Here is a 69,115-nt window from a genome sequence, read left to right on the forward strand (position 1 = left end):
CTCTTCCCATATTATTCTTCTCACTCATTACGTCTTCCGCTCGACTTCTTATGTTTTTAAGTTCTTGCACACTTACACATAAAACATCAAATATATATGATCCAACTTAATTCGATTGATCAACATCAAAATTAATTTGGAATACTTATAAAATCCTTATAATTTTTTTTTGTAGACTCTACTAAAAGATATCATCTGAATGAATGAATATATCTTTTATCTTATAATCCCGACCCGTAGTATTTTTTATATATTTTAATGTGAGATTTTAATGGTATTATGAACCGATCAAGTCATGAAAAATGCAGCAACATGTAATTAAGTTAAACAAAGTTTGCTTGCGATTATTCTTTGTTCTGCCTGCAACGTAACATCGTGGCAGAGGGAACAGTTGCAGTCTAACGTGGGCATACGATTGGCCTGTAGCACAGTACGCATGGTTTTGGGATATATATATATATACGGCTGGTGGGACATGAACATATATATTTTATTGTCCAACAATAATGAGATAGATCATAAATTGTAATAGTTAGGATTCACTTAATTTGTTGTCTTGCATTTTTAGTTTAGTACACCTACTTCATGAATCATGCTTAATTTAATGTTTAAAGCTTACTGATGTAGTTCGACACTGCTATCAGTGCGCTGTATTTCTTTGACCATGAGGTTTGGTCGAAGCATGCCAAATAAAGTCTAGAAATTTCTCGTGGAATGAGGATGATGATGCCAACGTGTGGGATAAATCTGTAAAAGAAAAACAAAACCATAGAGGATAAGAACTAGAGAAAATGGCCGGTTGCTGAGGCTGGGGAAGGTGGACTACAACATGACAAACTTTTCACACACGCTTGCTTCATTTTCACACCACGCTAGCTCTCTCTTCTCCCTAACCATCCCGATCACGTTGATCACAAAGAATCAATCCAACTCGATCACATATCTTCGATTAATTAATAAGTCCATCCATTCATTCATTCATTCATTCATTCATTCATCCCGAGTCAAAGTCAGTGCCATAACCACATACATTCATTATATGCCCGGTGGCCGCTTCCGCTGCCGCTCATCATCCTTCTCCTCCTTCTGGTACGGCAACGGCCTCGACGAAGAAGAAGAAAAAGAGCTCTCGAATCGCGACTGCCGCACCGGCGACGAGAAGTCTATCGTCTCCTGCATGGAAGAATAAGGCGTCGACGACGAGGAGGTGAAGCCGCCGTAGACGGCGCCGCTCATGTCCACGTCGTCCCTGCTCTGCAGGAGCTGCGCGTACTGCACCAAGTGCGGGTAGAAAGTCACCGCCGGCGACGATTGGGCGGCTCCAGGAGACGGAGGAGCAACGGAAGCCGTGGGCGCCTCCGCGAAGGTGCCGCGGCCAGTGCGACTCTGGACGCGCTCGGGGAAGTTGAGCTTCGCCTTCGCGCCCTTGAAACGCAGGGCCGCATCGTCGTAGGCGATGGCGGCAGCTTCGGCCGTGTCGAAGGTCCCGAGCCACACGCGCGCCGCCTTCTTGGGGTCCCGGATCTCCGCTGCCCATTTCCCCCAAGGTCTCTGCCTTACCCCTCTATAGTGTCTCCTTTCCTCGATGTTCCCTTCAAGAAATTCGCCATTAATACAATTTCCATGCACGTTTCAGTCTCTGTTGCTAATGGATCTATCTACAGATCGAACTGTGCATTTATTAATTCATATCCCTAGCTACCTTTCCACTCGATCTCAACATGCGATGAGGGTTGAAACCCTAACCCACGCAGGAGCTTGCTCTCTCGCGTGGTGCAAGACGCGCACAGGGATGCATGATGAATTAATAATATATACATGTACGTATTTGTATATATACCTTGCTCATCAGAAGTAGTTTGTGCCGGTGCGGTGTCCATCGATCCTGACCCTGATCGACCTAGCGCGTGGTGATCTGGTGGCTCAGCAAGCTCGGCGGTGGCCGGCGGCCGAGAGCAGCTGATTACTTGCGCGAGGGCGGAGACCATGGCTGACACGTCCTGCTCGGCGCGGCGAGGGATGTAGTCCGGTGAGAAGAAATCACGTGCTTCCTTCTCCTCCGGTGCCTCGTCTGGAGGAAGGGACCTCTTCCCATACCTTCGATCCACCTTATAGATCTTTGTTCAGCTCTGCAACTGTATGTACGCCTCTGCTTCCCATTTGCAGTGGATGTTTGCAGCTGGTTTCAATTCAATATATACATGAGCCAAAAGAAAAGAAGATTAAAGGACAGAAAGAAAGAAAGAAAGAAAAACCAAAAAGAGAATAAGTGATAAGGAAGGAACTATATAAATAAAGCCGGAGAGAAAGAGATGAAGATAGTCGAAAGAAGAAGAAAATGAGCACACACATGATTGAATAGTAGTGGAAGGCTTGTTGGGGGAGAGATGGTGATAAGAACAGGCAAAGTGCTAGGTGGATTGCTTTAATTTATTGGCTGTTTGAGGAGAGAAGTCCTAATTTGTCTTTTTCATAATATGGTCCTTATTCCATCGTAAGAATATATATATATTAAACTTAATAGTGTTATTCTTAGATTTTAATAGTGTCGATTTTCTACTTGAATCATATATATTTTATGTGGTCAAATGTCCGTGTATTTATAATGAATAAAATGATATTAATTTTTTATGCCTAAATTGATGAGTGTAAAGCACTCGGAGGGACATCAATTTCTAGAGATTTAAAGGATTTTTTCGGTGATACTTTGTGACTTTATTCTTTTGCGGCGCCTCAACTTTTCTCTTGCTTAAGCTTCGAATCTAAACATGTTCAATTGCCTTTTGATTGTAACATATTTATTTAAATGCCTTTTTAATGTTTAATTAACGATTGATTGTTAGAGGTGTTTAAGTATGGATATCAAAAGACTAAAACGGAGACTTAATTTTTCAAAAGTTTATATATTTATACAAATTTCAAAATTAATTGTCATCACGGTCCCGTCCCTTTTATAGTTACTGAGAAAAAAAAATCATTTAGTATATCATTGTTCTCCTGTTGCTTTTGCTTAAGTCTACCATTAGTAGGGCATATCTAATGGTAGGTGTCATTATAGGAGGTTTTTATGGCATATATCAAAATTAACAAAAAATCACGCATCCCTCTCATGATCCACTCTTTATTTATGTTTTATAGTATAGATCATTTAATTTATATATTATTTATATTTTAGGTAGAATATGTATTTAATATATTATTATTTAGATTCACATATATATTTTAAATTTAATAATAATTTATTTAGTTTTTACTTTTTTAAAAATCATTATCAAATTATAAAATTATTTTTTAAAAAACAAATAAATAGAAAATAGGGAGTCACTCCCAATGTTAATAAAAGGAGTTCTCTCCCGCCAGATTTTTGTCATCCTCATGCAATGGTCTCACTGATTTAAACTTTCTATCACTAATTTTAAATTTTCTTGTAATGGTGCTACATAACTAACTGTCTAACTATTATATAGTTATAAAGAGTCTATAAAAGTTAGAAAATTTTCATCCCTATCTTTTGCTTATTTAAAAATAATTTTTATAGAGATTATTTTAAAATTAGTAAGAAGTTAAAGTATAAAGTGTTTAGAAATAGAAATTAAAAGTTAATAAAGGTAGTTAAATGATAATAATATTCTTAAACTATATAAATTATTTTTTTTAATTATCTAAATATAATTTTGATACACTATTTTGTTTATATAATTATTATTATATTTTAAATATTGTATCATAATTATTTTTTATATAATAAAAAATATATAAAAATAAAAAAAATATAAAATTTATATAAATACACAAAAATATGTATAAAAAATCCTAGAAATACAAATTATATAAAATATTATTTAAAAAATAAATATCTAAGTGTGGTGACAATTATGTAAAATGATAAATTTATTAAGATAAATGTAGTGATAATTATATAAAATGACAAATTTATTAAGGACATAAATATCAATTTTTAATTTTAGATCATAAATAAAAAAAACATAAGCAAGAAAAATTATCAAATTCTCGCCTCTAGTTTTTGAATAAAAGTTCACCTTCACAAATATTCAAAAGTACTTCTGTATAGTTGAAATCTAAGTAGCGTTCAATAGAAACTCTAGCAAACACTCCCATAGTTATTATAATATTGTAACAGCTCCTACGAGTTAGCACAGATGATTTATACAGTAATGTTATCTTAGATAAATCTAGGGTTGATTATTAATAGATGTGAAATATTGTATTGATTACCTTACCTCATGTATGTACTACTATTACTGGGTGAAATCCCACGTGATTTATCCTCTTTTGAAAAATATGGGGCCATAAAGATAATAATTTTACCTTTTTCTCACCTCCGTATGCACTACTGTTACAATATTCTACCAAATTAAAATCATTTTAATAGAATGTAAGTAATTTTCATAAGTTTCTAAAATATTTTATTCAGAGTAAATTTTGTTACAATGAAATTAATATTATTTATATTTTTATATGATATAATAATTATTACATATTAAATAATAAACTCAGCTAGATCTGGATGACCAATTCAGTCTCATAAAAATTTTCTATCTACTATCAGAAAAAATTTGAAAGCATGATCATAATAAATTATTCAGAAGTTCAGCATCTTATATATTTCTAAGAGTCTACCCTCATTTAAATTTTTTTTATATATAAATTCATCGTAACTATAAATTAAAAATAATGATATTTTTAAGATAATAATATGAATATTCTACCGTTGTAGTATAGCCGGGGACAATTATTACTATACATTAGAGTAGTTACTACGAGGCTATTACAAATAATGATAATTTTTGAGAATATGTATTTAATGATTCATTAAATATGGGTGCCCTTTTGCATGTGAAGGGGTAGGCTTCAATCTTGTCATGGGCCCAAAGTCGTGATGGAATTGACAAGGTTGTCGCCATAAACAAGCGTAAATTAAACTTTGTGGGTAGTTTCGGAAGGGCATGCGGGTGCAGGAATAGTGACTACCCTTCCTCCAACTCGACAAGTGTCACATGGAGAAAGCTTTGGCGGATAAACCTTTCATGCTCCAAAGCAATCGATGACCCCGAAGGCAGAATCGATGGGGCCGAGGCGTCGAGATTCAATGCACCCAGCGCGCGCGGTCCGCCAGCAGATGTATAATTACGCTGCCAGCTCACGGACGGGGCCACATGGAAGCAGGCGGATGGCTTGCCACATGAGCTGTTGGTGGTGGGCCAAGCCACGCATCAACAGCGCTAGCTCCTCCCCGACCGACCATCTGCATGCGCGCAGTTGGGTTGGGTTGGGAGATGATAGAGGCAGCAATGAGTTGTCAGTGGCACATCGTCATATGGAATATTGGATTGGAGGAGGTTGTTTCACGCGACGTACGATCCAGGAATGCATGTTGTTTGTAGCAGAGGCATGCAAGGGCGTACGTAACTCTCTCCGTCGAGTTGGACATGTTTTTCTTGCTGCAGTCTCCTGCGTGAGTGGGTCGGTGACTTGGGTCGTGACTATGTTTTTTACTGGATAATATCATCAGGTCAAAAGTGAGAGTTGGAATCTTTTTTATTTGAGGCAATGTTTCTTCACTTTGTTTTTTTACAACTGCTTATTATTATATTAATTTCCTCCAAACTCAAAGTAGGAACATTTCGAGACCTAACTAGCTTTCAACACCTTAGAATAGATTTCGAGGAATAGTGTGGAGCAAGGAACCTTACATTTTGAATCAAAATTTTCTAATGTCCAATTGACCTAGGCGAGATGGTTTAACCAATTGATGATTGTCAGCTAGTCAATTCAGGGAAACTGGGTAGGCCGGCCAATCAACTCGACCGAGGGAGCATGGCATAAGGAAATTAGTTATGAAGACGAACTCATAAGTGGATAAGTGGCTTGCATGCAGATTCATAAAAGGGGAAGATATATTAGTCACAGGCTTACATAGAAACCTTGGTAGCTGACCCAATGCCTAAAGCTGCATATCAGCCTAGGTCGATCAACACAATAAGGAATGGATCTCAATTATTTGGTCAAGATTTAAAATTTCTATCCAAGTTTTAAAGTCACTATAATTTTAATATTTTTTTAAATATAAAATATATTAATTAAAATATAAAATATTTAATAAATAAAGTATTAAAATAATCTTTTAAAAAATATATAAAAATAAATAAATAAATAAATTATTATATTTTTAAATTAAAATATAAAATTAATTATATAATTTTATTAAAATTTAATAAAATATTTTTCAATTATCTCTATCATAGAATTGATTAAATAATTAATCTAAGTCTTAATTAAAAATTTTGAAATCCAACTGCACACCCCTCAACAGCGGCCGAGGGAGTCGTGCAACTGCTCCCGTGGAGGTCCTGAGACCCCTCCATGGCATCCGCACACGCACAATGCCTCCGTTGTGACCCTCACACAACACCTAGTAATCATTAGGTCTAGTGTCAGGGTCACGCCAGTACCGATCAACGGACGGAACATCCGTTGTTTGTCTCAATTTTTTAAACCATGATGCGGACTAGTACAAATGAGAATATCAACCCACATTGTTAGAGGTAAGCAGGGCAAAATTGTGGCAAGGTTGATGCAAAAGCATGCATTGTCGGACAAATCAGTTGCAAAAATGAACTTCAATGTAGAAGATTGTCGTGTTTAAGCATCAACTTTCTAAATGGCTGAAGCAAAAAATCAACATGCCTTACAACCAAAACCCGTGATAGGGTCCTGCAGCTCCGCAGACATTGTACATAACTGCCAATTATTTGAGATCTACATTTCCCCCAGATCTACATTTCCTAAACCGCTAAAAAAAAATCAGTAACCGCTGCTGTAGATGTGCAAGCGTTCATAATTTAAACATCATCATCTGCCATCGACAAAGATTGGCAATTGCACAATGGATCCGAACCTGGTTTGGATATTAGTCAATTCGAGGCATGTGCAGATTCCACATGCAGCTCGTTGAGCCATTCAAGTGTGTAAAATGTATGGTTCCAGTTTATCTTTATTTTATCGAGAATCCTTCAAACAGGATTTATCCTGACTTCACCTTCCGAGTTGGGAGGAAAGATTGTGTCAAAGACAACCCTTGCGAATACATGTCGGATTTCAGCTAGCCCACCTTCGGCAAGAGAACAGTAGTTTATTTTATTTCCCTTTTTGGCAATGTACCCTCGCTCCAACTGCCGATTATTAACACACTCAAATATTCTGCCAACACTCAAGTACAACTGTAGAGGTATAAATACCTGCAAAACATAAAAGAAACCATTCAATACAAACATGAAAATCTCCTGTTCTAGTTACAAATTGCTTTCAACCATTAATTCTTACTAAATGACAATGATGCTGTCAAAATTCAATGTGACCAACAATATACAAGATAGTATCAGTTGCTGATATTGCAAAATTATTTTGATTAATCAGTCATAAGGATATGCAACTACTTAGAACACAATGTCATACATACCAAATCAGAATATGGAGCTTGAGGATATGGTGCCATTGCTTGTGAAACAAAATGCTCGTCTGTCATCGAGCTTAGTGCAGAAGTAACTGAGGAAGCAAGGTTCCTAACCTCACAAATCAAATCTCCATCATCCCATTCTCGAGATTTCAACAATTCTGGAAATTTGTTATCATGTGAACGAGTGATACTCCTTGCAATATCTACAGCCTCTGGCAAATTTCCTCCATTATGAAGAGCAAGGCAGTATGTTGCTATTACTGAAGGATCACGAGGTTGACGAACTAATGCTTGATGAAATGCTAAAATCCCTACCCTGGTAAGCAATTAATTTATGCTTGTTTAGGAACTTCAAGTAGAAATACAGTATCTTAAATATATATATATAGGCTACCAAATTTGGTGATGTCTTCATATATCATCAATGATGAAATCTTACGCGACATACCTCATAGTATAAAGGATCTCCAACACAAGGTTAGGTTATGTACCAAAAACATTTTTGACCATTTTATGCACTAATTCCTTTTTTCCTCAAAGATTTTACTTATCTTACACATAATCATCAGCCTACTTGAATGAATAATTAATAAGACAATGCATGCACAAGTTTAATGTGAATGGGCATACAAGAAACACGGTGACATTGAAAAATATGATAATTCTCGCAAGAAAATGGAGCAGTAAATAGTGACGCCAAAAACCAATAAGAAAAAACAGAAAAATGCTTAGATGTCAAAGTATTCTATAACAAGCATAACAAGCGTAGTACCAACAACTTGGGATTAGTTACATGGATATTATCCATTTATTTGAACTCCCTGCAGTGGTATTCAGCTCAAAGTGATAAATGAAACATGACATAGGATCCAAAGGCCATATCCCACGAGGATGATTCAATGTGGTAGAACTTTAAAAGAAATTGCAGAAGCGACAGGCTGTACCAGTACTAAAGCAGCAAAAGAAGTAAACCTATGTTCATGGTAGATTTCATTGAAATTGAGTTTAATGGTGGATTATGTAAGCATTTGGAAAAACTAGAATGGATATGCAGCTTACCATAGGCTATTATGGCACGGCCTGTTAGGCGCAAGAAGTTTGTCCAAGGTGGCAAATATATCCTGCATATGTAGTGTCACTGTAATTTATCTGTTCAAAATTTCAGTTTACAATAAATATGGGAAACCGGAAGCAAACATTTTGGGCACTTCTTAATTTTCATCTTTTAGTCCATTGACTGAACCTAATACAGAGAAATGAAGAGGCGTCCAAAATGTTTGCTTTCTGAGTCTCTGTATAATTGATATATGAATATATCCTGCATATGTAGTGTCACCTTTTTCTATACCTCCTTTTATAATGCAAAACAAAGTACATATATGCAAAGGTCCAATTTACCAATGGGGGCACATAGGAGTCGTTACTCCCAGCTTGTGCTACCAAGTTTCAAATTCCCGAACCCCACACCTGCACCTGTCACTCAATATCTGCATTTTACCCTTGCTAAACCAAACATTCAACCAAATGGTTTGCCCAAACCTATTCATGTGAAAAATTATGCCAGTTGAACCCAGTAAATTCACATTATTTTATCCTTAAAAAGTGATTCTCAAAGATAAACATTCCACTTAGTGAAAACCCAACATTTTTATCTCAAAAAGTGGTTATTTGAAGGATAAACATCCTGCTTTTTTCTAGCTTCATGTGCAATCTGGCAATCTAGTTTTCACTCCCTTTCTCAGACAAGGATTCCCTTCCACAATCTTCATCTTCCGTCTTTCAGACACTCTTTAACAATGAGATGTATGAGTATTTTTAGGGTTGTAAACGAGTCGAGCCGAGCTTTAGGGTATTCAAACTTGTTTGATAAGGTAACCAAGCCAAGCCGAGCTTAAAATGAACTAAACTTTTGAAATAATTGTTCAAGCTGGGCTTGATCTATTTTTTACGAGCTTGAGCTTGTTTGAAGCTTGACTTAAGCTTGGTTCATTTAGATGTTATCGAGCTCTCAATTCAAGCTTGGCTTGAGCTTGGTTCGAACTTGGTTCGTTTAGATGTAATCGGGCTCTCAATTCAAGTTTGTTTGATTGTTTGATTGATTATTGAGCTTGATAATTCAAAGTTATTTGTTTATTTTATTTTATTGTTTATTTAGCACATTGATAAGAATTTTATTAATGAATATGGTTAGTTAATATTGTTCACGAAGGTTGTTCACGAACATTGTTCACAAACCACGAACGTTGTTCACGAACGTTAACGAGCTGAACATATATGCATTCAAGCTTGTTTGTTTAGTTTAACGAGTTGTTTAAGCTTGTTTGTTTAATTGATCTTGTGTATATTAACCAAACATAAACAAGCTCTTACCAAGTCGAACACCAAGCTTGTTCATAAACGTTTGGTTCATTTACAGCCCTAAGTATTTCTCCCTTTTTTTATTGTTCTTCTTCAAAGATAAAAACATAGGAATCGTGTAATCTATTTTTCATGTTTAAATGTTTATTGTAATAGTCATTTGTTTTCACCACCTCTTCTGAATGTAAAGGTTATATCATTATGCTTATTTCTGTGTTGAAAATAATCATCATGGATTTTTGTATGCATCTCCTTGATGGGCGCACGGAGTGTAGAATAATCATGTGCTTTCACCACCTCCTTGATGCATCTCCATAGAGTTTATGTAAGTAACAGGAATGCTAAAAAACAAATGGGCTCCTTGGAGTGTAGAATAAAACTATCCTCTTGTTTGGTGTTTGTTAGCTGAAAATAGCCATCCAGGAGTTCTAGAAAGAGACTTCTTGAATTCCTTAGGCAAATCGTATAGGTCAACACAAAGCCAGAATTGGCTCCTCGCAGTTTTCTGGGTATAAAAAAAATCCACTTTTTTTTGGCATGGAAATGGCCCCAAAGTTCTTGATTGTCCTACAAATGACATCCAGGTACTATGAAGGAAAAAATGGGTTCCTTGATGCTGGCAGAGTATAATATGGTTTAGTGCATTTTTGCAAGGCCAATAAAGAAGCCTATATGCACCTATAGGGAAATTTGCCTATATAAAAAAAAAACAAAGATGGTGGTTCAGAGTAATGGAAGTAAAGATGATAATTAAAGAGAAGATGAAGTTCACAAAAAAAAAACAGATAAAGGTTATATTAAGATATTTTCTCTTCTCCCCTTTGTTTGCCACACATGATATTAGAGAACCTTATCATACCTTAATTTGCACTCCCAATGTTTTTGTAAAACACCTAACAAAATTTCTAAATGGATTAATCTAATTCCATCAGCCTATCTCCTAAGAATTTAATGGTTTCAAAATAGAAATATATTCATTCTCACCAGTAACATGTTAGATCTCTTATCCCGCCTTTGGAAACCTTGTGAAACAAAATATGCCGCCTGGTAGTGCAATCAAAACCTCATTCTTTATACAAATAGAAACACTGGATAATAAAGAAATATCAACTTATGGAAAAGTATCAGACCTGGATAGGTAAAAGAAGTTCAAGGATGCCAAATCTCCAAAGCAATCTCAAAGAATTCTCAGCAGATCCATATGCTAGCATATAGTTCATTTCCATGAGGATTCTTCCCTGAAATAGGTGAAGTGGCGGCTCAATCCTAAAGTAAGATGAAGGTTAAAAATGTCAAAATATTACCTTGTCAAGTCTAAGTACTGAATTGGCAAGATCCTTCACAGAATAAGCTGTCTCTTTAGAAAAACTAAAGCCCAAACGAGCTGCAATTCTGATTGCACGTAGTATACGAGCTGTGAAATAAATGAATTCCACTTAACGCAAAGCTCCTATTTATGCTTACAGAAGAAAATATTATATTGCTTCTAGTTGGGCGCATAATGTTACAAAAGGGAAGAAATTAGTCAACTAACCACAGTCTTCGTGGAAAGATAAATGTGCCGGTTTTACTGTCCTGACCTAGTTGAAGAGAAAAAATAGGATGAACAAGGATTACAGGCTGGTACGGATAAATGTATAAAAATTAAAGAGAAAAAAATACATGCACACTTTAGCTTTTCTAATGTCCTCCATGCCTCCCAAGTAATCATACACAATCTTTGAAAATGGATTGAACATTAACCTGACAAGGACACAGATAAATGAGAAGAGAACCAAAGGAAAGCTAAATATGGAAGACTTGCAAGCACAGTGGAAATGCAAAGAAGCAAATCAATAGATATGATTTTGTTGAAGGAAACACATGAAAGCAAAAAAAGGTTTTGAACTTGCAAAGACAATGTATATGTCATGAAACCAAAGAGGCTAAGTTAATGCAACATTAAATTTGAAGGGATCAAGTTAATGATAACCCATTAATTGTGAAATCCCGACGAAGACAATTCTTCCAGCGAGCATAATCATGTTCATCACAATCAGATCTTCTTGGAAGATAACTCAAATCATTGTGTTGCCTTCTCGCATGGGTGTTAAAACTTGAAACCTGCTTCATAAGTTTAAAGGAGTAAGAGTGAATATTGCAGAAAAACAAACTAAATACAAACTCAGCTAGCTAGAGATTAAGTCATCCAAAAAACTCCAGCACTTCCCTCACACATAAACAGACGCACAATTTCAATAGAATACATGATATCCTTATCCAAATGTATGTCCATGCAACTTAACTGTAAATGAGCATAGGTTGATGCATAATTAACTAGCATAAATTATGGAGTCATCTAGTTATCATAATTTTTTTTTCACAGAAAAATTAAGCTTAACTGAGAACTAACCTCCACAATACAATCACTAACATGAACATGGCATATTGGAAACCTCTTTCCAACAATATCACAATGTGAGAACGTCCTTTTCACCTGTAAATTAGTAAAAGTTCAAATAAGAAACTATTTCATCACTGTGTTCAAAAAGCTCATACTGCTGCTGATATGGCCATACTTGGACTAGCACAGTAGTGGCATCCTAACCAAAAGCAATGGGACTCAACATAAGGCAAATCCAATCCCATCAAATAATTGATATCCAGAAGGAATAATAAAATGCAAGCAATATGCAAATAAACACATTAACTGAAGTTATAAGATCCATAAGTTGCTTGCTAGAAAGAAGTCATATTCCCACATATGGGAATCATTTTGGGCCTTGATTCATAGGCAGTTCTGGAAGACCTCAAGATAAATTTAGAATCACATTATTGAAGTGCCCTATCTTGGGTGTAGTAAGGGACAGATTGTTTCTACCTTGAGCTGAATAAGTCTACATTATGAACAAATTTTAGGGACCCAAAAGAAAGAATTACTTATATATATCTAGTTTATTCCTTTATTAATTAGGAATAACAAGGCGAGGTTGTGACATGTACATCAAAGTCATTCCTGTTGTACAGACATCTAGATGAAAGACAACTTCTGGCTATATAATTTTTCTTCTCCTTTATATTCCATTTTAGAGGTACCCCTTCAAATAAGAGCCAGTAAATCCTATCAGTTACTGATTATGTTTTATTTTCAGCAAAAGAAAGTGGCAATTAACTACCAGGTAAATGGTCATGAAACATCTGAATTTTTATGTCAATTTCTGCTGTATACCAGAACATGTGAAATCAAGTTATTAGAAGTTATAGATTGTGATGTAACCATAATAACATGTGCACGTGAACATGCCATTTGAGCATCAATTTTTTTCCTCTTGAAAATAAAATGAAGTAGGTTTGCTATAATGCTGGGATGGCATAACTACAAGCTTCAATGTAAAGATGATGTTACACATCTTTTGAATTTTTCTTCTTTTCTTTTTTTGACTGAAAGGTGCTCCTAGTTCCTATTGAATAAAGCACACATTGTAGCAATGAGTTAAATGTATGCAATGAGTTAAATATATGGAAGTGTAAATGAGGATTGATCATGATCAGTGAACCACTTTCCACACGAAAACGAAAACAAAAACAAAAACAAAAACACCATATCTTCAAGTATGCATATTATTTTAGAGAAGAAAAGACAGGAACTAACATCATTAAGGTCCGCAGTTGTAATAACATCATAATCTTTAGGTACTCTCTTCATTAGAAGATCTCGTACACAACCTCCAACTAGATATGCATCATAGCCTGCAGAAGCATTAACCGATAACCATGTTGTCTCAGTCCACAGCAAAAACAATATTATATGCAACAATATAAAGGAATCAAGATTTATGTTTAGTATTGATTGCAACATGAAAAGAATTATAAAATAATCATTAATAAGATAGCTCATTGATCTCAACAACACCAACAAAATCATAGATCTAACAGTCATGAAAATCGAGACAATACTCCCTCATGTATAAAGGTGGAATATCATTGGAAGAGCAATAATTCTATTGGGTTGGATTTCAAGAGCTGAAAAATTTTCATTTACAAGGTACCAAATTGAATTTTAGCACATCTCACGACCCATGGTCATATGAACAAACCAAGGTGGTAAATTAATGTCTAGCGAACTATTTGCATTGTCTTATTAGGGATAAAACAAAGGAGTGGATTCATTGGCTTCCATGGGTACAATTGTGGTACAACATAAATTACCACTCAGATACTAAGATTAATCAGTTTGAGACGACATGAAGTTGACAAAGACATACATACTTGGGAGTAAGTGTTGCAACTTTTGAAAGAAAGAAAGAAAGAAAAAGCTTATGTAATGCTTAAGCTAGAATCAAACATCTTGCAAACAAGCATCGTTCAGAGAGAGTTTGCAATAGGAGTGTGTTTCTCTTCGTATAAGAAAGTTTCAGTTCGTACTTCCACCTCTATAAAGTTGTGACAAAAATTTTAAAGCCCCTAGTAGGTATTGGAACATATAGTTACTGACTTGAGCTTCTTCAAGAATCTAAATATAATAGACCTTGTATTCCATGTGTCTTGTTTGATGAAGAAATTAGTTACAAATTTAATCAACATCTTCCTATAGTGAATTTTGATGGAGAAGTTTCGCATCACAATTTTAGAAACAAGGCTTATGGGAAAAAAAATAATAAAATTTGTGGTCAGCTTAATGATTCAATGGGACAACCTAATATTGAAGATGCAGCATGGGAGTCATATGACACAGTTCAAGAAAGGTTTTCAGAATTTATTGTTTAGTAACCTCTAGGACAATGTTGTTTTGAATCACAGTAAAATTATATGATCAGTCTCTTTAAACATTAGCCCCAATAGTAGATCACTTAATAGAATAAATAAATGCTTTAGAATTAGTAATAACAAATTATCATTTAGAACTTTTATAATTAGAATTTATTATTGTTGAGAAGAAACTCTTAGATGCCTATAAATAAAGAAAATGTGTAGCCATTGATAAGATTGCCAATTTTTATTCAACAAAAACAAAAGCAAGAAAGAAAAAATGAACCTTTTTTCTTAAGTCCATTCAAAACAATTCTGGTTGGCTTGGGTAGCCTCGATGCCTTAATACCCAGCTCCTTCGAGCTCAGGAATTTCCACTCCCACTCCCGAATGCCATCACTACCTTCTTAGAACAAAAACCATGTCACGACTGCAAATAGCATTCTTTATTATTTGGAAGGAGGAGCTGCAAGATCATGGTGCCTACTTCCTGCATTGGGCTTAGGCGGAGGAGGCGAGGGCGGAGAGGAGGCCGGACCGTCTCCGACGAGGCTGTCGAGATCGGCCAGTGTTTCTACAGTGGAAGTGGGAGCCGAGGAGCTCCGGCGACGGGCGCAGAGCGCAAGAGAACGTCGGAACGGGAAGGAAACTCTCGAGACGGCTCCGAAGCCGGCGACGGCCATCTGGAGCTCCAGAATTTGAAGCGCCGTGGTCGGGAGAACCCTTGACCCTAGACGCTGCTCCGGAGGCGGCGACGATAAGAACTGAGACTGTCTCCTTCCCTCCTTCTGAATAGGTAATCATTCCCACCGTACGATCAGCCGATTCGAAGCGTTCTCAGCCAACCGATGCAACCATCCAACAGACGCATATAACGGGGATAGTTCGAGCCAGAAAATTTCCGGTTCATTATTCTATTGATATAAATATGTATATCGGATTTAAATGTAACACTATAAATATATTTACATATCGAATTTAAATGAACAGACCCTCTTCTCTTCCGGTTCCAGTTCGATATAATGATCGTCGACGCCGTCCTCGGAATCCAATCGCCGTCGGAATTTACAGTGGTTGTAGAACAAGCAGCTCGTGATGGCGTCGAGGACGAGGAGGAGGCTGTGGACGTACGCAATCAAGTAGGCCTCCCACACCATCTCTCCGTTCACCTTCCCTCCGCCGTCAAGGTACGGTCTCACCACCTTGTATTGGAACAAAGCCTCCGCCAGTGCCATTCCCATGTCGGGGGCCATGACCAAGGCCAGCGCAGTCTCCGCCCTTCCCTTCGCAAGCACGCAGGCCTTCACGAGCGCCTCCCAACCCGAGCGCCCCTCCGTCGTCGCCACGACGATGGATAACTTGCAGACCGCGATCGCATTTCCAATGGCCACAGCGCTCAGCATCAAGCCCGTCGCGGTGAGCAGCAGCGCCCAGGTGTTCGACGTCAGTCCTGCTATTTCCGCTGCGCTGAAGACGAGGCAAAGCGCGGAAAAGACCGCCGCATTGAGGACGACCATCACGGAGGAGCTGAAAAGGTGGGTGATGAGGGCGGAGCAGTAGCTGCGCCGGCACGACGGCATCTGGGGAGAAAAAAGGCAGCGTCGCCAACAGGGCTGTCCGTTAGTTGTCCTGATAATCAATACTTTGGCCAACAGCAAGAACGTGAGCGTGAATGGAAGCGTAAAGATGAAGGAAAAGATCGTCTGAGCCAGCTTGAGGTTGATCCAGGAATATAATCCAACGTCTGGAAATCTTGCAGCTCTGAAAAGAAAACAGAGGTGGCTGTAGACGATACGGTGGAGGATGGGGTTGGAGCAGGAGAGGAAGGCTTGTGAGAGGAGTATAGATAAGGAAGCAGGGAAGACGAAGAGACCAGCAATGGAGGTGAACGTCTGGTAGCTACACAAGAAAGTATTCACGGATTTTTTCATGATCTTGGCGGCCATCTCCCTGCAATCCTCCTCAGAGGTATGGCCCTGTATGAATCAACTAGTCTAGGTACAATCAGCTTGTGTTTGGTCTTCGAATTCTTCACTCAAGAAAAACAACATTAAATTAAAAGTCTAAGAATTTAAGATCCTTGTATTCTATAGCAGGAAGTCATTTGCAATTTTGCAGTGCAAATTAACCTAACTTGCCTACCTCTTTTAGACTAATTATTCCACGATACATCATACAGATGCTACTTGCTTGTCTACATTAAATTGTTCCTAACTTTTTGTGCCGAAGAGCATAGTTATTGGTGGAGTGAGTTTCTCTTGGCCAGTTCTTCGTTACTTTTACCCACTTCTTTTAAGCCTAATTAATTCCTTAAAACATTATTGTGGAGTAAAATCGATGCTGAGAACAAGATGTGACGAAGACAGAATGGTAGGTGAGTGAGACAAAACTAAATGGCTGCGAATGATAATTCCAATCCACGGTGATGTGACGAAGACATCGAGAGCCACGTAACATGTTCAGGACTCGATCAATGCAGATCCTTTATCCTGATAAATTTGAGACGATTAAGTTCAGTTCTTAAGACCAACTTACTCGGGTTAAGTCCAAGGACAAACGATCAAGTTCAATCAGCAACGTCAGATTTATGAGAAAAGAAAATTTTATTAATAATAGAGGATGAATTCTCATATAGTGTTTATATAAATTCTAAATATAAGATTAAGAAAGTAAAAAAAAAAACATTTGTATTTGTAAACAAGAAAAAGGATCTTTTTGAAAAATAAAATTTCTTGGAAGAAATTTAAAGTAATAGAATATGATGTTGATTTAGATCCATAAATATTAGAAATGTCAAAATTATTCTAAATATTATAAAATGGAAATCCAAAAGTTGATGGTTATGAATTCTCTGGTAATAAATGTAGATTTTAAAATTTTACACGTATGAAATTCGATAAAGTCTGATTTCAAGTTCTGAGTCAAAAATCCTTTGACGTTTAAGTTGATCCTATATTAACCTGAGTCATATCCAAGTTAAAATCCAACTAAGGCTCAAGCGGGACACGACAATTACACTAGCACGAAGAGATACAATAGTTACAATTAGGGTTGAGCTCGAGCTCGAGCTCGAGCTCGAAAAAAACTACAGAGGCTCGCCTTGAGCTTGAGCTCGAGCTCAGCTCGAGTTTGACTTGAAAAAATAAATTAAAATATGTTCAAGTGGGATTTAAACTGTATACCTTAAATATACCAAATGATACGTTCTAGTCACAAACTCCTCCTTAACTTATTTTTCATGTTAAAAGTAATAATAATTTTAATTATTAAAATATTAAATTAACCTAGTTTGATAAGGCTCGATGAGCCCTCGAGTCAGTGTTAAATGAGCTCGAGCTCGGTTCAAGCTCGGCCAAATTCGAGCTCGAGTCGAGCCTTGACCAAGTGGCTTACGAATGGTTCAATTCATTTGCACTCCTAATTACAATAATATGAACAGACACGACAGTTACAAATGCCACTAGTTATAGAAAGATCAGTGAGGGAAGAAGTACTATGTAAGTAACCTTGTATATATATCTTTTCCCTCTATAATGAAGGTAACGTTGAAAGGCACATTATTGTTATATTGATGTTACCGCTTTTACTCTATTACTATCATCTTATCTAAACTTCGACTTGAATGTTGGGGGAGTTTCATCAAGATAAGTATTCATCTTCATTCCAACCTCTCTTTTTAAGTCTTTCAATTGTTATTGCCTAGAATCTTCACCCCGAGTTCTTGCATAGCTCAGTCTGACCCCTGCCGACTCGATGAAAATCGATCCAATAGAAACCGACTCGATAGAAACTGACTTGATGAAGCCGACCTACCAAAAGATGTCCTGATATTGAACTGAATCACTTAAAGTTAATATCATTAAATTGTTGTAAATTGAGCTGAATTCCATCGCCCGTAACATCTGATGTTCCAATTGGTAAGAAAAAGGAAAATAAACAGTCTAAACACCATTAAACCAAACCGTTTCCTAACAAATTAAATAGCGGTTGAGGGAACGGACGAACGGTAGATGAACCTGAAAGCAGGCTCCGCTGTCTACCGGTCTTTCTCGTTATTACGACCAGTAGCTGTCACTCTTCTATCAAACTTCATTAATCCGTCCTTCGTCCATCTCCATGATCGCGCCTCCTCCCTCCCCCCTTCACTAGCCTAGCTAGCTCATGCCTCCGCGGCCGGACCAACGACGATTCGCCCACGCGCTCCTCCCTCTCCTTGCGTGGCTATGCGGCATGTATTGCAGTCTGCTTTCCGTCTCACTCTTTAGAAACTCCACGCCTCTTCTCACCCCACCTTCCTTTCATTGACTAAAGTGCAGTTGCTCTTAGCCTGCGCTATGGTTACTACGGCAACCACAAGCTCGTGCTGGGGCGCAACACCTCTCGAATGATCAGGACCAGTTCCCTCTTCGTCAAGCAACTGAAAGCCCAAGGCGAAGCCAAGCAGGGAGTCTTGCTTTATGGATTCAACGAAAAGCCGCAGCTCAGCTCGGAAAACAATTGGACCCTCTCCAATTATTTGTTTGTGGATGCTTACGATCGCAAGGTAATTTTGTTTATAGATTTTCTTCCTCGCGCCGTTTCAATCAACTTATCATAGGGCTTCAGGGAGTCACTTTGTGGTTGAACACGGGCTCTAGAGTTTGGTTGGAATGGAGAGTGTCGACTGGTGGTGATAGTTACACAGACATGCTTGTGATTTTAATCAAAGGTAACATTTCTATGATCTGTCCTTCTCTTTCAGATTTCCTCTGATTGAGTGTGTGTATGATAGGAGAACAAAACTTGGAGAAGCCGGAGAGATTTTCCACAAGCTCCCATAACAATCTAAGAAATTCTAGGAATGGTAAGTGAATATTTTATAAATGGTTGTAAAACTAATCAGAAGATGTTTAGTTCTTCTGACATTTGTATTTAGGTTCCAAGGAAGAATATATTATCTCTGAGGACAGTACGTATTATCTTGGTGTCATCAATTTAACACCTCGGAGCGTTATTATGAACATGAGTATAACAGTAGCATCAAAAGTTTACGACACCAGTAAGGCAACAAGCGTCTGCTCGACAAGTAGGGGTGCCTGCAAGCTTAAGCTTCCGTTTCCCAATACTCGATATTATGTTTTGACAACATCAGGCGATGAGGTAAGTAAACTTAAGACTGTAAAGATTAATAATCTCTAAGATGATGAAAATTAAATAGGCGTGTGTTTAATTTTCCAGGTTACCAACATTGAGCTATCATTCATAGCCAGATTGACTGCCTATTTCATAATCACAGGTGTTTAATTTGCTTGCTCAATTCTCCCTTGCACCTCGCAACCCTTGAATAGTTTACTGATTAGTTTTTGTTCAGTCATTATAGTGGTCATCCTTTCGATACTACTGAAGTATCTTGGGGCATTTCGGCCTGAGCAGCCTAGGCAGGAGTATCAAGTAGTTGCTGAGACAGATTCCGAGACAGACCCCATCGTTCCAAGGAAGGTGGTGGCTTGTGCTTATGGGGCGACTGAAGAGGAGCCTGAATCGAGTGTGTGTTGCTCCTCAGAGGACTTGTATGACGGGAAGATTTGTGTGATCTGCTACGATGTGAGACGCAATTGTTTCTTCACTCCTTGTGGGCACTGTGTTGCTTGCTACTCCTGCGCACAGAGGTAAACTAAATGGCTTTAATTTAGTGTCATTTGAGCTGAATGCCTAATGGTTGTATCTGGATTTGCAGGATCATGGAGGAAGATAAAAAGGTTTGTCCAATCTGCAGAAGATTTATTCACAAAGCAAAAAGGTTGCCGAGTTCATAGCATGAGCAATCGTGGAGCTTGTTTACGTGTATGCACATGCACATGCACATTGAGCCTCGATGAAGATCTATTTTTGGTTGTTGGTGTTCAACAAGATACCATACGTATATATCAGATGAATTGGTTTGATGCTAACAAAAACATTGCATTAGAGCTTATTTCTAAGAATTGGTGCAATATCAACAAAACAATTGCAGTGGAACTCCACCATAAATACAACACTTCCTAGTAAAGGCCAACAACGTATACAATATTTGTCATCATTTGTGGTTGAAGCTCGACTTTGAAATAAGTGAAATGGCTCAATAAGAAATGGTGAAAATTTGATAGTTTAAGAAGAGAATGGAACAAGGTTCTATTTTGAATTCATTAAGAAAATAATCCCTGAGGACTGATGACTGCTCGATTTCTTCTTACAATGCCATCCAAAATTTTGACAAGTTGTTTCAGTTTCTACTATATATATATATAATATTCCATCCCTGATGACTCTTATTCAAAATCCTTCTTTTCTGAAACTACTGTAAGATCATAGTTTGATGGAACAAAAAACATATTGTTGCAACCACTATTCACAATGAAGTCAGTCCCTGTAGCACCTACTCATGTCGACAAAGGGGTTCTTCAGATTCATCAGAATTGAAAGAAAATATGTCAGCAGGCACTCTAGTGCAGTCATTAGTACTACCATTGAACTTGGAATGGCCCACTTGACCATGCTGATCAAGATAGATCACTATGACAGTGATATCATCATGAAAGTGGCGCCTAATTCCTTTCTCGATCTGTCTGATATCGTTGTATCTCATTTCTCTTTTCCTTGCAGCCTCACTGAGAGCAGCTTTGGCCAATCGCTTTGCTATTCCCTGCATTAGTTTTGAGAAAGAAACAACTTGGATCTGTTGTAACTATTGAACTGTATAGAAAGCATTCTAGATATTAGGGAGCTAAAAAAATTACTGTTCTTGGGTTCTTGAAAACAATCTCAGCTGCAGCTTCATCACTTAATTGCTCCCATAGACCATCTGATGCAAATATCAAAAATAAGTCATGTGGCTTAAGCTTTTGAATCCTTATCGATGGCTCCGCACTGATGACAGGTCTCTTTAATGGAATAGGAGAAACAAATTGCTGGAATAATGGATCTCTACTGAACTCAGGTTTCTTGAGGTAGATGTCCCCAATAGCCCTAGACACCTAAGAAGCAAGAAGAATGCCACTTAATATTCAAAATGACAACTAATTTATGCAAAACAATGTATAAAGTAGCTGAATAAAGATCCAATCTACAATCCAAATCGCTTGACCCGAATAACATAAAAATACCAGTTCAGATATATTCATTATCACCATAATCTATTGAACATAAGGCATATAGTAGGTCAACTAGTACATTATGCCTGATTGCACAGGAAAAGAAAAAAACATAATGCCTGCAAGTAAACATGCAACAAGGGCACCTTTTACTTCCACATTCCATTGACCAAAACAGTAGATCAGAACAGTGGAATATTCTTTACAACTATCAATCTCAGTCAATAAAATTGTACGTAGTTCACAATGCAGGTGCGAACGGAAAGATAGTCAAGTATTCTTTATCGAATTTGCACTGGTTCTTGCCCAATTTAGCCACAATTATTTCTTAATTTCTCTCTCATATCTTAGATTTATTATGATGAATTCCTATTTAATGTGTCTATATAGATCCTGCTCATGGATTAATAAAAATGTGTAAAATCTCAATTTTCTTTTGCCATTCTATGAGTCTCTTTTTACTAAATATCTTTTTTTGTCCCATACATTCGTTTTCACTTCTCTAAATTCATTTACTCACTGCAATCTCCTCAACATTCTCTGATTTATATTTAAATTTAGTATCTATTTTTCTTTTCATGCATTTCTTTTTCCTTAACCACTTCTATAAATTCTTATAATCATTATGATAACAGACTATATTAAATATAATTTTATTTCACTCACAAATGTTGCCAAAGAAAGCACAGCAAGTTCAGCATCAAATTAAAAAAAAAATTGAAATTATGTACAAAACAGTTATGTAAATCAAATTAATAATGTAATCATATCCCTAGTGTGGTAGCATCGTTGCTCCCACAATATTTAACAGCAATCAAGATCATCTCCTCAGAAATAGCATAATTCAAAGTAAGTTCCAAATTCCACTTTAACATTCAGATGTGTTGAGAATGGTTGTTGTTGATGTGTTGACAGTGGTTGTCCTGTAAAAAAACCAAATGTGAAAAATGGAAATCTAATGAAATATATGATACATATATGTTTAGCAACTCCTTTCGAAGCTTTTCAGGAACTGTAAGAACTTATTTCTTTGTTTAGGAGAATAAGTAGTAATGCAACTCCTCAGATAAGCTTTTGAGGTACTATAACAACTCCCATGAGAATATCAAAAGTTCAACTTTCTTCTTCTTCCTTCTCTATGTTTTGACAATCATTTCTAAAATATTTTATTTTTCCCACTTGATGAGGTGTTGTGGTCTCTTACAAACATGTTGAAGTAGTTGCACATAGGCAAGGCCAGTCTATGGTGGTGAATGCCTCACATATTAATGATGAATCAGTGATCCAACACAACACTACTTGGTCATTCCAACATCTAGCTTAAAAAGGTAGCTCTATAAGGAAGGAAGATCTTCAACGTTCATCCCCTTGAATGAGACCAAAAGTTAAGATTGCAGATAGGAATCAGGTAGTTGAAGAAAAGAAAGAGCATGAAACTTTACTTGCTTTTGCAGTGAATTTAAGTAAAAGTTCTACATGTTTCAGGCTACCAAAGGTTCTACATTTTGAAGACGACATACATGCAACAAATAGAAGTATCTTATCTAAGGAAGAACTGAAATGGCAGCTATGAACTTTACCCCCTGAAATCACTATAAGCAATTCAAATGGCACGGAGAAGGTAATAAAACAAAGTTTCATTCAAGATGTTCATTCAGTAGTGATTGCAGCAAATGCAAGCAATTCAAGATGTTCCATTCCAACAGGCCGTGTATGAAAATCCTTGATATTGAAGGGAATGAGGTAAAATGGAAGAAAAGAGCTCACCTGGATTATCCCTTTTATCCGCCAGGCGCCGCGAGCATGAACTACTATTTGGCTGTCATCTGGATGCAGCTCAACGACCTCCTTCCTCACTTCCTCGACGGCAACGTTATGGTCTGTTGATAGTCTCTCGACCACCACAGACTTGCCGCCTAAGCTCCGGCGTCCAAGAACAGCCCTGGAATCACCCAGGTTGGCCACGTAGAGCGTGTCCCCGGCGATCGCCCCCACGAGGCAGCACGTCCCCACCGAGGCTATCTTCGGCCGGGACAGCCAGGACCTCTTCACCAATTGCACGAAATCCTCCTCGGTCGCGCGGAACGCCTTCTTGATCACTTCCGCCGACAGGCCCCCTTGCTCAGAAGCGAACCCTAAACGAAATCAGATTTCGATCAGTTTGATTCATGAAAATGGGATTTTGGAGGAAGGGACGAGAGCCGAGAGTACGAGCGGAGTACTATCAAGGTCGGGGAGCAGGCGGTTGCTGACAAAGCGCGACGCCTCGGGTCCGCCGTGGCCGTCATAGACGCCGACGAAGGTGGCAGAAGGCGAGGTGAACACTTGGCCCTGATCCTCGAGGGAATCGTTGGCCTGAACAACGGCAATGGAGAACTCGCCGTAGGCATGGGGCTTCAGGTCCATGTGCCACATCAAGCCATCGCCGCCGCCGATCCGCCCAAAGCACCGCTCTAGCGGCCTCAAGCACGAGCGCAGCATCGCCGCCCGCTCCTCCAGCGCGGATCTGAAGCCTCCGAATCTCGGGATCTTTCTCCGCCACTTCTGCCGACACCGGCAGCTGGAACACACACGAAACCGCCAGCCAGGGCCTCACGGAGAGAATGCTCGGCGGGTTCGAATTAGAATGCACAGCTCGCAGAAGCGACTCGACGAGCGAGAGGAAGAAAAGGAAGCCATTTGACTGTCGCTGAAAGGGAAGAAGAAAGTTGGCGTGGGCAACGCGTCGACGAAGCAAAGTGGAAGCTCCAAACAATTCCCTTCCTGTCAAATGTCAATTGTCTCCGTCCGCATCTGCCCAGTGGACTGAATCCCATCGCGTGTCTCCATTGGTGCCGGCTGTTGCCGAGCGATGACGTAATGCTTACAGCGAATCCGTGGCGAGGAAGAAAATAATTTCCGTTTTATCGTCACAAGAAAACAGCGAGTCGCCCTTCGTTTTCAATTTGTGTTTCAGATTCAAAATATTAAATTTTTTATGAAAATGTTTATTCGACGCATGCATTTGCTGAAACATAACGACAAGAACAGAATCTAGCAAAGCATTGTCTAACTCTCAGACCAACTCGAACGAGCTATTCTCGTCAATGAGGCGAACGTCGACGGCATCATCGTCCTCGGAAGGTGCGTCGTCTACGGCAGCCAACGGAATGACTTCGAATTCAACGCCTCTAGTTTGATCAAACTCAGCAGCGGCGGCAGCGGAGGCGGAGGCGTTTCCCTGCACCGGAGAAGATTCGGCGGCGAGTGCGGCAGCATTTTCGCTTCCCTCTGTCTCCGAAGCTTCGACTCCTAGGGTGGCGGAGACAGCCGCAACGGCGGAGTGGCCGCCATCAGAAACGCCGGCTGCTGCTTCATCGGGATATAATGGATCATATAGTAAGCACCTAAAGGGAGAAGACCACACGATTTTGTAGAGGATATCTAAGAGTTTGACCATCGGGCAGAGATCTGCCGGCGGTGATCGGATAGCAGGGACATCTCCGGCGGCACTGGTGGCGCAACGATCCATGACGATCAAAAACAAAGTGAATGCATCAGTGCCAAAAATTGCTGTATATAAGCATATACACGCACAAAAATCGATCAAATTCTATCCAATGAAGAATGATTCAAAATTGGACAAAATGCTAAATTAATCCGCCAATCACCACAATCCTTCCTAACTAAACGCTTTGACCATCTATAGTATGATTTAGTGTGTCGTAATATATGATAATTGAGAAAAATTCCCGATCTGAAAAATTCTTAGGTTTAATTCTTTATAAATTTAAATATGCAATAATGGATTGTGAGGAAGGAACGGAGGAAAATTAAAAGATAAAAAAAAGGACTTTCTACTTATTAATTTAAAAAAAAAATATTTTTAATTCGAAAATGGACGTCTCACGTTGCTTTGCTGGCGTCATCTGTGATGGAATCCAACGCCCACGAACACGCGCACTAGCAATAAATCCCAACCGTAGATTTTCCCAGTAGCTTCGCGGACCGTTAACTATCGAATCAATTTCACGCTGTTGCTAGGGTTTTTACTAGACATATCATTCCTGCGGAGCAATAGCCAATAGGAAGGCAGACGAAGCAGATCCATGGCGGTGACCTTGGAGATCACCAATGACTATGGCTACGTCGTCCTCGTCCTCGTCCTTTACATCTTCTTCAACTTTTGGATGGCCATTCAAGTCGGCAAGGCTCGCAGGAAGTACTGATCTTCATCTTCGTATTTTCCGCCTGATCTGGTTTATCCTTTTAGATAATGATTTGCCCTCCTTTTTTTTTTTCTTTACCCTCAGGTACAAGGTCTCCTATCCCACGCTCTACGCGATCGAATCGGAGAACAAGGACGCCAAGCTATTCAACTGCATCCAGGTGCGTGGTTTCCTCCAATATGATTTCTTTTGCCCCCTCTTTTGTTTCAATCTGGATCCGCGCTCATTGCCGCTGTTTTGTTGTTCGATGGAATGCCAGAGAGGGCACCAGAACGCACTGGAGATGATGCCGGCTTTCTTCGTTACGCTGCTTTTGAGCGGGCTCTACTGCCCCATCGTCGCCGCTGGGCTCGGCGCCTTCTACACCGTCGCCCGCTACTTCTACTTCAGGGGCTACGCCACCGGCGTGCCCGAGAACAGGCTCAAGATCGGGTACTTCTCCCTCCCTCCTGGTCAGAAAGAAATATCGCCGTTCTGGCTTTTGACATCCTGTGTGTTGTGTTGATTGCAGTGGGTTTAACTTCTTAGCGTTGCTGGGGCTCATGATCCTGGCGGCGGTCTTTGGAGTTCGCCTCCTTCTCAGCTGATGATGCTTTTGCAAAAGGTCGAGTGCTGGCTTTTGCCAATGGAGAATAAGTGCAATGCTGCGCTGTTGATGTTTCCCTTGTTCGCTCGTTGTACCTTAGACATTGATACTTTTGCAAGTTCCTTTCATCTTTAGCTCTGGTTGATCCTTCAGAGCACTGGTTGAGATTCTCAGCGTCATTCACAGGGCTCTGTTTTGTTAGATTTGCCTAGATCGTATACTTTGTCCAAATGTGTTGACTTGGATTAAATGTGTGTGCATGGAGAATCGATTTTGACTTTCCATGATAATTGATTAGTTATAGTGTCGGGAAGTGGTACGGGTGTCAACCTTTTCAACTTGAAAGGATTAGAGTTTCGAATGACTAATTTTAACAGTTTAATTTTAAAAAAAATAGTTAAAAGAATTTAAAAGTATATGACTATCGTAATTTGTCAATTTTAATATCATGCATACTCATGCGAACAATCTAGAATGAATTAAGGATAATTTTATATGCAATCTCTATTGGTAAATAAATTTTTACATGCAGTCTTATCCATGAAATTTTTTATTTTCACTCTCTAGTCAAATATCTTTACCTAATTGCTCATGATATTTTTAGGTACAAAAAGTCTAAAAATCAGTATAAATTTTCTTAAATTGAGTATATTTACTTAGAATCTAGATATGAGGATTAATTTCGATAAAAAATATACTCGATCCTAGTATAGAGTACTAGATTATAGTGTAAAATGTTGAATTTAACATGAATTATACTTATTTTTAGACTTTTTATACCTAAAAAATAAGAGGGACAATTTTGATAGAAAATATACTCGATTTTTAATATAAAGTACGGACTTTAAGAAGAATTATACTTATTTTTGGATTTTTTGTACTCAATTTTAGAATTTTTGTATCTAAAAAATTTGAGGGGCAATTTAGGTATTAATATTTGCATGAGGAAGTTGAAACAAGTAATACTTTGCATGCAGGGAGTGGAAATAAAGTTTTTTTGACATGAGGATTGCATACAAAGTTAAGATTGTGATTGAGGATTTTTCTCTAATTTACCGATGAATTAATCTCTCTCGCCCTAATATTCTTGGCATTCTGAACCAGCATCATTCATCGTCTAAAAACCTTAATTTTAATGTTGAAATTGGTCTTCTCAGTCCTTACTTTATAAAGTAGCACCAATATGATATTAGTCTTTAAAGATAAACTTCAATGGGTTGATTTTTAAAGACCAACTCCAAGGTGGTTGGTAGTGTCAACACTAGGATGGTATTGGTTTGGTGATATCAATATCAACGCTATCTGATTTATAGAAATCAGTACCGTCTTGCATGCAATCAAAGGAGAAAAAAGGGCCGGTGGAAAACTTTTGGGGGCGGGTTGATCGTCTTAGGGTAGGTGTTACTTGATTCATTATTTTGAGGTTCCGGGGCTATGGTGCAACAGAAGGTGCCAAATTGTCACCTACACCTAGATATTCACAGTTAAATCCAAGTTACGACATATTTAATGAGATTTTTTTTTTTTTTGCAAATGGGATGTACAATCATAAGATGATAGGCTTCTAGGCCACCTATCAAAAGTGTTTCTCGATTTATCCTGACGATTAATGAAAAAAATTTATGGGGTCAAATCAATTATCAGTGTTATCTAATTTAATATTTTTACTGATGAAATTTTTTTATGAATCAGACCGATTGTTTCGTAATTAATCAAGTCAAAAGATAGCTGGTACTATATGCAGATAATAAAAGAATTAAAAAAATTAACGTCATCAAATCGCGTCCACGTCGACGTCCAAATATTACCTATAACCTCTCACATAGAGGTCGGTAGACAATGATTCTTCCCGTATTTGTAGCTAGTATAATATATATGATACGGATATGTCCTGATGGCAAAGTAGTAATTCGGAAGGAGAGAAGGGGCAATTTCGTGATTCCACTGTGTAGGACATTAAGGGGAAGGAAGTGGGATTGTTGGAGGAGGGGCTTCCGCGTTTTTTCTCTCCGCCGCCACTACCAGGAATAGAGAGGTCACTTCCTCCACCTACGGCGTCGGCGCTGGTCACATCCGACTCCGACAACTCTCTCTCTTTCCCTCTCTCCTTCCTTCTCCATGTCGACAACCTCACGCACGCCTCCACTCTGCTGCCTCCTTTCCTTCCTCCTGTCTCCTCGACACGGACATTGCCAGGGAGAGACCAGCAACATTGCCGGTCGCACACGTCGTCGCCACCTCCTCCCTCGTCGTCGGCGAGCCATCTCTTTCTCTCCCTCTCTTTCTCTCTCTTTCTTCCTTCCGCGACTAGGTCACCTCTCACAAAAGGGGGGCTGAGGCCTGAGTCTTCTCCGCCGCCTCCATAGCGCGAGAGATGCACGCCGCCACCCTCGAACGGCGCCACCTCGCCGGAGGCGCTCGCAGCCACCTCATCGAAGGCTCATACGCCGCTCCTGTCTCTCTCGCTTCTCCGTTAATTTGGGGCTCTGCCACCTCAGGCAGAGGGTCTTCTTCTTCGCCACGACGACGAACCGAGGGGTGCTCTGCTGTTGCGTGGGATTCTCCGCCGCTGGCGCTGTCGCTCACTGCCACTCAAATTTCTCCCTCGTAGCCCGACCACCGGATCAGTTGCCGCCGTCGATAGCCGTTCCAGCGGCTGCTAGTGTCCACAACCACTTCCGGTAGCCGTGGTTAGCCCCGCTTCGCCTCCCTCTCTCTCCTTACCGATGTCCTCCTCTCTGTCGACCATGATAGCACAGAATCTGCCCCGAGCCGCAGCCGGGTCCCATCGTCGCAGACGACCTCTGAGTCGTAGCCGTCCCCCACCGCCGCGCCTTCGATCCACGCTGTCATAAATCACCTATGCTGATTTAGTATCCGATCCATGTTGACGTATGTTTTCAGCACTTATTGGGCCCTCGGGCCACCACTGTTCTAGCTCTGTGTCATGGTTGTGTTTTGACCCTCGAGCCATATCTATGTTCCAGTCTTTTATGCTGTCTGACCTATGTGTTAGATTCTGAGCTGTGTGTCATATCTCGGCCTGCGTGCCAATATCATGTTCCGGCCTTCATGTTGACATTGTTTCCTAACCTACGTGTCGATGTCCTATCTCGCCCTACGTGACGATATCTTATCCCAGCCTTTGTGCCAATGTCTTAGCCTAGCCTGCGTGCCGGGGTCGCATCCAATTTCATGCCACTGCGTTCGGCTTCGCGTCGTCAAATCCAGCTCTTCATCTAGCTCCGAGTAACTTGCTCTTCCGGGTCGCGACAACTTGAGCAACGTCCCATCCAAGGGCACCCCCTGGGCTAAGGCACGTTCTTGTACTCACTCTTCCTTTATTTTATTATTACAGTATTAGTCGATTACTTATATATTCGTTGTATTTGCCTCGAGCCTCGGGGTACCAGGGACCGGGGCAACTCGATCGTTGGCTACAGATAGCGTTGACCAGAGGGCTTTTAATGACTTGGTCAACACAGAAGCTATCTCAACACACACTCCCCCCCTTCGGGACGTCGCAACTCGGTCAACATTCCATCCACCTCATCCCGCGGTCCATCTAACTCAGATTCCAGACAGGATCAATTTGGCGTCGTCTGTGGGAATCTTCTCTACCTGTTCTGGAACGTGAAGATGGACGACGTCGGGAGGTTCTCTGCTATTATCACAGTCCCAGAGGATCCCGACAAACATATTATCTTCTACCCTCACTCCATGAGTATTCGGGAGTCGAGGGATTGAGTTGGAGCTTCAGATGGCTGATAGGTTAGTTTTTCCATTATATTTTTTCCCTGACTCCACGGGTATTTGGGAGTCAAGGGACCAAGATAAACCCTTAGCCGGTTGCCATGGCTCCCCTATCAGGTATGTTACATGCTTTGCTTCCTTTTTACGATTATAAGGGCTGCTATAGCTTCCTTATAAGAGAGTAAGATCTTAGTTCCTTGATCAAAGACTAGGGCCTTCGATTTTTGATCGGACACTAGAGGTCCAACTCCCCTGATCAGACATTAGGGACACAACTCCTCGCTTATACACTAGGGGCACAACTCTCCGATCATTGACTCGCAGTACAACTTTTCGATTAAGATCTAGGGGCCTCGCTCTTTGATTACAGGCTAGGGGCCTTACTCTCCAATCAGGGGTCAAGGGCCCACCTCCCCGATCAGGTATATTCTAGGTTTTGCACCCTTCGTCATGAGGCTCTACATCCTTTTACTGCTACAGACTCTGCACCCTTCACCATGAGGCTCTGCATCCTCTTACTGTTACAGGCTCTGCACCCTTCACTATAGGGTTCTGCATCCTTTTACTGCTATAGGCGCTTCACTCTATTATTACTATATGCTCTGTATTCTCTACTTGTTGTGCATTCTTTTACATCTACAGACTCATATCCGTGGGGCCGGCACTAGGGGGCCGCTAAGGTAGCGGATCTACCTTTTACATCTACAGACTCTGCTCCCTCCACCCACGGTGCTTTGCTTCCTTCTAATGCTACGAATTTTGCTCCCTTATATGACTATGGGCTTCACTTCTTTGACGGTCGGGGCTCAGATTATTCTCTCCCCGACTCCGCGAACATTTGGGAGTCATGGGATCGACATTATTTCTCTCCTTGACTTCATCGGTATTTTGGAGTTGAGAGACCGAGACAGATCCTTAGTCGGTCGACACGACTTCGCGGTCAGGTATGATAAAGGCTCTCCTCCCTCATATTGCTACGGGCTCTGCCTCTATGGATTTCAGGGCTTCACCTCTCCCATTCGGGGTCAAGCTATCGCCACTAGTCTCGGACCATAATATCACCACTGGTCAGGTCTCCAGATCAAATACTGGTCAGGCCTCCAGATCACCCCTCGGTCGGGATTCCAGACTCTCACCTCAGTGCAAGTTATAAGTGAGCATGCTCTCACGCCTCCAGACTCTCGCTCCAACGCGAGTTATAAGTAAGCATGCTCTCATGCCTCCAGACTCTCGCCCTAGCGCAAGTTATAAGTGAGCATGCTCTCACGCCTCCAGACTCTCATCCCAGCGCGAGTTATAAGTGATCTTGCTCTCACGACCAACGACCTCTCGATCGGTGTTCCAGACTCTTGTCCCAGCGCGAGTTATAAGTGAGCTTGCTCTCATGACCAACGACCTCCCGGTCGGTGTTCCAGACTCTTGTCCCAGCACGAGTTATAAGTGAGTTTGCTCTCACGACCAACGACCTCTCGGTCGGGATTCCAGACTCTCGTCCCAGTGTGAGCTATAAGCGAGCATACTCTCATGACCAACGACCTCCCGGTCAGGCTTGAGACTCTTGCCCCAGCACATGCTCTTACGCCTCCAGACTCTCACCCCAGCGCGAGTTATAAGTGAGCATGCTCTCACACCTCTCGACTCTGGTCCCAGCGCGAGTTATAAGTGAGTTTGCTCTCATGACCAACGACCTCCCGGCCGATGTTCCAGACTCTCGCCCCAGCGCGAGTTATAACTGAGTTTACTCTCACGACCAACAACCTCCCGGTCAGTGTTCCAGACTCTCGCCTCAGTGCGAGTTATAAGTGAGCATGCTCTCACGCCCAACGATCTCTCGGTCGGCACTCATTGCTCACTTCCCGCTCTGCCCTCGCACTCATCACACTCCACTCATCGCTCTGCTTGACACTCATTGTTCGCGACTCACTCGCCGCTCTGCCCGACACCCACCATTCGTGTCCCAATCGTCGCTCTGTCCAGTACTCATCACATTCGCTTCACTCATCGCTCTGACCAGCACTCACCATTCACCTTTCGCTCACCGCTGTTGCTCGATCGACACTCATCTCACTCGCAGCATTGCTTGAGACTCAAGTCTCACTCACTGCTCGATTCACGAGCTCTGCGCCTGCTGAGCTCAAGGGCTTTGTTCCCATTCGCCTTTGATCTCATTAGCTCCATGCTCGCGTTGTTCACGAGATCCGCTTTCGCTCTGCTCATGAGTTTTGTGCCCGTTCGTCATCGACCTCTTGGTTTAGCTCGACGTTGTCTCTGTTACCTGTCAACATTTTTCAGTCGCCCGGTTGTGGTTATTGTCGCTTGGTCAGTATTTTCTCGGTCGCACGCTCGACATCACTCGCCCGTTCTCATTCTGCTCGATCAACATTATCTTTGTTTCCTGGTTGATATTTTCTCAATCGCGCGCTCTACATCGCTCGACCGTTCTCATTCTGCTCGATCGACATTATCTTTGTTTTCTGTTAAGTATGTTCTCGATTACTCACTTGACACTGCTCGCCCGTTCTTATTCCGCCCGACCCGCATTCTCTCTATTGCCCGGTTGACATTTTTTCGGTCGCCCAATCATGATTTATTATCGCTCGATCACGCGCTCAACACTGCTCGCCCATCGTCTTTCGACTCGCTCGGCATTCTCGATCACTCGGTCGAAACTTTTCGGTCGCTCGATATTGGTGTCGCTCGATTGTTTTACTCAGCATCTCTCAGCTGTCTGCTCGATATCGCTCGGTATTCCCCAGATCGCTCTTTCGACATTCGTTCGATATTACTTTTGTCGCTCAGTCGGCACTTATTATTTTCGTCGCTCTGCGGGCGCTCGTCGTGTGCAGCTACTCGTTTGACGTTATAAAACGAGCCCAGTAAAATGAGTTTGCGTTCAATAGCGATTCTGTTTTACGTTAGGCTTGGTCTAGTCAGTCGGACTTGCGCTTCCTTCGACTAGACTTGAAGGGGAGGCTTCTGATACGGATATGTCTTGATGGCAAAGTAATAATTAGGAAGGGGAGGAGGGGCAATTTCGTGATTCCACTATGTAGGGCATTAAGGGGAAGAAAGTGAGACTGTTGGAGGGGGGCTTCCACGTTTTTTCTCTCCGCCGCCACTACCAAGAAGAGAGAGGCCACTTCCTCCACCTACGGCGCCGGCACTGGTCACATCCGACGCCGACAGCTCTCTCTTTCCCTCTCTCCTTCCTTCTCCATGTCGACAACTTCACGCACGCCTCCACTCCGTTGCCTCCTTTCCTTCCTCCTGTCTTCTCGACACGGACATTGCCAGGGAGAGACCAGCGACACCGCCAGTCGCACACGTCGCCACCACCTTCTCCCTCATCGTCGGCGAGCCATCTCTCTCTCTCTCTCTCTCTCTCTCTTCCTTCCGCGACCAGGTCACCTCGCACAAAAGGGGGGCTGAGGCTTGAGTCTTCTCCACCGCCTCCACAGTGCGAGAGATGGACGCCGCCACCCTCGTTCGGCACCACTCGCCGGAGGCGCTCGTAGCCACCTCGCCGGAGGCTCATACGCCGCTCCTGTCTCTCTCGCTTCTCCGTTTGGGGCCCTGCCGCCTCAGGCAGAGGGTCTTTTTCTTTGCCACGACGATGAACCGAGGGGTGCTCTGTTGCTATGTGGGATTCTCTGCTGCTGGCGCTGTCGCTCGTTGCCACACCCATTTCTCCCTCATAGCCCGACCACTAGATCAATTGCCAGCGTCCATAGCCATTTCCAGCGGCTGCCGGTGTCCACAACCACTTCCAGTAGCCGTGGGCAGCCCCGCTTCGCCTCCCTCTCTCCCCTTACTGACACCCTCCTCTCCGTCGACCATGACATCACAGAATCTGCCCCGAGCCGTAGCCGGGTCCCATTGTCGCAGACGACCTCTGAGTCGTAGCCGCCCCCCACCGTCGCGCCTTCAATCCTTGCTATCATACATTGCCTGCGCTAATTTAGTATTCGATCCATGTTGACGTACGTTTTGAGCACTTATTCGGCCCTCGGGCCATCGTTGTTCTAGCTCTATGTCATGGTTGTGTTTTGGCCCTCGAGCCGTGACTATGTTCCGGTCTTTACGTCGTTTGACCTGTGTGTTAGATTCTGGGTTGTGTGTCATATCTCGGTCTGCGTGTCAATATCATGTTCCGACCTTCATGCTTCCATTGTATCCTGGCATGCGTGCCGATGTCTTATCTCGGCCTGCGTGTCGATATCTTATCTCGACCTTTATGTCAATGTCTTAGCCTGGCCTGCGTGCCGGGGTCGCATCCGGTTTCGTGCCACCGTGTCCGGCTTCGCGTCGTCATATCCAACTCTTCATCCGGCTCCGAGTCACCTGTTCTTCCGGGTCGCGACAACTCGAGCAGCGTCCCATCCGAGGGCGCCCCCTAGGCCATGCCTTGGGGTACCAAGGATCGGAGCAACTAGGTCGCTGGTTACAGGTAGCGTTGACCAGAGGACTTTTGACGACTTAGTCAACACAGAAGTCATCTCAACACACCCTCCTCCAAGACGTAGCGACTCGATCAACATTTGATCTATCTCATTTGGCGGTCCATCTGACTCAGATTCCGTACAGGATGAATATATATAAGTGAGATTTTAATGATTTTTAATAATTGTACCGGCGAATACAGAAAAATAATTTATTAAAAATGAGTTTGGTGTCTTTTCATAATAATTAATAAAAAAAGAGATATTTTTTAAGGTTTCTATTAGAAATGCTTTTTTATTTTTAAAATAAAAATACAATAACAAATTTGAGAAGGTGCTCTGCCCGAACCGGTCGCATGCGCAACCCATGAGCCATTAACGAGAGCGTCGTCGCTAGCCCAGCGGTCTCAACAACCGCAACCCTAATACACCCCTCTTTTTGTTCCACTTCCGATTCGGAGTCAGCCGTGCTCGATCTTAATTCGCCGCCTCGCCTCGTCCAGGAATCCAACCCCAACCCACCTACTGCACCCACCAGAACAGAGATTCGATCGATCCTAACCTTCGTCCATGGCTACTTCGACCACGACCTCGATCCATCTTGATCCATCGACCGCCGCTCCTCCGCGCAAACTCCCAATCAAGCGCAAGAAGGCACCCCTTCCCTTCCTCGATACCCTCGCTAAGCCCTCCTCCTCCTCTGATCCACTCGACCCCTCCTTCGACGACGACGAAGAAAATGGCTTTGACGAAGCGGAGGAAGCCAACGCCGTCTCCGTTGACGCCCGTCCCGCACCTGGCATTGCCGCTGCCCAGCCATTCCGGTTCCAGCGCGTCTGGTCGGAGTCCGATGAGATCCGGTTCCTGCAGGGTCTCCTTGGATGCTGGTCGCAGGGCCTGGTCTTCCCCCGCGACCTCAACATCTTTTTCGACCGCTTCTCCGAGTCCATGCAGCAGCCCTTCACCCGCTCGCAGCTCTCTGAAAAGCTGCGACGCCTGCGCAAGAAGTTCCGCATCATGTCCGCCCGCATTGCCCGTGGCCAGGACCCAGCCCGCGTCGCCCCCCACGACCGCGACGTGTTCCATCTTTGTACCCGCCTCTGGCACCCATCTTATGCCGCCTCGTCTCCCTACTCGGCTACAGACGCCCTAGCCCCTGGTAGCGGAGGGAACAAGCGCCGCCGCCCCAACTACCGCATCCCCTCTGGCCAGGCCCACCCCGAGTCCTTGTTCGCTGTCGCTTCTCTTCCTCCTCCGATGCCGATCTCCACCTTCACGCCTTCCGAAACGCTGCCGCTTCCTCCTCCTACTCCTGCCTCGGCTCATGGAAACGTAGCTTACGCCACCGATGGCGTCGCCATGAACACATCATTCTATCCTGTTGTAGCAGAAGATAAGGCGATCAAGGAGGAGGCGGAGGTGGAACCATCACCTGGCTCCTGCAGCAATGAGGCATCCGTCGTCAAAGTCGCTACTAGTCCTTCGCTTGCAAAAATTTTCTTTGACGTGTTTGATGCATGTCTTCAGGAATGGAAGGTGTCGTTTGCCGGTTCCTATTCGTCCAGCACATCAGAAAAGAGCAATCTGGAGAAGAGATGGAGTGAGCTGCGGCTTGCCGAGATGAATGTTTTGTCCCGTCGCTTGAGATTGGTTCTCGAGAAATCTATCAAGAATTAAATTACTGTGTTAAAAATTGCAACCATGTGAAACGATACTGGACAAAGATTCGCCCTTCAGCACTGTCTTTTTTGCTGATTTCCTCTTCAAGTTCGTTACGCTCATGATGTTTTTCTGTTGTGTACATCCTCAACACTAAACCTTAGCTGGATCTAGTCTTTGTGTTATCTGATTTATGCTTCGTTGAACCACGAATATGCTACTTTTATGATCTTACCTTTTGTTTTCTCTATCTGAATTCAATTTGTTGATGTTTATAAATTTTGTTTTACCCTGTACATCCATAAATTTGTTCTACCTCAGTCATGCGTATACATGCCGACAGAGTCTCTTGTCTGAAACTCCAAACTATATACAATTCAAGTTGGCGGTCTTTGTCGGTAGAGCTTCTTCTTCTCCACATTAAGGCGAATCTTCAACACTTGTTCTGTGAGGCTGAGCAATGATTCTAATATACGATATGTTTTTTTACCCAAAATATATAATTTTTTATCCAAAATAGATAAAAAAAATTATTTTATTAAATTTGATATCTATTTTTCACTACATAATATATTAGGTTCCTTTTTTTTTCTCTCTTCTCTATAATATTTAGGAAATGAAATTCATTCTCTAAATTAGATAGGGTAGTTACAAATATTTTTAACTATCCTATCTAAAATTTAAGATAAAAATAATTTTTTACCGAATTCAGTAAATAAGTTTTTGAAATATCCAAATCACGTATCATAATTTCAAAAATATCAAATCGTGTATCTATTTTCCATTTTACTCTCGTCCTTAAATCAATTTGATTGAAAAAAAATTAGTCGATTGATTTTTTTTTTATCGAATTGTTTTCTTTCTCTACGTTTAAAAAGTCTATCAGTCAGTTTTAGTCAAAATCATTAACCTAGATATTTTAAAATGGCATGATATTAGTTCCTATATGTTTGTCTAATTTTTCTAATTATAAAAATACTACCAAACATTAATTTGATCCAATATATTAAGAGCAGTAATTTTTCAAACACGAATATGTTTGAAAAATTAATTTACGTTCAAAAATTCATTGATCTCAATATATTAGGTCAAAATGATGTTTGATAGTATTTTTGTAATCAGGGAAATTAGACGAACATATATGAATTGATTTCATATCATTTCGAGATCTCTAGGTCCATCAGCTGATTTCGGCCAAAATCGGCTGATGAATTTAAAGATCTCGAAATGACATGAACTAGTTCTTATGTGTTCGTATAGTTCTCTTGATTATAAAATTGTTATTAAATATCAATTTGATCTAATATATTGAGAATATCAATTGACTGATCGACTTAGAGATCTTGGAATGACATGAAATCAGTTTCTATGTGTCCGTCTAGTTCGCTGATTGTAAAAATACTATCAAACATCAATTTACTCTAATATATTGAGAGCGATAATTTTTTGAATACGAATTATTTTTTTAGACACATTCATATTTAAAAAATACTTCTTTCAATATATTTGGTCAAATTAATATTTGAGGTTATAGATATAATCATAAGAATTAAAAGAACTCATCAGATCTAGTTTCACTTCATTCCGAGCTCCCTAGGTCTATCAACCGAATCAATATAGGTTCATTTGACCATAGTTTAAAAAGAACTGCTCTTAATATCTAGGATCAAATTGATGTTTGATAGTATTTTTACAATTAGGAGACTGATTGATAAATTTAGAAATTTCAAAATAACATGAAACTAATTTATATGTATTTTTCTAGTCTTTTGATTATAAAAATACTATCAAACATTAATTTTATATAATATCTTCTAGTTCTTTCGAAAAATTAATTCATGTTCAAAAAATCACTACTCTTAATATATTGTATCAAATTGATATTTGATCACATTTTTACAATCAGAAGAATTAAATAAATATATAAAAACTAATTTCTCCAAAATTTCCTTCATTATTGGGGATATATGAAAGATGATTAAAAATTACTGGACTAAATTTGTGCCCAATGATTTTTAAAATTTTGAGGTCGCTATATATATATATATATATATATATAGTCCCGTTCATCTATTTTCATCAATTCCACACTTATTTTATATCAAAAATTTAAAGAGAAATTGATAAAAAAAAAATTTAGTAATTATTTTAAGGATTTGTTCAACTCTCCAAATATCGATCAAAATTTTGGTGAAAAAAATTCTCTGAGTGCGTCCTAATTTCCTCAATTCTCAATTTTCATTTTCCACTCAACACCCACCAAATTTTCAACCTTTTCTATACCCACCATCATATTATCATAATTTTTTTCGGCAATTTACCAAATGGCGCAAGTAGAGATTTAAATTTACCAAAAGGTATACGCTACTTTGGTATTTACCAAATAACGTATTTTTTAAGTGCATTTCCTATTTTACCCTACTGACAATTTGACCTTTTCTACCGTTATTTTCGGCAATTTACCAAAGGGGTGCATGTAGAGATTTAAATATACCAAAAGGTGTACGCTACTTTGGTATTTACCAAAGAACGCATTTTTTATGTGCATTTCCTATCTTACCCTCCTGATAATTTGACTTTTTCTACCGTTTTCTTTTCTTCATATATTTTTCTCTCTTCTCTTTTTTGTATCGGGTGAACATAAATAACATTAGTCAATTTTTTAATAACAATACATTTGAAGAAGCAAAAAATAAACAATGAATAACATATATTTCGGATTTGCATAGATGTTAACATTTCAGTTTCTATGGATTTCTGAAATTGCAAGGAGTTCAAATATGGTGTCCATTATTTATTTCGACTTTTCATAGATGTTAACATGCAAAATCAAAGAATCGGCAAAAACGCCCACGTTGGGCCTGATATGGAATCATATCAGGCCCAACGTGGGTCTGATATCATTCCATATTAGGTCCAACGTGGAGATTTTTTGCTGATTCTTTGATTTTGTATGTTAACATCTATGCAAATCCAAAATAAATAATGGACACCATATTTGAACTCCTTGCAACATCAGAAATCCATAGGAACTAAAATGGATTCAATCGGAGCTCTCTAATTCCATCAGTGGGTTTTGACCGAAACCCACTGATGGACGTAGGGAGCTCCGATTGCACCTATTTCAGTTCCTATGGATTTCTGATGTTGCAAGGAGTTCAAATATGGTGTCCATTATTTATTTCGACTTTTCATAGATGTTAATATGCAAAATCAAAGAATCAGCAAAAACCTCCACGTTGGGCTTGATATGGACTCATATTAGGCCCAATGTGGGTCTGATATGGAATCATATCAAGCCCAACGTGGACCTGATATGATTCCATATCGGGCCAAACTTTCATCAATGTTGATATGATTCTCTGAATGCTCCACAACCGCCCAACTAAAAGTTTGTCTTAACTGCGAGGTATCAATTATCAAATTATTCATGCTCATGGTCTCTCCCAAAATAAAAATACTCCAAGCTTGGAAATTTAGTCATTATTAAGCATAGGTCGATGTTACAATACAAAACCATTCACCAACTCAATGAATTACTTTCTATAATCATTTTCAGCTCGAGAATCAAAAGGGCAAACAATATACAACCTGTGAAAAGATGAAGCAAATAAGTCGGAGAACCAAGAAGATGAAAGGGAGCGATTACAAATAAAGAAGTAGCTGATCATTCAAATATGGAAGTTGGGCTTAATATGGAATCATATCAGGTCCGCGTTGGGCTTGATATGATTCCATATCAGGCCCACGTTGGGCCTGATATGAGTCCATATCAGGCCCAACGTGGAGGTTTTTGTCGATTCTTTGATTTTGTATATTAACATCTATGAAAAGCCGAAATAAATAGTGGACATCATATTTGAACTCTTTGCAACATTAGAAATCCATAGGATCTGAAATGGGTGCAATCGGAGTTCCCTAGGTTCGGATTTCAGTCAAAACTCACTAATGGACCAGGGGAGCTCCGATTGAACCCATTTCAGTTCTTATGGATTTATGATGTTGCAAGGAGTTCAAATATGATGTCCATTATTAATTTCAGATTTTCATAGATGTTAACATATTAAATCAAAGAATCAGCAAAAAAACCCCCACGTTGGACCTGATATAGAATGATATCAGGCCCACGTTGGGCCTGATATGATTCCATATCAGGCCCAACATGGGTGTTTTTGCCGATTCTTTGATTTTGTATGTTAACATCTATGAAAAGCTGAAATAAATAATGGACATCATATTTAAACTCCTTTCAATTTTAGAAATCTATAGAAACTGAAATGGGTGCAATCGGAGTTCTCTAGGTCCATCAGTGGATTTTGACTGAAATCCACTAATTGACCTAGAGAGCTCCGATTACACTCATTTTAATTCTAGTAGATTTTTGAAATTACAAGGAGTTCAAATATGCTATTCATTATTTATTTTTGCTTCTTCAAATGTATTAAAATGTTATTAAAAAATTGACTAATGTTATTCATATGTTCTGCCAATACAAAAAAGAGAAGAGAGTGAAGAGAGAGAAATATATGAAGAAAAGAAAACGGTAGAAAAAAGTCAAATTGTCAGGAGGGTAAAATAGAAAATGCACTTGAAAAACTGTGTTCTTTAGTAAATACCAAAGTAGCGTACATAGGGGCGGAGCCAGAAGCAGATATTGGGGGGGGGGGGCAATAACAAACATGAGAAAGATAAATCTATTAAAATTTAGAACGTCTCTCTTGCATAGCACGAAAATCATCTACAAGTGAATCTATACTAAACTTTTTAGCAATTTGCTTCTCAATATACACTAGCAAACAATCATTAAGAAATTCATCTTCCATCTTATTACGAAACCTAGTCTTGACTATATTCATAGCAGAAAAAGATCGCTCTGTGGTAGCCGTAGAAACTGGAAGTGTGAGAATAAGTGTTAAGACTCTAAACACAAGTGGATAGATTTCTGACTTTCTAGTTTTCACCAACCATTGGCATAAATCAGAAATAGTTGTCAATGTTCTAAAATCAGGAAGTTGTCGCACATGATCAAAATGCTCAAATTGATTTCTTAATTGTAGCATCTCATATTCTACAAAATCTTTGGGGTAAAACTTTTGTACCAATCTGCAAATATCATCAATTCTGAATGAAATGCGCATCTCCCTTGGATCTAATGTCGAGCTAAGAAAAATCAACTCCACTGTGTTGTCATTAAATTTGCTGTTCAATTCTTGCAATTGAGAATCTATCACTACATTAAAAATATCAACTCTTTAATGATGATCTACTGTAATTTCATCTTGTTGATGGTGAGCCCTTCCTCTTCTTGCAATATATTGAGCATTGAAATCCGGTATAGGTATACTAAGTGCTTGACAGAAAGATTTCATATCCGCAACCAATTCATCCCATCCATCATCTCTCAATTTTTGAATGAGCAACTTAGTAGATGAAACAAGATGCATTGCATTCAAAATATCTTGAGACTGAAGTTGCAAAGCTTGACAGAGCAAATTAGAAATCTCCAAAATCTTCCTCATTAGATGCAAAATAAAAACAAATTCAAAAGAAGTTAGCACCTCATAAGCTGCATCAGCATCTCCACGTTGAGCGGGTGTAGTTCCATCATCAATGATATTCAATAAAACTTCACATGTTGCACTAAACATCTTTATCAAACTAGATATAGATTTCAAATGAGAACTTCAACGAGTATCACCTGCCCTTTGTAAAGAACCAATTTGATTAAGTCCTTTCCCACTTTCAAGATCATTAATATTAAGTAAATGAGCAATATTTGAGGCATGAGTGGCTTTTAATTGATCATTACGCTTAGATGAGGCACTAACAACATTGATAATAGAGTTTAACTTGGTAAAAAAATGATGGACTGGGATAACTTCCTTCGACGCAGCAACTAGTGCCAATTGCAAACGATGTGCAAAACAATGAACATAGTAAGCATAAGGACATTCACCTAAAATTAAAGCTTGCAATCCATTCCATTCACCACGCATGTTGCTTGCACCATCATAACCTTGCCCTCGAATATTTTGAACATCAAGAGTATGACGAGATAGGACAGAAAAGATACATTCTTTCAATGTTGATGCTATGGTGTCTTTAACATGAACAACTCCAAAGAAGCGCTCTTGCACATAACCATCTTTGTCAACAAATCTCAAGACAATTGACATTTGCTCCTTTTTAGATTCATCTCGAGCTTCATCAACCATGATACAGAATTTTGCATCACCAATTTCTTCTCGAATGGCATTCTTGACTTTAGCGGCCAAGACTTGCAAAATTTGTTTTTGTGTTGTTGGTGATGTATATGATGCATTTCGTGGAGCTTTATTCAAAACTTCTTCTACTTTGTCATTGTAAGAGGCTATGAAACTCAATAGTTCTAAAAAATTTCCATGATTGTTTGATATAATGGACTCATCATGACCTCTGAAAGAACATCCTTGAAATGCAAGCCATCTAGTCACCTCAATTGACGCTTCAAACGAAGTCTATTTTCAGCAACTTCTTGAGATGTGAACTTCTCAAAACTTTGTACAATATGTATTTGTTAGTTCATGAGATCTTCAGATGCTTTCTCTGTTGGAACCCCAAGGTTGTTTTGGTGTGATCAACAAGTTAAGTTAGGTCCTGCGTTGTTTCTAACCATGTGTCTAAGTGTGCAGGAGCTTAGGAGCATAGGTACTCGAGCGGAAGACGCAGCTAGCGAGAAGGACGGCACGCTGTGCGTCCGAGGGACGAGGTGCTGCGGAAGAGTACACCGGCGGACGAGAAGGAAGTGCGCGCAGTGGTTCCGAGGTACGAAAGCCGGAGCGGAAGATTGCTCGGGGAGCAAGAGACGTAGCTAGCGCGAAGGTCGGCACGGGGTGCGACCGAGGGACGAAGTCTGCGGATGAGTACGCTGGTGGACGAGAAGGGACACGCGGCAAGGCCGGGAGGAAGCACGCTCGAGAAGACCGGAAGATGGGTTCGGTGAGCCATTCCGGATGTCTGAGATCACCCAAGCAAGCGGAGCCGGAGCGAACAAGACCCGGACCGAGAGGAGCTGAATTGGAGACGAAAAAGTCAACGTTGTTGACTTTGGGCTCCGGGGCGCCCGGAGCAGCCTGGGGCGCCCGGAACCCTTCTGGGCGCCCGGAGGTGGATTTTGACCAAGATCGAGGTTTGACTCAATCTGAACATTAGGGGATAAAATTTATCCCCCCCAGGGCATCCGGAACCCTTCCAGGCGCCCCCACCAAGGCTATAAATATAGCCTTGGTCCAGAAGCTTTTCAACAATCACGATCATTCTATTTCCAAACACTTGTGTACTTTAGTTGTAGTTAAGCTTCTATTTTCTGTGCCTAAACGCTGTAAGAGACTTCTCCGCCTGAAGGAGTTTTTGAGCTTAATCTTCCTTGGATTAACAACCACATCGGTTGTAACCAAGTAAACATTTGGTGCCTCGTCTTTTCTTTTATGCTTTTATTTATCTGCTTAATTCATTTTACAAGTGTTAGCTTAATCGTTCGAGGAAGGGTTGTCTGTTTTTAATTGACAGGTTATTTACCAACCCTTCTAGCCGGCCCAACGGTCCTACAAGTGGTATCAGAGCCGAGACGCCTCAAAAGGACTAACCGCCGTCTGAAGCAACAATGGCCGGAGCTAGCGACTACCCACCAGCATTCGAGGGGGAGCTTTCTTCATGGAAGCAACAAATGAAGGTATTCCTTAACTCTGATATTGATATTTCTCTAATAATGAAAACAGATTATGAAGCACTGAAAGACACGAACGGAGAGAAAATCGGCATACGCCTCTGGAACGAGAAGCAACGTGAAGAGTCCATGGCAAATGCTCGGGCAGAGTTTCACATTCTAAGCGCAATACCAACTAAAGATTTTGACAGAGTCGGAGAGTACAAAAGCGCGAAAGAACTTTGGGAAAAGTTCTTAATGCTCTATGAAGAACCGGTTGAAGTCGTCTCCTCAATAGACATCGAGCCGTTATCAGAAGAATCCGAGACGGAAGAAATTACCAAGACAGCCCCAATAGCCGAAGTGCATCCTGAGATCGATGAAGGGGGAGAATCTTCGGAAGAAATTAATTCAACAGGGGGAGAACCAACGGCCGATGAGGTAAGTAAGGTATAGCCTCTACCCTCTGAACAACTGGTTCAATTAATCAAATTACCTGAAGATTTTTGCGAACCAAAATTTGAATTATCGAAAGAACTTTTCGGATTAGAAAATCTTCGGTCGAATAATTGTTGCAAATTACAAAATATTTTTTCGAAAGAATTATGCAACTTAGAAATATTATCGAAAACTTTTTCCGGATCTAAAAATTTCGAATTACAAATTACTTTGCTGAAAAAGTTTTGTGAATTAGAAATTGATTCATCAAACAAAATTTTCAGATTAAGAAATCTATTATTAATAGATTCCTGCAAACTCTTATTGTTAAAAAATTCTTGCAAATTATAAAATATTCTTTCAAACGAATTTTGCACATTGCCGAAAGAATTTTTTATATTGTCGAAAAATTTTATCAAGTTAAAATCTATGTCATCTGAATATTTCTATGAAATTGAAATTCAAAAAATAGAAATTAACATGATACAAATTTTTACATGTTTAATACTTGCGGTTTTAAATCTGAAAAAGATTGATTTAAGAAATTATGATAAGTTAAAATGGAAATTTAAAACTTTATGATAAATAGAATTAAGAACTAAATAAATAAATAAATGCATAGAAATTTTTTTTAATGTTTAAATTTTCTTGCATAAAAGTCTTTTTGGGCTTAGAAAGTTTTTTTTAACTTAGAAACTTTTCAAAAAGCTATTGTTGACTTAGAAATATTTTAACAGATAACTTTTCAAAATTTTCTAAGTCTTTAAACCCCTAGAATTTTATACCCCATTTTATTGTGATCAAAGGGTGAGAAAGAAAGTATAAGTCTAGGGGGAGGTACAAATTGAAAATTAAAAAATTTTGAAATTTAATTTTTTCTATCTTGTTGCACATTATTGCAATAAATTGTTTAATTTCATATCTATTTTTGACCCTAGCTTAACTTGAGTTGATCACACCAAAAAGGGGGAGATTGTTGGAACCCCAAGGTTGTTTTGGTGTGATCAACAAGTTAAGTTAGGTCCTGCGTTGTTTCTAACCTTGTGTCTAAGTGTGCAGGAGCTTAGGAGCACATGTACTCGAGCGGAAGACGCGGCTAGCGAGAAAGACGGCACGCTGTGCGTCCAAGGGACGAGGTGCTGCGGAAGAGTACACCGGTGGACGAGAAGGAAGTGCGCGCAGTGGTTCCGAGGTACGAAAGCCGGAGCGGAAGATTGCTCGGGGAGCAAGAGACGCAGCTAGCGCGAAGGTCGGCACGGGGTGCGACCGAGGGACGAAGTCTGCGGATGAGTACGCTGGTGGACGAGAAGGGACACGCGACAATTCTGAGGGACGAGAAGCCGGAGGGAAGCACGCTCGAGAAGACCGGAAGATGGGTTCGGGTGAGCCCTATTCCGGATGTCAGAGATCACCCAAGCAAGCGGAGCCGGAGCAGAAAGACCCGGACCAGAGGCGAGCTGAACCGGAGAAGAGAGCACGGACCAAAAGTCAACTGGGTTGACTTTTGGCTCCGGGGCGCCCGGAACTGTCCGGGGCGCCCGGAAGTGACTTTTTCACAGGATCGAGCTTTGACTCGATCCAACCGTTGGGGGATAAATTTTATCCCCCCCAGGGCGCCCGGAACCCTTCCAGGCGCCCCGACCAAGGCTATAAATATAGCCTTGGTCCAGAAGCTTTTCAACAATCACGATCATTCTATTTCCAAACACTTGTGTGCTTTAGTTGTAGTTAAGCTTCTATTTTCTGTGCCTAAACGCTGTAAGAGACTTCTCCGCCTAAAGGAGTTTTTGAGCTTAATCTTCCTCAGATTAACAACCACATCGGTTGTAACCAAGTAAACATCTGGTGCCTCGTCTTTTCTTTTATGCTTTTATTTATCTGCTTAATTCATTTTACAAGTGTTAGCTTAATCGTTCGAGAAAGGGTTGTCTGTTTTTAATTGACAGGTTATTTACCAACCCTTCTAGCCGGCCCAACGGTCCTACATTCTCAGCATTTCGATGAGGTGAAGTGAGATCTTTTCCAATATGTGCCAAAAATGCACAATTTTTCCCATCTCTTACCTTCTTCCATGAATGAAACCCATTAATAGTAAATGCATCTAATCCAGAAGGTCTATCTCGATTATGGAATAGATAACATGGTAAGCAAAATGCAGCATCTGCAATAGGAGAATATTCCAACCAAGATGGGAATAACTTAAACCACGATACCTGAAAACTGCGAAGATGTTTTTTTCCAGACTTCGGATACTTTGAAAGCATATATTGATATGGACCAGCTTTAATATAAGCTCTTCTAACTTCATCACGCTTGTCAATGGGGTACTCCCATATATGTGGTCGCAATCCTGGATCACGCTTTAATGATTGAATATCAAATCTCTCATTGATTTCAACTCTTAAAGATTTAGCAAGACGACTTTCAAAATTCAAATGATCAATATTTGTAGTTGGATTTGATTGAGATGCTCGAATTTCATCATTCTTTCTTTTGAAGAATGCATCAATTGGTTGTGACTTTTTCATCTACAAAAAAGATTTACCCAAGTTTGAAAAATAATCTATAAACCTTTGATTTTATCAATAATTTATTAAAAACAACAAATAATATGAGAATTAATTTGCCCATATTAGAAATCCAAAAATAAAGCTAACTGGAAATCAAGAAGAGAGTGAAATAAACAAAATTAATGTCAAATCTAAACAATAAATTTCACACACAAATATTTTCTACCTATTCTCAAGACTTCAACAGATAGTCAAATAGAAACGGCAAAAAACAAAAATGAAATCAAACCCCATTTTTTATGAAAAAACAAAGAAAACGATATCAAAATATCAAATGAAGAAACAAATAAATAAGATCATTTACCTTAATCGTGGGTTGAGAATATGAGATAGGAAGACTCAAGATTGGAAGAGAGCACAACTTGTAATGAAGGCAGTCTGGAGCCTGGCAGAGAAGACAATGAGTTGTGCTAGGGTTTTCTTCACAGAGAAGATAATGAGTTATGATAGGGCTTTCTTCGTATTTGTTTTATAATTGTATACTATTTGTATAATATATAATATATATACTAAAAATAAAAATTTGGGAGGGGCCAGGGGCCCTCCAAAACTCAATGTGCATTAATATATATATTAAAAACAAAAGTCAGAAGGGGGGGCCAGGGCCCCCCAAAATTCAACGTGTGTCCGCCCCTGAGCGTACACCTTTTGATAAATTTAAATCTCTACATGCGCCCTTTGGTAAATTGCCATAATTTTTAAAGTTATCCAAATTCTTTGAATGGCAACCATCGAGCTTCGTTTTATACATATCCTCCATAATATTGGCAGAGTAGTCAATATTTCATGCAAGCTCCATTTTATAGAATTAATCCACTTTAATCACTGGAAATTCAATCAAATGAATCGAGAAGAGTTAGTGTTGATGCAACTAACAGTGATAAAGGTACAAAAATTCCTTATGCAATCCTTAATTCACAATTTCCTCCATTCTCATCCGAAATAGGGCCCGACGATATTATTCTCAATCAAGCATCAGAGATGGACAACGAATCAGATGAAGATCGTAGCAAGCGAACAGTATAGACAGTAGCAGATGATAAATTCCTTGCAGTGGCCGACACAATTATGAGTGAAGATTTATTAGTTAGTAATATCGAAAAGAGTGAGTCTTTTTGGAAACGAGTGGTGGCATACTATAATATCAATTAAGATAAGGGAGCTAAAAAGAGAATTGCATAGAAAGCAAAATCACATTGGACTTCGCTAAAAAAGATCGTAAATAGATATAATGGAATCTACAATAAATGGTATAATGATCGACCAAGCGGATAGAGTAACGAGGATTTGATGGTGCGAGCTCATAAATAATACAAGAGTACTTTTAAAACTACTTTTCAATATGAACATGTGTGGAGAATCATGAAAGATAATCCAATGTATGCTCCTCAATCCTCAGAGCGACGGGTTACAAAGAAAGCAAGAACATCAGAATCATCAGATGCAGATACTGACTCTTCTAATCCTAACACAACTGTTGATCTAGATGATAGAGAAATCCGATCTCGTCCAATGGGACAGAAGGCAGCAAAGAGGAAATGCAAAGAAAGAGTTGACTTAATTGATGAATTGGATTAGGCTATGCAACAATCAATGACACATTTGGAAGAGTATAATAACAATAAGAAAGTGGATCAACTCATCCAAGTACATCAACTATCGTAATGAACGCACGAGGCATGACAGATGAACAACTTCAAAATCATATAGAGATTTGTGAGTAGTTGAAGAAAAAATTAAACATGTAGTTAATTTATATGGTTTATTTTATCCGCTCCTTGTTTATTTTATCAATTATAGTTTATGGTTATGTGTTTTATTAATTTAATATGGTTTGTACTTCTGTATTTTAATTTCAAAGTTATAAAATATTTATATTCATATGAAGTAGTATTTTTCTTAAATTTGTATATCTTTTATCGTATTTTTAAGTTAATAAATGATCGTGGCACCCATAAATATTTGATTGGTGAGATATTTGATTGTGGAATTGAGGAAATTTAAGAATGGATATTTGACCCATAAATATTTGATTTGTGAGATATTTAATTGTGAGATTTAAGATATTTGAATAGTAGAATATTAGAAAAGTGATGAGGTAGTGGGGACGACAAATACTTTGGAGAAATATTCCTAACCATTGTGGATGCTCTAAAGAAACTGTCAGGTCAATTACCATGCTAGCTATTATCTATCCTTGTATATTGTATATGAGGTGGGTAAATTGCTCCCCCCTCTTCAAACAACATTTACACCCCTCTTTCTTCCTTGTATTTTTTCAAAATTTTATTTAATATTTATTTATTTTATTTTTAATCAATTTTATTTATTATTTTTTATCAATACTTATATTTTTTAAAAAATTTTATTTAGTTTTATTTTTAAATTAATTTTGTTTATTATTTTTATCAATTTTTTTTATAATTTTTAATTTTATATAATTTTTAACTTATGTCAGAATCTCTCCCTTCCTTTAAATTATGTTTCCTAATTTGACACTTAAATTATCCCCATCCAACCCTTGACACATGCCCATGTTGGCAATCACTTCACTATTTCGACACTTAAATTACCCCCATTTAACCCTTGACACATGCCCATGTTGGCAATCACTTCGTACAAGTTTTCTTACACCCTCATTACCCTGTACCACCCATTCTAACGTGGTGGTGGCAACATTCATCGTACGAAGCTAAAGGATTGGTCACTCATTATAGGACACATGTTCATTTGTTGTACGAAGTAATAGGTACATTACCAAACACGTCAGGAGTAGAATTTAGAGATAATATTGATTAAAATTTCTATTTTTATATATTTTTGTGTATTTTTTTATGTATTAGTACATGTACTCTTCATTTGAAAAAAATATTTTTTCCTAAGCTATAAATGTGTTTACTATTAATTGTTAGTTTCATATATATAATTTTTATTTTGATCCATATTTTTATATTTTTTAAAATTTTTATAAATAATAATTCCTAAAATCTACAACTAAAAATAAATAAAAGATTACAAACATATAATAAAAAAATTATTTTAAAATAAAAATAAAATTGATAAAAATAAAAAAAAACGGGTTAAAAAAACAAAATCAATAAAAAAAATAACAAAACTAAAAAAAAAAAGGAAAACGAATAAAGGTATAAGCGTAAGCAACTCTAAAATTTGAGGTGGGACCAGGGAAGGGCGTGTCAGAGGAGGTACGAAAAGCACTTCTCATGAAGTGGGAAGTGTAGAAATTAAGAGAAAGGAAAACTAACTATATTATTGAATCCAAAATTGATTAAGAAATAAAGAGTACAAGACCTTTATATAGTTAATTATTACTTTTATATAGTTAATTATAAGAAAAAAAAATCTAAACTCTAAACTCTAAACTCTAAACTCTAAACTGAAAAGGTAAAAAATTAAATCTAAACCCTAAACTGAAAAGGTAAAAGATTAAATTGTCCTCAAGGCTATAATCAAATAATTGTAATAGATTATATTATATAAATTATATAATCTAACATCCCCTCAAACTCACGATGCTACAGCAAGAAGCATTATGAGTTTGCCAAATAAAAATCGGAAGAACGAAGTGGAATGAGCCTTGGTAAATATATCAACAATCTGTAGTTTTGAAGGAACAAAAGACAATGTGATGATGTCAATCTGAAGATGATGACGAGTAATGTGACAATCGATTTCAATATGTTTCGCCCGTTCATGAAAAACTGAATTTTTTAATCAACCATGAAAAACTGATTTCAATCAATTTCAATATGTTTCGCCTGTTCTGACTCCAATATCTCGGTGCTATGGTAGCAACTCCCTCGTATTTAACCATTTGAAACTCCATTTCTCCAACCTTTTTCTTTTTGAATGAGGGTGTTGTATTCTTGGTGTTGCAAAGACGGGCTTACACTAGGGCTATCCTGGGATATAGCCCAGCCCAAAATCTAGTCGAAAAAAAAAAAAAATTGTCTTTGAAAGGACGGATTAATTCATTCACGTATTCTTCTTTCTAGTTTTTGTATATCTTGTCTCCGAGAAGATGGACGTGCGAATCTCTAATCTCCGATAAACTCAAATCTCTTTCTGTTTTTTTTTTCCTTCTCTTTTCTCTTTTTGCTTATTTCTCTCCAAGTAAAGCGATGTCGGACACGAATCTCCAATCTCAGGTAAACCCTAATATCTTTTTTTCCTTCTCTTCTCAGTCGTCCGCAGCCTGATGGCGATTGAGATCACCTCCCGTCTCCCGCGGCACCTGCCGTGTCCGCCGGCGAGATCAAGTCGCGGCCGAACGCACTACCAACTCGCATAAAACCAAGGTCGCCGTCGAGTCGTGACCGATGCTTTCGCCGTGCGCGCGACCAACTCGTACAACCGCTGCCGCGACCACTGCCTTGGTTTTGTGCAAGTTGGTTGCGCGGGACCAAAGCATCGACAGCTGCTCGGCAGTAGCCTTAGGTTTGTGCGAGTTTGTTGTGCGCGGTTGCTTAGTTTGTGCGAGGTTTTCTTGGTTTAGATTTACCTTTTTTCAATTGGGATTTGGGAAAAATGATTTTGGTTTTTTATTTTGAAATTTGCATTTGTTGGCTACATGCTCCGATGATTGCGGTTCTTCTAGTGAGATGGATTTTATATTTTGAGTTGCTTAATCGGATTATCTTGCTCCGTTTGATCGTGAAATTGATGCACGGAAAGGATGCAATCTTGCTAGCTCAGGTTTGACCCCATGAATCCCCATCCTGAATCACTATGTTGTTGATTGGTCCATGGATCCCCATCATTAACAACTATGTTGCTGATTGATTTGATTTTCCACTGTGCTACTGAGGGTTGATTGATTATTTGATTTCCTTGATTTTTTTTTATGTACGCCCATTTCTTTAAATTGTATAAATTAATTTAATTTTTATTTGATTTTGATAAATAGGAATTAAATTGCAACACTTACTTTCAGGCATGTCTTCCAAGAACATCTCCAATGCAAATTTTTTAAAAGAATTATAAAGTTAAAAAATTCAACAAAAAAAACTCTAATGAATATGAAGATAAACTTTAAGATTTTTAGTTTAAGAGCCGATTTAATTTTTCAAACCTACTTTCTTCTCTTAAAGATTGAGATTAATCATTAAAAAAATAATATTACATGTTTACTTTTTAAAATCATTAAATATTTTATATAATAGTTAAATTATTCATCTTTTTTTTGAAAATAAATATATTTGATAAATTAAAAAAATAAAAATGACTATAATTAAATTAAAATTCATAAGTTAATTAAATTATATAGAAAAACTAAATGAAAAAATAATAAATAAAGATATGTGATTTGTAAGGTAAGACTTATAAAAAATTGTATGGAGGTTTTTTTGATTGTGCAGAGAGTAATAGATATTTTTATTTTTATATGATATTGATGTGACATATTAAAAATTTAAAAAAAAATTATGAAATAATTTAATTATTAGAGATGTCCTAAAGCTCAGGTTTATGATGTGAAACATCTTATTGTCTGGTCACTTAGTAAACTATGTGATATAAACTTTATTATATTAAATTAAGTCCATCCCAATTGATCCGCTCTTGGCTTAGCCAATCCACGTCATTAAGATCGGAGCCGTCGGTTCTTTTCTCTTTGCATCGTCATCCATCTCCAGACAAAGGCACAAGAGCATCCACAATTAAAACTTTTGAGAACTCTCATTACTAAGGTGGCTCAAGGAAGCAGCTCCTTCTCATAGCGGGAGGAGCTCTCTCAACTATTTGTTTTTAGTTTAATTTTTTAAAAATAATAAAATAGTACACGATCTTGTTCAAAATCTGAGTTAGATGGATCATCAGATGAGGTGAATGAAATGTTGATCGAGTCGTAATGTCCCAGAGGGGGTCGGGGGAGAGGTAAGTTGAGATGATTTCTGTGTTGACCAAGTCGTCAAAAGTCTTTTGGTTAACGCTACCTGCAACGAGCGATCGGGTTGTCCCGGTCTCTGGTACCCCGAAGTTCGAGACAGATCCAACAAATATATGAGTAACAGACTAATAATATAATCATGAGATAAAATGAGGGGTGAGTACGAAAACGTACCCTAGACCAAGGGGTGCCCTCGGATGAGACGCTGGTCGAGTTGTCGTGACCCGGAAGAGGAGATGGATAAGTCGGATGAAGAGTTGGATCTAATGAAGCAGAGCCGAATGCGTCATGGAGCGGGAAGTGGTGGCACGAAACCAGATGCGACCTCGGCACTCAGGTCGGGCTAAAACATCGACACGCAGGTTGGAATAAAACATCGACACGTAAGGCGAGATAAAATATCGACACGTAGACCGAGAAATAACAATCATAAGAAGATTAGACACCAAGCACACAAATCGGGATGGGACATCGACATATAGGTCAAGATGTGACAACAACACGCAGGCCTAGATAGACCATTAGGCCGAGATGTGATAATGACACGTAGATCGAGATATAATAATTAACGGCATGAAGGCCGCAACTCGTAAATCATTACATCCAACATACCAACCAGATAGACGCAGAGATCGAAACATAACACACAAGCTAGATTGGTGCTAAGATTGTACGGCTCAAAGGTCGGATTGGCACAGAGCCCCTAGAGCGACAACCCCCATCACTGAATGTTGCAAATGCAGGACTTCCCTCCCACTGCAAATTCAGCTTCCTCCAACACACTTGAATGGAACACTTGAACATGAGCAAAGTCTCTCCCATGGACATCAAGCCAGCTAACTTTCCTTCTTCCATCCCTCATCATCACATCCTCCTCTTCCTCCTCCTGCTGCTGTTCTGTCATTCTGATTGGCTTCTTGAGGTTGCTCTTCAAAGGAGAAGGAGAAGGAGGAGGAGGGGGAAGAGAGACGTGGTAGCTGGCGAGAGAGGGAGGCGGCCGCAGTGCTCTTGGGTGGCATCTGTGTCGCTGGCGTGGAGAGGGAAGTGACGGCGGCCATGGCGTCAAGAGGAAGGCGATGTTGACGGCAAGTCTGTCCGGCGGCGACGTCGCGGAGGAGAAGAAGATGGGCGGATGAGGAATAGGAGGGGGAGCTAGCGTCGGCGAGGAGAAAGGAGGAGGTGGCAACCGGCGGTGAGAGACGCTCGGAGGCGACAATGCCGGTCCAGTGGTGGCAGCGACGAAGCCCCACAAATGAACCCACGAAGCACTCCTTGTTCGTGTTGGTGGTGCGAGGAGGAGAAGAGGAGTGGCGGTTGGTGGCCGGTGTTGGCGAGGAGCCTCGCGTCAGGGGGCTGGCAGCGGAGCTAAACGAAGAAAAAAACCTCCCTCTCCCCAACTCACGAAGTCTTTTTAAGCCCTCAATAGTAGAATGATCAAATTGTCTTTCCTCCCTCTCTTAATTTCTATTTTGCAATCAAGATATATCCGTATCAGTATATAATAATAATTTGTGAGAAAATATAGGATTTATGTATGGAAGAATTGCTAAGAAATTTTTTTTTAATAGTAAAAAGATATATAAATATTTTTATTTTTATATGATACCGATATGTTAATGAACCAGTTTTCGAAGAGTTCCAACGAGCATGAATACTCTAATAGATGAGTGAGATGGGCATGGTGGCTTGCGACAACAAGCATGTGGGGGCGGCGTTAACGTCGAAGGCGTCTGACGACGAGGATTGCGTGAGGGTAAGGAATTAGTGGATGGGTTTAAAGGTGCACTTTTATAAATGAAATTCTAATATTTATAAGAATTACGAAAGAGTCATTTCAAATTTTCAATGATACAACAAAGTTTTGGATGTTCGCACTGTGCAACAAGACTGGCTGACGAATCTGATCATGATAAGGATTGCGGGTCACATCAAGAGCACTGACTAGGGTGACGAGTCTGATCAAGGATTAAGGACAGCAGGTCGCATGATATCATAGTACATTGACGCCCTTCAATGCTTTAGTTACTCGGTGAAAAAGAATTGCAGGAGGAAAATCCTTTGGATGCAAAGATCAAAGGCCAAGTGGCTGACAGATTGGAATAAGAACACTGCTAATTTCCATAAAGTGGCTTCAGGTAGGCATCGTGCAAAATAAAGTCAAAAGCACCTGTGAAGTGATAAATAAAATACCTAATATAATAAAATCAAAATATGCATACTTAATAAGAAAAACTAATAAGATATTTTAAAATGAATGCTATCAGAACTTGTATAGCATCCAGATAGACGACAATCTTGCTGTTGTTTGTAAGCGATTGTGGATACTGGACAGGGTGGTTTCAGTTGCGTTTTATTAAGTAGTACATGGTGATGGTGACGGTGACGGCGCGGCTAATGGGATCAGAGCTTGACCACCTCGGGGATGTGGACCGGGTATCGGTGGATGCAGTTAGCCCAGGGCCCGTCCACCGGCGTCTTCACGGTGCGCATGCACTTCCACACCGCGCTGTTGCACTTGAATCCGCTGCCGAAGGCTATCTGCCACAGGCGGTCACCGCGCCGCATCCTCCCCTTGGACTCGATGTAGTTGAGCTCGTACCACAGCGAGCTGCTGGATGTGTTGCCGAACCGGTGCAGCGTCATCCGGGACGCCTCCACGTGCTCCGCCGACAGGTCCAAGTTCTTCTGCAGCTCGTCGATCACCGCCCTCCCGCCGGCGTGGATGCAGAAGTGCTCGAACGCCTGCTTGAAGTCCGGGATGTAGGGCTTCCACTTGGGGTTGATCACCTTCCTCCCCACCAGCGTCAGGAAGAAGAGGAGCTGCTCCGACATGGGCAGCACCAGCGGGCCGAGGGTGGTGATGTTGGACTTCAGGGCGTCGCCGGCGATGGACATCAAATCCTTGGAGAGGTTGATGCCGGAGTTACCCTCGGAGTCCTCCTCCTGGTACACGCACCGGTACGCGCGGTCTTCGGCGCCCTTGTGCGTGCGCAGCACGTGCACCAGCCGGTACTTGGCTCGTCGCGCGTCGCGGCGTCGGTTTGACAGTAGGATCGCGGCGGCGCCCATGCGGAACAGGCAGTTGGGAAGCAGCATCGCCCGTTCGTTGCCAGGGTAGAAGTTGGGCGTGATGATCTCGGTGGAGATGACCAGAGCCTTTGAGCTTGGATGTGCCTGCAATTCTATCATATTAATTAACTAATTCGTTGAAGTACCACAATCAATAAGCAACGGACCTGTAAGAGGTCGCGGGCGAGGTCGATGGATATGAGGCCGGCGCTGCAGCCCATTCCGGAGAGGTTAAAGCTCCGGATGTTGCTGCGGAGCTTGTACTTGTTGATGATCATGGCGGAAAGAGAAGGCGTGGGCGAGAAGAGGCTGCAGTTGACGATAAGGATGTCGATGTCCTTGGGCTTTAGGCCCGTCTTCCGGACCAGGTCGTCGATGGCGGAGAAGATGACCAGCTGGGCCTCGTCGCGCGATGCCTCCATGGTAGGCTTGGGCGGGAGGTAGTGGTTGGCCGGCGGCAGGCACGTCTCCTCGCCCAGCCCCGACCGCTCCAGGATCCGCATTTGGAACCGCACGCTCTTCTCGTTCGGGTAGATCAGCCGCGCGTGCTCCATGAACGTCGAGAAGGGCACGCGGCACGTCGCCGGCGGCTTGAAGCAGGCGTAGTCCACCAGGTACACCGGCCGAGGGCGCGACATGAAGTACACGGTGGACACGAACACGATCGCGAAGAGGTAGCACATGACGTGGATGAGGTCGACGCGGAGGGACTCCCATAGCTCCACCATCTCCCCGGGTCCCCGGTGGACCAGCTCCAACGACACAGCGGCCATCACCGGCAACAGTAAGAGCGACAAGAAGTTGTTCACCAGGTACTGATAGCCGAGTTTGACGTACTTGAGCTTGACGGAGCTGGAGAACTGCGGCAACGGCGCCATCGGCATTCTGCCCTGCTGCTAGTGCAATTTAGACTGGGCGTGCGACGGTGTCGGGATCGCTGGCGAGGATTTAAAGAGGTCACGATGGACGCGACGCTGACCGCAGCAATATTAATGGCGTTAGTTGGGAAGAAGCAGAGCATAAATGCCGAGGGCCACCTGAGCTGTGGAGCAACCAGGCCAAGGGTAGCTGCATCCATCGATTGGCATCACTTCATTTATTGATCGGTCACAAAGTTCGCAGGGGGGAGTAGGGAGTTGGGGGTTGGGATTCACATCGAGCGAAACCGACCAACGCATCGGATCGTGCTACTTCGCTGCTTTATCGCCCGTGGAAGAGACTGTACACCGTTTGTGGTTTGTTGGTGAGCAGTGAGTGACAGCAGGCGGAACAGAAACCTGAGATAAGGCAGAGTAAATTCAGTTTCCTTTTGTGGTTGAAAAGCAGCGAATCCTTTAGCTTTTCTCGGCCTTGAGCCTTCTATTTTGATTAATTAATTCAACTGGATGGATGCCCGGCCAAACTTGCCTCACCCTCCAATACCTCGTTATGCAGTAAAGAGTTGGTCGAAGCCAAGGTTACGGTGCGGTAAAACATTTTTGGTAAATTTTAATGATGAGAATCTGACAGTTAGAAAATGAATCTTTGATCAATATATATGTTATTTTAAAAATATAATTAATCATTAATATAGAGACATTATTGTTAAAAATTAAATATAAAAATAGATAGAAAATAATATAGTTAATTTATAAAATATGATATTATTTAAATATCCTTAATAATAATTAAAAAAATAGAAAAGAGTTTATTTTAACAGGTTAGAACACTGTCTAAATATTTTTTAATGACAAAATTTTGTAGGATGATATAAATAAAAAAGAAAAGTTGGCCTAATAAATAGTAATCAGTTATCACACACCTATTATAATAATAATAATAATAATAATAATAAGTCTTCGTCATACTTCTTTAGAGACGGTGTTACGATCGTCATTAAGACCCTAAAGAAGTACAGAAAACAGAGTCATTGACTTCGCTCCAAACCCATGAAATGACAGAAAACAGAGTCATTGACTTCGCTCCAAACCCATGAAATTAGAATCCAAATGCAAAATGCAATCACTATCACAATCATTGCAGACAAAAAGGAGCATTTAGTTTTATATTTTTACATATTGTGACTTCACCTGACTTTGGACCCATGCCGACCTTGGAATTGCCTGTATGGCCTAGCAAATGATGCCAAGCCACATTTGCTAGGCCATGCCAATAATTTAGCTCCTGTGGAACTATGTCGGATATGGCCCGATTAATATTTCTACCGTGCTGCTGCTTCACGTCGTGTAAGTTATCGATTTATGCCATATACATTTTAATAATAATTAGTAATAAATATATACACTTAATTTAAAAAAAAACAATTATTTTTGTACAATTCATACTCACATGTACTAATTATCATTTTTTCAATTTGAAAAATATCAAAAATGACATTTTTTTATTGGAATAGTAAAGTAGATATTTTTTTCCATATATATATATATATACAAAGATATTTGCATCATTTATTTTCTAAAACTATGTTTATTTTTGATGTTGTTGGGGTAGTTAAGGATTCACGTCTTTTTAAAGTACTGCAATATAACATTAAAAGAGTTAATCTCTCTCTATATATATATATAAAAAGAGAAATGATATCCTATATATTTTATCTTTATCTTGTACACTTATAGATGCATGATCGTTATACTCAGGAGTATTTTCAAATATCTTGATTCATTTTTTGAGAATCGAGATGCCCAAGCGGGCATTCGGGTGCTTGAACTTGTAAAGAGTGCTCAGAAGTGTGCATAGTAAGAATGTACAGATTAATACTTTCATATATAGAGAAAGGGGTTTTATCCTACACACTCGTTTGGTGCACATTTTTGGATGACCCTCACATGTCCGAGACCCAGAAGCACTTTCGGTCATCCCGATTCACTTTTGAAAATCATGACCCATGAGGGTTCCCAGGAGCTCGGACATGTGAGGGTCATCCAAGAGTGTGCACCGAACGAATTTGTAAGGTATCAATTTATTTTATATATATGCGCCCGGAAGCACTTTCGGATACCCAAATTATGAGTGTGCAGGATAAGGATGTACATGACATCATTTATCTATATTAGAAATTTTAGTCTGCACACCCTTGCCATGGACTCCCCTTTCATATATATATATATATATATATATATATATATATATATATAGAGGGATTTTATCCTGCACACCCGTTTGATGCACACTCCTGGGCAAATCCTCACATGTCCGAGGCTTGGGAGCACTTTCAGGCATCCTGATTCACTTTTAAGAATCGAGATGCCCGAGAGGGTTCTCAAGCGCTCGGACATGTGAGGATCACCCAGGAGTATGCGCACTGAACAGATGTGCAAGGTATCAGCATGATAAAAATGTACAGGATATCATTTCTCTATATTTGAAATTTAACTTGCACACCCTTAATCTTCACATTCATGGGTGCCCTTTTGTTATATATATATATATATATATTTGAAATTTAACTTGCACACTCTTAATCTTCACATTCATGGGTGCCCTTTTGTTATATATATATATATATATATATATATATATAAATATAAAATATTATGTGCATTCTTACCTATATAAAATATTATGTGCATTCTTACCTATATAAAATATTATGTGCATTCTTACCTATATAAAATATTATGTGCATTCTTACCTGCATACTCTTAAGCAGTCGGCCCTAGATTTTAAAGGATCTTATTAATTAAAAAAAAAAAGAAAAGGAAAAGAGGACCCTTTATATGAATATGAAAAATAATAAAATCGATGTATATAGTAATTTTGATCAAGATTATTACATGGGCGGTCAAACTTGTTATATTGGCATAAACTAATAAAATTGAAATTTGTGAATCTTGTTTGTTTGCAAAATTTAAGCTTGTTAAAGATCTCAAAAAAAAAAAAAGTAAAAATTCTAAATGGATGTCTAGAGAATTTAAAATTTCTACGTATTTCAGATTGATATAAACTTATATGGGTCTAAAAGTATTATATGATTATAAACAATACATACAAATACACTAACAAGGAAAGAAAAAGTCATAAATATATAGAAAAAAATGATAGTGTATATTAGAGAAAGAGAAACATCTATCCACCACCAATAAACAAAATTATAGTTATAGGAAATTGAAAACACATTTGTTTGAAGATAATTAGACAAAACAGAATAGAGGTAATGACTTAACCTAAGATTTTAAAAAAAGTTATTGTTCTAGTGGGATTGATTACAAAACTATGATTTTTTTATATACATATATCTACAGGTTTGGTGATGGATTAGGTTAGAAAGTTATATATATATATATATATATATATATATATGTATATATATATATAGCACAATTTATTTTATATTTGTGGAAAATAACAAGTAGAATGAAACGTAATAAACATAGATAAATCTCGGCCCGCCAAACAACCTGGGCATGTGAGACCGAAGAAGAAGTTTAATTTGGAGAAGAAAATTACCTTAGGTCCTCAGTTTTCTTGTTCGATGAAAAAATCTAGTGAAAACACCGTCGATGAGTTTATCATTCAATGAAAAAGAAAGCGTTGTACAGTAATCATCAAAGAGAAAAAATCTTGGTTGCGCCGTTTCCTTCGCAACTTCCAAGCTTTTGATAAAAATAAGTAAATAGAATTAAAAATAATACAATATAACTTATATATATATATATATATATATAGGGGGGTATGAACGCCCATCTGTCCTGATAACACAGTTTATTTGTGTTGATTAAAATTGAAATATTTATAGTGTAATAGCAATTACTATGACAAGTCGAAAATAGGATAATTTTAAAAAGTAAAATGTATTAGCGGTCGCCTTGTAATAATAAATTAAAAGGGCAGAAATTGATTACTAAGAGGAACAGAGCAGAACCGAACATCACATCATGAACGCGTTGTTCGTTGCATAACTCTTCTTAATTAGTTTGCTGTATTTTAGGGAAAAGGAGCGACCTTCGAATAAATAAAAGAAGCAAAAAAACGTGCAATTGGTGACGTAGATAAAACGGAGCGTTACGATTATTATAACTTTTTCCCCGTAAAGATTTCGGTAATTCGGGTTAACTACCAGAAAAAAACTGGGAATGCCAACAACCCAAGCGACTTGGCTGCTATTTCCGAGCTAAAAATAAAATCAGAAGAGACAAAACCGTTTATTTGAATGTCATTTGTATCAGCCTACAAAATTTGCCAACTACCATAAAAAATATATCAAAATAAATTAAAAAGTATTTACGATCTAAAAATCTAACATTTTTTATTAGTAAATTTTATTTAGAAAAAATAATTTCTATAAATATATCATAATTAAAAATTGAACATGAGATATTGAGTGAACATCATTGCTGTTACGCTATAACTCTGGAGCACAAATACAAATAGCAGAGCTGAGTTGAGTTTCTCATTGTTATTCATGTTGTAATTAAGTAATTAATGTAGAGTCTCTTTGAATTTTTTTAGCTTTTTATCAAATTCTTAGATAAATTTTTTAAATATTCAAATTATGTATTTTAAAGTTATTAAATCACGTACCTACCTCCAATTTTGCCCTCGTCTTCAAATCAATTTGATTTGAAAAAATATGATTGATTTTTTTTTCCCAATCAAATTGATTTCTTTGTGTGTTTGAAAATATTCATCAGTCGATTTTGATCAAAACTGACTGATAAACTTAGAGACCTTGAAATGATATTAAATCAATTCCTATATATTCATCTAGTTATTTCTATTGTAAAAATAATAATAAATATAAATTTGATTGAGAATAGTAATTTTTAAAATATGAATATATTTAAAAAATTAATTCGGATTAAAAAATTATTACTCTAGTTATATTAAATTAAATTGATATTTAATAGTATATTTATAATCAATAGTGCTAGGTGAACTAAATGAATATAAACGCTGATTTTAGTCAAAACAGAATTAAATTGATTTGATTGAAAAAAAAATAGATTTATTTATTTTTTAGTCAAATTAATTTTAAAATTACGAAATGTTATTTAAATATTTAGGAACTTATCTATGGTCAAAACTTGTTGAATTTTTGTTTAATCCGTACTTCCAAATATATTTACCACCGGATTTCTTGGGTGGACTAGCTAGCTGAGTTCTAGGGTTTTATTGTAGGACAGGGAAGGGAAGGAGGGCGTGAGAGTAAAGCATGAGAGGGACATAGCATTTACTGCTAGCAGTAGCCTCCGGGCCGCATGGCTTCCAAGCGATTCCTCTTCCTCGCCGCCTTCTCTTTCTTCCTTCTTACGTCATTGTGGCCTGGCGGAGCGCCGGATCTGGCGGCCGACGGCGCCGCTCTGCTTGCCCTCCGCGCCGCCGTCGGCCGCTCCGTCCTTACATGGAACGCGTCGCGCTCCCCTTGCACGTGGCAGGGCGTCGAGTGCGGCTCCGGCCGCGTCACGGCACTGCGGCTGCCCGGCGTCGGCCTCATCGGCCCCATCCCGGTCGCCGCTGTCCGAAACCTCTCAGCTCTCCGCACACTTAGCCTCCGCTACAATGCGCTCTCTGGCGTCCTACCGTTCGACCTCCCCGGACTCCCTGAGCTCCGCAATCTCTACCTGCAGCATAATCGGTTCTCCGGTAATATCCCTCCTGCTCTCGGTTCGGTCAGGAACCTCATCCGGTTCAACCTCGCCGGCAACCAGCTTTCGGGAGAAATCCCGCAAGAACTCAACAACCTTACTCGGCTTCGAACCCTTTACTTAGAGAACAACCGGCTCAGTGGAAGCATTCCTCCTCTCGACCTACCCAACCTCTCACAGTTCAATGTGTCGTTCAATCCGCTGAAAGCAACAATTCCCTCAAGGTTTCGCACGTTTCCTTCGAGCGCATTCTTGTCCACAGGGCTCTGCGGAAGACCGCTTCAGCCGTGTCTAAGCGATATTCCTCCATCCGCTGCCCTCGGTGCTGCTGGGCGTGATAATGGTGGCGGGGCTGGAAAGGGAAAGAACAAGCTTTCGGGAGGCGCCATCGCTGGGATCGCAATCGGGTCTGCGGCCTTCATCCTGATTCTCCTCATATTGTTGATACTACTCTGCCGTAGGAGTGGCAAGAACAGGACGAGTTCGCTGGAGGCGGTTGAGACGAGGGTAAAGCAGCCAGAGGAGGCCGTATCAGCGTCAGAACAGGACAACCAAGTCGGAGGGAGCAGCCAGGCAAACATTCGACCGGCACCAACTGCGGCAATTGGAGGGGGGAAAAAGCTGGTCTTCTTCAGCGGTGCTAGGGCAACATTCGATCTAGAGGATTTGCTGAGGGCGTCGGCAGAGGTGCTGGGAAAGGGGACGTTTGGGACGACATACAAGGCGGTGCTGGAGATGGGGATAACAGTGGCGGTGAAGAGGCTAAAAGATGTGACTTTGACAGAGGAGGACTTCCGTGAGAAGGTGGAGGTCATTGGGGCGATCGACCACCCCAACTTAGTGCCGCTACGGGCGTACTACTACAGCAAGGATGAGAAGCTACTGGTGTATGATTATATGCCCCTGGGAAGCCTCTCAGCTCTCTTGCATGGTAATCACTTATTTTCTACCCTTCTTAAATCAGAACTAATCATTTCATCGACAATGCGCTTCATTTTCACTTATAGATAATTGTTCTTCTAACTGAAAAGGCATGCTGCATTGCTTGTGCTGAGCAACTGTGGTTATTTCTCCTGCTCTTTTCCCCTATATTTTGGATTGGAGCATTGCGCTCTCCCTGTGATTGTTCATTATCTATCTGTACTTGTCTCTTGATCTGATAGAAGGCAAGGTTTTTCAAGTATGCACTTCAGTCGCCCAATTATTCATGCTTTAGTCTTTACAATGTGTCAACGTATGTTATTCTACTGTTTGTGCTTGTTTTGCCACTAATCTCAGTTCAAAAATTCATTTCTAGATTCTGTTTCTTTAGATTTACTGGATAAATATGATTTTTATTGGTTGATGTAGATTATTATAAAATGAATATGTGGGAGAATTTCCTTTACGTAGATTAGTTTCTAGGAGATTTATTTTGTGATTATTTTTTGTTTTTTGCATTTCAATCATGGTATTTTTATTTTCTGATTTTAGGCAATTGAGTTAAGGAAATCAATTGGTATAAGATCAAAATTGAAAAGCATGATTTTTGGATTTTGCTTCTGTTGATATGATTAAAATTGATAACAGTTTGTTAATACTTGTGGTTCTTTTTGGTAATGGACCTGAATCATTTTGGAAAGAATATGATGTTAAAGACATGGAGTCCACAGGTACTATTTTTTCAGCTACCTTTTATCAGAATGATTTATGCACATTAAAAGTCCTGCATTTTCTTAGTCCTGGATTCCTATGTAAACCTAAATAAAGTCCTGCATTTTGTTTGAGTGCTCTTTTCATAATCTTCAGGTATGTTAATCCAAGTTGTGCATGTCTTTAAGATTTCAATCGGTTTATATGCAAACTTGTTTTAAGCTGAATTTATCAGATGTTTCTCCTATACTGTCCGACTTTGCTGACACTTTCTGATTCCTTCATTACTGGAACAATTTCGTAGGTTACAGTGTATCTGGCAGAACACCTCTCAGCTGGGAGACAAGAACCGGTATTGCCCTTGCAGCGGCCTATGGCATTGAATACATTCAATCAACTGGATCTTCTACTTCGCATGGCAATATTAAGTCCTCCAATGTCCTGCTCACCAAGTCCTTTGAAGCCCATGTGTCCGACCATGGCCTCGCTCTTCTTGCAGGTCCATCATCCTCTTCTACCCGCATTGTGGGTTACCGTGCGCCAGAAGTCACTGATGCTCGCATGATTTCTCAAAAGGCCGATGTGTACAGCTTTGGCGTGCTACTAATGGAGCTGCTCTCAGGGAAGGCCCCTGCCCAAGCCCTCAATGACGAAGGCATTGATCTCCCAAGGTGGGTCCAGTCAATTGTGCCAGAGGAGTGGGCAACTGAGGTGTTTGATCCTGAGCTGCTGAGGTACCAAACCCTGGAGGAGGATATGGTGCAGTTTCTTCAGCTTGCTGTGGACTGCACTGCTCAACATCCTGATAAACGACCTTCAATGACTGAGGTTGTTGCCCGCATGAAGGTAATTCAGACATCAAGACTTAAATCCCTAAGCCGAGAGCAACATAACAGCAACAACAGCATAGAAGTTAGCAGTGACTAATAATCAAGGAGGGATGATCCTCAAAAGACTGAATCCTAGGTCTTTTCTATGAACATGAAACATGAAATGTGGCCTAGATGCTGTTCTAGTTTTTTATTCCAGTGAGCTTAAGATGAAGTTATTTTTCTTTACTTCGTGTGATTAGGCAGAATGATCCTGATTTTCTCTCTATCTGCTTCTATCAACACGCTCTTAGATTGTGATGATGTTGGAATGCTGATTCATGTAATTATTCCTGATTCCTTTTGTTATTTGGGGTCTTTTGGTTTGGCTTCATATGCTAGGAGTGCTCCTAGTCAGTTATTTTACTGAAATGCCTCCTGTTATATCGTTCCACTGTGGCTTTGACAAATTATATTATATGCATCGTTAATCAGCATACTTCATTCTTTGCCAGTATTGCTGTTTGATGGAAAGTGTTTTTTGTTTAATTGAGATAATGCTCTGGGTTCATGAAGCGCATCAATACGAGTACACGATAAACTTTTGATGCATAATAAACGAGAATAGATGGTGATGGATTTTTTGGTACAAATAAAATTTAATTGCAATGTCAAATATAATGTGGCGTGTCGTGACTAGAATATAATTGATAGAGCAAAAGGCCACCTACAGTGAAGTTTTGGGTTTTTTGTCCTCTTGGTTTTTTAGATAGCATAGGTATTTGTGTTAGCAGATGTAGGGCTGTAAATGAACCAAGCGTTTGTAAACAAGTTTGGTGTTCAGCTTGGTAAGAGCTTGTTTATGTTCGTTCAATATACATTAGATTAATTAAACAAGCTTGAACAGCTCGTTAAGCTAAACAAACAAGCTTGAACACATATGTGTTCAGCTCGTTAACGTTCGTGAACAACGTTCGTGAACAATGTTCGTAAACAACGTTCGTGAACAATGTTCGTGAACAACATTCATGAACAATGTTCGTGAACAACGTTCGTGAACAATGCTCACGAACAATATTATTAATAAAATTCTTTTCAATATGCTAAATAAACAATAAAATAAAATAAAATAAATAAATTTAAATTATCAATCTTAATAACCAATCAAACAATTAAAAGTTTCAAACAATCAAACAAGCTTGAATTGAGAGCTTGATAACATATAAACGAACCAAGCTCAAACCAAGCTCAAGCCAAGCTCGAACCACGCTCAAGCCAAGCTTGAATTGAGAGTTTTATAACATCTAAACGAACCAAGCTCAAACCAAACTCAAGTCAAACTCGAACCAAGCTCAAGCCAAGCTTGAATTGAGAGCTTGATAACATCTAAACGAACCAAGCTCAAGCCAAGCTTCAAACAAGCTCAAGCTCATAAAAAATAAACTAAGCCAAGCTTGGACACTCATTTCAAAAGCTTGGTTCATTTTAAGCTCGGCTCGGCTCGGCTCGGTTCGGTTATCTTATCAAACAAGTTTGAACACCCCAAAGCTTGGCTCGGTTCGGCTCGGCTCGGCTCGACTTGTTTACAACCCTAAGCAGATGCATTATGTGTTTCTTTGATCTAACTTTATTACTCTAAACTTGTGAGAACTGTTGTTTTTAAACTTTATTTTCTTTGTTTTTGTTATCTACTGACAATTCGCCCCTTTTCTCCTAGCTATCAAAAATAGGCATCAAAACAATCTGAATAAGGGATTTAAGTCCAGAAAAATACTTAACAACAGGCTCGTAGTCTGATAAACAGAACTCGTACACTGAATTTAATGAAATACTTACTTTCACCGGATATTATCTCAAACATAGTTGTAAAATGTGATTGTTTCTGTCGTTTAAACATGAGGTGTAAGTATCACGCTTTTGAGAATTCGGAAGTACTTCAAGAAACATGCGCTTCGCTGTGCTTCGCGCAAAAGTGAAGTGATCGTTTGTTTTCGTTTATTTATTTATTTTATTAAGTTTAAAGTCTTAAATCTCTTTAATTTTCATCTATTTCAAATTGCCGCTGTCTCTTCGTCTCCCTCTCGCCATCCGTGTTTCTCGATCACCTCTTTTAGATAAGTGATTCGTCTCTTCTGTTATTATGTTATCTATGAATTTTTCCAATGCCTTCGGCATCCCGTGAGTATCTCGCCATCGTGCAGCCATGAGATGCTTCCCGCGTCACCGTAGACGTACGACAATGCTTCCAGCGTCGTAGGACGCGTCAGGGGGCTCTTCTAGCTCCACGGGACGTGTCACGAGACGCTTCCGGCGACATTGGAGGCGTCGCAAGACACCTCCAACGGCGCTGAAAGCGGCGTCGGATGCCTTCGGTGCCACCGGCAGCGTCGCAGGACACCTCCAATGACGCTGAAAGCGGCGTCGGACGCCTCCGGTGCCATCGGGCGCCTCCGGCAATGTCGCAGGACACCTCCAACGACGCTGAAAGCGGCGTCGGACGCCTTCGGTGCCACCGGCAGCGTCGCAGGACACCTCCAATGGCGTTGAAAGCGGCGTCGGACGCCTCCGGTGCCATCGGACGCCTCCGGTGCCACCGGTAGCGTCGCCGGACTCCTCCGACGATGTCGGTAGCATCTCACGACACTTCTGGTGTTGCCAGGGCGTCGCGGTCGCGTGGGTTACTGTACATTTTTTAAATATTTTTTAAAAAGATTTAATTAAATTACAGAACTCCCCATTTAAACGGGATATTTCAAATAGATTTTTATAAAGTATAATTAAATTATCTCAATAAAATATATAAAATTATATTTAAATTTAAAATTTTAATAAAATTTATTAATTAATATAAATCAGATTTAAAATTTATAAAAAATATATTTTAAATATAAAAAACTAATTACTTTATATAAATCTGATTTAAATATATAAAAATATATTTAAAATTTAAAAATAAATCAATAAATCAGATTTTAAATTTAAATACATAAAATATATTTAAAATATAAAAATCTGATAAATTTTAGTAATTAGATTTAAATATATAAAAATATATTTTTTAAATAAAAAATTAATTAATTTATATAAACCAGATTTAAATATATACAAAAATATATTTAAAATTATAAAAAATAAATTTTTATTAATTCAAATAAATCAGTAAATCATATTTAAACTTTAAATATATAAAATATATATTTAAAATAAAAAAATCTGATAAATTTTATTAATTAAATTTAAATATATAAAAAATATATTTTAAATTTAAAAATCTAATAAACTTTAAATCAGATTTATATTCTATAATTATATTTTTTTTTCATTTTTTATATTTTATTGATTGATTGATTATTATTGATTTTATTTTCAACTATTTTGATTCTTAACCATGTCAAATATATATAATAATTTCATTAACTCGAAAGAATATTGCTTAGAATTATGCAACATGTTCAGATCCTAAAAACTCAAATATTATCGGTTGCATTTTTTTTGGTAAAATAACAAATGGCGGAATTTATTGACACAAGATACATTTAGTTGGGGTAATAGAAATGTAAAAACTTATCCGAAATGTTCGGAGTATGATAAAGAAGGAATTAGAGAGTTCATGCAAAAAAAAAAAAGAGTAATTTGAAGAATCAAATGGATGAAATTACTCATTCTGATGATATTGATGATTTGGAAGAACATGAAGATTATCATCAAACTAAAGTGAAAGGGAAACAACCAATATCCAATCCAAGCATCCATCCTATGGTCCAAGATATTTATAAGTGTAAACAAACTGGACCTATTAATCTTTATTTTATAAAAGATGTTGATTAAATTGTTAAACAAAGACGTACAAAAGACAAAAGACAATTTGAAGAAAATAAAAAGAAATTAAGAGATATTGCAGTTGAGAAATTTGTAAGATTGATGTATGATCCTGGAATTTCCTTCAATGCTGTTAATGATTCTTTTGAGCCTTGTATTGAAGCTATTAGACAATTTGGATCGGGGATGAAACCTCCATCATATCATGAAGTGAGTGTTGGATATTGGGGCCTTAAATGGACCAAAACGATTTAGAGGAAGGAAGCCATCAATTGTTGAAAGTCGTAA

The 69,115-nt window shown here is 39.5% G+C and overlaps 10 protein-coding genes across 14 annotated transcripts; 4 read left to right on the forward strand and 6 right to left on the reverse strand.

The window, feature by feature from the left end:
- Positions 1-949: 949 nt before the first annotated feature.
- LOC121998016 (ethylene-responsive transcription factor ERF113-like) lies at positions 950-2,552 on the reverse strand. 2 transcript variants are annotated; one of them, XM_042552733.1, is made up of 3 exons: positions 2,351-2,552; positions 1,841-2,179; positions 950-1,592 (listed from the first exon to the last, which is right to left on the reverse strand). In XM_042552733.1, the coding sequence occupies exons 2-3, from the start codon at positions 1,986-1,988 to the stop codon at positions 1,036-1,038; spliced, it is 705 nt and encodes a 234-aa protein (XP_042408667.1). In that variant the 5' UTR covers positions 1,989-2,179; positions 2,351-2,552; the 3' UTR covers positions 950-1,035. The 2 variants fall into 2 exon arrangements, with proteins under 2 accessions (XP_042408667.1, XP_042408666.1); XM_042552732.1 differs by lacking the exon at positions 2,351-2,552 and having other exon boundaries at positions 1,841-2,318.
- Positions 2,553-6,626: 4,074 nt separating this feature from the next.
- LOC121997997 (poly(A) polymerase I-like) lies at positions 6,627-15,385 on the reverse strand. Of its 3 annotated transcripts, none has more exons than XM_042552704.1 (13): positions 15,051-15,384; positions 14,850-14,969; positions 13,467-13,564; positions 12,228-12,311; positions 11,808-11,938; positions 11,506-11,578; positions 11,370-11,415; positions 11,140-11,249; positions 10,966-11,073; positions 10,820-10,879; positions 8,537-8,598; positions 7,481-7,793; positions 6,627-7,259 (listed from the first exon to the last, which is right to left on the reverse strand). In XM_042552704.1, the coding sequence occupies exons 1-13, from the start codon at positions 15,244-15,246 to the stop codon at positions 7,035-7,037; spliced, it is 1,626 nt and encodes a 541-aa protein (XP_042408638.1). In that variant the 5' UTR covers positions 15,247-15,384; the 3' UTR covers positions 6,627-7,034. The 3 variants fall into 3 exon arrangements, with proteins under 3 accessions (XP_042408638.1, XP_042408639.1, XP_042408641.1); XM_042552705.1 differs by having other exon boundaries at positions 14,850-14,966; positions 15,051-15,383; XM_042552707.1 differs by lacking the exon at positions 10,820-10,879 and having other exon boundaries at positions 15,051-15,385.
- A 143-nt stretch (positions 15,386-15,528) lies between these two features.
- On the reverse strand, positions 15,529-16,519 carry LOC121995309. The gene has a single exon (XM_042549082.1). The coding sequence runs from the start codon at positions 16,507-16,509 to the stop codon at positions 15,529-15,531; it is 981 nt and encodes a 326-aa protein (XP_042405016.1). The 5' UTR covers positions 16,510-16,519.
- Positions 16,520-18,656: 2,137 nt separating this feature from the next.
- LOC121998005 (E3 ubiquitin-protein ligase APD2-like) lies at positions 18,657-20,523 on the forward strand. 2 transcript variants are annotated; one of them, XM_042552715.1, is made up of 8 exons: positions 18,657-18,795; positions 18,875-19,106; positions 19,169-19,271; positions 19,335-19,406; positions 19,479-19,702; positions 19,781-19,838; positions 19,914-20,211; positions 20,280-20,523. In XM_042552715.1, the coding sequence occupies exons 1-8, from the start codon at positions 18,725-18,727 to the stop codon at positions 20,356-20,358; spliced, it is 1,137 nt and encodes a 378-aa protein (XP_042408649.1). In that variant the 5' UTR covers positions 18,657-18,724; the 3' UTR covers positions 20,359-20,523. The 2 variants fall into 2 exon arrangements, with proteins under 2 accessions (XP_042408649.1, XP_042408650.1); XM_042552716.1 differs by having other exon boundaries at positions 18,668-18,791; positions 18,880-19,106.
- Positions 20,524-20,701: 178 nt separating this feature from the next.
- On the reverse strand, positions 20,702-24,390 carry LOC121998006 (probable protein phosphatase 2C 78). The gene is made up of 4 exons (XM_042552717.1): positions 23,895-24,390; positions 23,440-23,807; positions 21,319-21,555; positions 20,702-21,224 (listed from the first exon to the last, which is right to left on the reverse strand). Exons 1-4 carry the CDS (start codon positions 24,151-24,153, stop codon positions 20,958-20,960), a joined length of 1,131 nt encoding a protein of 376 aa, XP_042408651.1. The 5' UTR covers positions 24,154-24,390; the 3' UTR covers positions 20,702-20,957.
- Positions 24,391-25,679: 1,289 nt separating this feature from the next.
- LOC121998022 (microsomal glutathione S-transferase 3-like) lies at positions 25,680-26,716 on the forward strand. The gene is made up of 4 exons (XM_042552737.1): positions 25,680-25,873; positions 25,965-26,040; positions 26,140-26,312; positions 26,392-26,716. Exons 1-4 carry the CDS (start codon positions 25,761-25,763, stop codon positions 26,465-26,467), a joined length of 438 nt encoding a protein of 145 aa, XP_042408671.1. The 5' UTR covers positions 25,680-25,760; the 3' UTR covers positions 26,468-26,716.
- Positions 26,717-35,018: 8,302 nt separating this feature from the next.
- On the forward strand, positions 35,019-36,394 carry LOC121998008. Its single transcript, XM_042552722.1, has one exon. The coding sequence runs from the start codon at positions 35,229-35,231 to the stop codon at positions 36,333-36,335; it is 1,107 nt and encodes a 368-aa protein (XP_042408656.1). The 5' UTR covers positions 35,019-35,228; the 3' UTR covers positions 36,336-36,394.
- Positions 36,395-41,569: 5,175 nt separating this feature from the next.
- Positions 41,570-42,532, reverse strand: LOC121995310 (zinc finger MYM-type protein 1-like). Its single transcript, XM_042549083.1, has 3 exons — positions 42,016-42,532; positions 41,876-41,943; positions 41,570-41,782 (listed from the first exon to the last, which is right to left on the reverse strand). Exons 1-3 carry the CDS (start codon positions 42,530-42,532, stop codon positions 41,570-41,572), a joined length of 798 nt encoding a protein of 265 aa, XP_042405017.1.
- A 12,605-nt stretch (positions 42,533-55,137) lies between these two features.
- Positions 55,138-57,128, reverse strand: LOC121997999 (3-ketoacyl-CoA synthase 6-like). The gene is made up of 2 exons (XM_042552709.1): positions 56,151-57,128; positions 55,138-56,088 (listed from the first exon to the last, which is right to left on the reverse strand). Exons 1-2 carry the CDS (start codon positions 56,865-56,867, stop codon positions 55,315-55,317), a joined length of 1,491 nt encoding a protein of 496 aa, XP_042408643.1. The 5' UTR covers positions 56,868-57,128; the 3' UTR covers positions 55,138-55,314.
- A 4,948-nt stretch (positions 57,129-62,076) lies between these two features.
- Positions 62,077-65,377, forward strand: LOC121997993 (probable inactive receptor kinase At1g48480). Its single transcript, XM_042552701.1, has 2 exons — positions 62,077-63,498; positions 64,504-65,377. The coding sequence occupies exons 1-2, from the start codon at positions 62,181-62,183 to the stop codon at positions 65,124-65,126; spliced, it is 1,941 nt and encodes a 646-aa protein (XP_042408635.1). The 5' UTR covers positions 62,077-62,180; the 3' UTR covers positions 65,127-65,377.
- Positions 65,378-69,115: the final 3,738 nt, after the last annotated feature.

This window comes from Zingiber officinale, chromosome 6A (genome assembly GCF_018446385.1).
Source record: "Zingiber officinale cultivar Zhangliang chromosome 6A, Zo_v1.1, whole genome shotgun sequence".
In the NCBI taxonomy this organism is placed as follows: domain Eukaryota; kingdom Viridiplantae; phylum Streptophyta; class Magnoliopsida; order Zingiberales; family Zingiberaceae; genus Zingiber; species Zingiber officinale.

Bases quoted from the DNA above. Each gene is read 5' to 3' on its own strand.
- LOC121995310 (XM_042549083.1), bottom strand. From the start codon at position 42,532: ATGGTTGATGAAGCTCGAGATGAATCTAAAAAGGAGCAAATGTCAATT. The intron at 41,944-42,015 runs GTGATACTCGTT...CAACATGTGAAG, and splicing joins TGGTTCTTTACAAAGGGCAG to TTTTATTGAATATCATTGAT. The intron at 41,783-41,875 runs GTGCTAACTTCT...TTGCAACTTCAG, and splicing joins ATGCTGATGCAGCTTATGAG to TCTCAAGATATTTTGAATGC.
- LOC121995309 (XM_042549082.1), bottom strand. From the start codon at position 16,509: ATGGCCGCCAAGATCATGAAAAAATCCGTGAATACTTTCTTGTGTAGC.
- LOC121997999 (XM_042552709.1), bottom strand. From the start codon at position 56,867: ATGCCGATGGCGCCGTTGCCGCAGTTCTCCAGCTCCGTCAAGCTCAAG. The intron at 56,089-56,150 runs GTCCGTTGCTTA...ATAGAATTGCAG, and splicing joins TCGCCCGCGACCTCTTACAG to GCACATCCAAGCTCAAAGGC.
- LOC121997993 (XM_042552701.1), top strand. From the start codon at position 62,181: ATGGCTTCCAAGCGATTCCTCTTCCTCGCCGCCTTCTCTTTCTTCCTT. The intron at 63,499-64,503 runs GTAATCACTTAT...ACAATTTCGTAG, and splicing joins CCTCTCAGCTCTCTTGCATG to GTTACAGTGTATCTGGCAGA.
- LOC121998022 (XM_042552737.1), top strand. From the start codon at position 25,761: ATGGCGGTGACCTTGGAGATCACCAATGACTATGGCTACGTCGTCCTC. The intron at 25,874-25,964 runs GTACTGATCTTC...CTTTACCCTCAG, and splicing joins GTCGGCAAGGCTCGCAGGAA to GTACAAGGTCTCCTATCCCA. The intron at 26,041-26,139 runs GTGCGTGGTTTC...ATGGAATGCCAG, and splicing joins AGCTATTCAACTGCATCCAG to AGAGGGCACCAGAACGCACT.
- LOC121998008 (XM_042552722.1), top strand. From the start codon at position 35,229: ATGGCTACTTCGACCACGACCTCGATCCATCTTGATCCATCGACCGCC.
- LOC121998016 (XM_042552733.1), bottom strand. From the start codon at position 1,988: ATGGTCTCCGCCCTCGCGCAAGTAATCAGCTGCTCTCGGCCGCCGGCC. The intron at 1,593-1,840 runs GTATATATACAA...AATTTCTTGAAG, and splicing joins AACTACTTCTGATGAGCAAG to GGAACATCGAGGAAAGGAGA.
- LOC121997997 (XM_042552704.1), bottom strand. From the start codon at position 15,246: ATGGCCGTCGCCGGCTTCGGAGCCGTCTCGAGAGTTTCCTTCCCGTTC. The intron at 11,250-11,369 runs GTTAGTTGACTA...TTTATTTCACAG, and splicing joins ATCTTTCCACGAAGACTGTG to CTCGTATACTACGTGCAATC. The intron at 11,074-11,139 runs GTAATATTTTGA...CACCTATTTCAG, and splicing joins CAGTACTTAGACTTGACAAG to GGAAGAATCCTCATGGAAAT.
- LOC121998006 (XM_042552717.1), bottom strand. From the start codon at position 24,153: ATGCTGCGCTCGTGCTTGAGGCCGCTAGAGCGGTGCTTTGGGCGGATC. The intron at 23,808-23,894 runs GTACTCCGCTCG...GATTTCGTTTAG, and splicing joins CCTGCTCCCCGACCTTGATA to GGTTCGCTTCTGAGCAAGGG. The intron at 21,225-21,318 runs GTAATTTTTTTA...AAACTAATGCAG, and splicing joins TTTTCAAGAACCCAAGAACA to GGAATAGCAAAGCGATTGGC.
- LOC121998005 (XM_042552715.1), top strand. From the start codon at position 18,725: ATGCCTCCGCGGCCGGACCAACGACGATTCGCCCACGCGCTCCTCCCT. The intron at 18,796-18,874 runs GTATTGCAGTCT...CATTGACTAAAG, and splicing joins CTTGCGTGGCTATGCGGCAT to TGCAGTTGCTCTTAGCCTGC. The intron at 19,407-19,478 runs GTAAGTGAATAT...ATTTGTATTTAG, and splicing joins TCTAAGAAATTCTAGGAATG to GTTCCAAGGAAGAATATATT.